The sequence below is a fragment of the Populus euphratica genome, unplaced genomic scaffold (assembly GCF_000495115.2).
Source record: "Populus euphratica unplaced genomic scaffold, PopEup_1.0 scaffold75.1, whole genome shotgun sequence".
NCBI classification, from domain to species: Eukaryota; Viridiplantae; Streptophyta; class Magnoliopsida; order Malpighiales; family Salicaceae; genus Populus; species Populus euphratica.
The window spans coordinates 41,370-110,319 of NW_011499866.1; the positions used below are offsets into that span (position 1 = coordinate 41,370).

General features: G+C 34.1%; 9 protein-coding genes and 1 long non-coding RNA gene across 22 annotated transcripts in view; 5 read left to right on the top strand and 5 right to left on the bottom strand.

Annotated features, from left to right (window-relative positions):
* Positions 1–5,243, top strand: part of LNO1 (Nuclear pore complex protein) — a 10,958-nt gene extending 5,715 nt beyond the window's left edge. For 3 of the 7 annotated variants that reach the window (XM_011026797.1, XM_011026802.1, XM_011026803.1), the window contains 8 exons: positions 323–380; positions 670–803; positions 875–999; positions 1,227–1,572; positions 2,287–2,479; positions 2,581–3,317; positions 3,411–4,785; positions 4,866–5,243. In XM_011026797.1, the coding sequence (XP_011025099.1) occupies positions 323–380; positions 670–803; positions 875–999; positions 1,227–1,572; positions 2,287–2,479; positions 2,581–3,317; positions 3,411–4,785; positions 4,866–5,032 (3,135 nt within the window). In that variant the 3' untranslated portion in view covers positions 5,033–5,243. The remainder of the gene's footprint in view (positions 1–322; positions 381–669; positions 804–874; positions 1,000–1,226; positions 1,573–2,286; positions 2,480–2,580; positions 3,318–3,410; positions 4,786–4,865) is intronic. The other 4 variants (XM_011026799.1, XM_011026800.1, XM_011026801.1 and 1 more) reach the window with 4 other exon arrangements.
* Positions 5,244–10,937: 5,694 nt separating this feature from the next.
* On the top strand, positions 10,938–13,034 carry LOC105126067 (uncharacterized). Its single transcript, XM_011026804.1, has 4 exons — positions 10,938–11,100; positions 11,593–11,606; positions 11,967–12,291; positions 12,695–13,034. The coding sequence occupies exons 1-4, from the start codon at positions 10,963–10,965 to the stop codon at positions 12,833–12,835; spliced, it is 618 nt and encodes a 205-aa protein (XP_011025106.1). The 5' UTR covers positions 10,938–10,962; the 3' UTR covers positions 12,836–13,034.
* Positions 13,035–15,135: 2,101 nt separating this feature from the next.
* LOC105126068 (E3 ubiquitin-protein ligase RNF115-like) lies at positions 15,136–17,729 on the top strand. Of its 4 annotated transcripts, none has more exons than XM_011026805.1 (2): positions 15,136–15,239; positions 16,255–17,729. In XM_011026805.1, exons 1-2 carry the CDS (start codon positions 15,151–15,153, stop codon positions 17,435–17,437), a joined length of 1,272 nt encoding a protein of 423 aa, XP_011025107.1. In that variant the 5' UTR covers positions 15,136–15,150; the 3' UTR covers positions 17,438–17,729. The 4 variants fall into 4 exon arrangements, with proteins under 4 accessions (XP_011025107.1, XP_011025108.1, XP_011025109.1 ...); XM_011026806.1 differs by having other exon boundaries at positions 15,179–15,417; XM_011026807.1 differs by lacking the exon at positions 15,136–15,239 and adding an exon at positions 15,424–15,794.
* Positions 17,730–22,607: 4,878 nt separating this feature from the next.
* On the bottom strand, positions 22,608–25,631 carry LOC105126070 (pyruvate kinase, cytosolic isozyme). The gene is made up of 3 exons (XM_011026809.1): positions 25,333–25,631; positions 24,211–24,672; positions 22,608–23,764 (listed from the first exon to the last, which is right to left on the bottom strand). The coding sequence occupies exons 1-3, from the start codon at positions 25,588–25,590 to the stop codon at positions 22,952–22,954; spliced, it is 1,533 nt and encodes a 510-aa protein (XP_011025111.1). The 5' UTR covers positions 25,591–25,631; the 3' UTR covers positions 22,608–22,951.
* A 614-nt stretch (positions 25,632–26,245) lies between these two features.
* On the bottom strand, positions 26,246–32,116 carry LOC105126071 (glucosidase 2 subunit beta-like). Of its 3 annotated transcripts, XM_011026812.1 has the most exons (17): positions 32,059–32,116; positions 31,804–31,949; positions 31,598–31,717; positions 31,298–31,393; positions 30,972–31,211; positions 30,546–30,769; positions 29,853–29,945; positions 29,621–29,740; positions 28,475–28,799; positions 28,288–28,392; positions 28,099–28,200; positions 27,957–28,014; positions 27,780–27,848; positions 27,425–27,512; positions 26,900–26,961; positions 26,766–26,817; positions 26,246–26,681 (listed from the first exon to the last, which is right to left on the bottom strand). In XM_011026812.1, the coding sequence occupies exons 2-17, from the start codon at positions 31,931–31,933 to the stop codon at positions 26,619–26,621; spliced, it is 1,947 nt and encodes a 648-aa protein (XP_011025114.1). In that variant the 5' UTR covers positions 31,934–31,949; positions 32,059–32,116; the 3' UTR covers positions 26,246–26,618. The 3 variants fall into 3 exon arrangements, with proteins under 3 accessions (XP_011025114.1, XP_011025112.1, XP_011025115.1); XM_011026810.1 differs by lacking the exon at positions 32,059–32,116 and having other exon boundaries at positions 31,804–32,019; XM_011026813.1 differs by lacking the exons at positions 29,621–29,740; positions 32,059–32,116 and having other exon boundaries at positions 31,804–32,018.
* Positions 32,117–32,876: 760 nt separating this feature from the next.
* On the top strand, positions 32,877–40,306 carry LOC105126073 (antitermination NusB domain-containing protein). The gene is made up of 7 exons (XM_011026814.1): positions 32,877–33,335; positions 33,634–33,710; positions 33,833–33,967; positions 34,460–34,514; positions 34,633–34,720; positions 39,569–39,667; positions 39,770–40,306. Exons 1-7 carry the CDS (start codon positions 33,001–33,003, stop codon positions 39,905–39,907), a joined length of 927 nt encoding a protein of 308 aa, XP_011025116.1. The 5' UTR covers positions 32,877–33,000; the 3' UTR covers positions 39,908–40,306.
* Positions 36,911–39,052, bottom strand: LOC105126072 (uncharacterized). Its single transcript, XR_842347.1, has 2 exons — positions 37,583–39,052; positions 36,911–37,203 (listed from the first exon to the last, which is right to left on the bottom strand). It is a non-coding gene; the product is annotated as an uncharacterized LOC105126072 (long non-coding RNA).
* A 216-nt stretch (positions 40,307–40,522) lies between the features above and the next one.
* On the bottom strand, positions 40,523–44,392 carry LOC105126074 (2-oxoisovalerate dehydrogenase subunit beta 1, mitochondrial). 2 transcript variants are annotated; one of them, XM_011026815.1, is made up of 13 exons: positions 43,902–44,391; positions 43,576–43,687; positions 43,279–43,314; positions 43,132–43,191; positions 42,999–43,056; positions 42,793–42,890; positions 42,060–42,149; positions 41,889–41,957; positions 41,724–41,810; positions 41,400–41,495; positions 41,234–41,311; positions 40,852–40,938; positions 40,523–40,781 (listed from the first exon to the last, which is right to left on the bottom strand). In XM_011026815.1, the coding sequence occupies exons 1-13, from the start codon at positions 44,099–44,101 to the stop codon at positions 40,746–40,748; spliced, it is 1,107 nt and encodes a 368-aa protein (XP_011025117.1). In that variant the 5' UTR covers positions 44,102–44,391; the 3' UTR covers positions 40,523–40,745. The 2 variants fall into 2 exon arrangements, with proteins under 2 accessions (XP_011025117.1, XP_011025118.1); XM_011026816.1 differs by lacking the exon at positions 40,852–40,938 and having other exon boundaries at positions 43,902–44,392.
* Positions 44,393–48,681: 4,289 nt separating this feature from the next.
* ECT2 (evolutionarily conserved C-terminal region 2) lies at positions 48,682–52,687 on the bottom strand. The gene is made up of 9 exons (XM_011026818.1): positions 52,553–52,687; positions 52,061–52,137; positions 51,882–51,981; positions 51,681–51,751; positions 50,948–51,520; positions 49,950–50,546; positions 49,646–49,858; positions 49,417–49,563; positions 48,682–49,311 (listed from the first exon to the last, which is right to left on the bottom strand). The coding sequence occupies exons 1-9, from the start codon at positions 52,578–52,580 to the stop codon at positions 49,258–49,260; spliced, it is 1,860 nt and encodes a 619-aa protein (XP_011025120.1). The 5' UTR covers positions 52,581–52,687; the 3' UTR covers positions 48,682–49,257.
* Positions 52,688–56,928: 4,241 nt separating this feature from the next.
* On the top strand, positions 56,929–60,492 carry LOC105126075 (probable receptor-like protein kinase At5g56460). The gene is made up of 6 exons (XM_011026817.1): positions 56,929–57,473; positions 58,286–58,593; positions 58,737–58,872; positions 59,389–59,525; positions 59,632–59,755; positions 59,844–60,492. Exons 1-6 carry the CDS (start codon positions 57,422–57,424, stop codon positions 60,233–60,235), a joined length of 1,149 nt encoding a protein of 382 aa, XP_011025119.1. The 5' UTR covers positions 56,929–57,421; the 3' UTR covers positions 60,236–60,492.
* The last annotated feature ends 8,458 nt before the right edge of the window (positions 60,493–68,950 follow it).

Genomic DNA, 68,950 nt, shown 5'->3' on the forward strand with positions numbered 1-68,950 from the left:
AAATTGGGATGAGAGAGAGATTTCTGGTCTTCTTATCTCCTAGTAATAGGATTAATAGCAAAATAGATGAAACTTGAGAGTACAGCTTTGGAGTTGAGGTCCCTTTTGAGTGAATCTCTTCCAAGCTGACCATCTATGAAACAATGACATTTTAAACTCAGGTGTGTAAATATGATTTTGCATGGTCATCGATCTATTAAGACCTGGATGTCTGTGTATGCCTATGCATTTTTGTGCATTATGTACACTTTATATAGGTGCTTCGTGATGTATGAAGCCAGATTGCTTCAAGTGTTATTTATCGTGTCTTAGTATTTTTCAGAGTGTGATGGATGAGCGGCTTGGAGAGATCCATCATCTTCTAGATAAAACTGTGCAAGGTATTTTTCAGTTTTCCAAATGTCTTGTTATTGCTAACAGCATTTTCATTTTCTTGAATTGAATTAGTTTAGAAATTTCTTAATATGAGAACTTTCAGTAACTTAAAAGCAGAAGTTACTAAGTCATATTGATATAGACGTCACTTCACTGAAAGTTTTAGAAATTACTGCAATCTGCTGCAAAATACTATTTCAGGATTATAATGAAACTGGTATAATGCATCTCCCATTTTTTATTGTGTTGGTTTCTTGGTTTGAGTTTCCATTTGGTTATTCATCTGGTTTTCAGTCTTGGCAAGGAAAATATATGTAGACGGTATTGTCAAGCAAGCTTCTGATAGCCAATATTTGGAACTCTGGAATCACCAAAAGTTGAGCTCCGAACTTGAGTTGAAGCGGCGATGTATACTAAAACTAAATCAGGTTGGTTATCTGTTGTTAACTTGTGAGATTTGTCCAAATTGACAATTGCTATATCTTAATCCCTTTTCCAGGAGTTGACTAATCAGTTGATTCAATTGGAGAGACACTTCAATGCCCTTGAACTTCAGAGTTTTGGTGGAAATGCTGGATTTCACACGGATCGGAGAACTTTGCAGATTAGATATATGCCTTCAAGGTATAGTTAATATCAGATGGTTAGCTTGTATATGAGAATTGCTAAAAAGAAGATAAAGCTTGAAAATAAAATCTACGATGTTGTTAATAGCTTGCAGAATCTGCTAATCAAACAATTGCTGGAATCTCATAATCAAATAGATAGCAAGGCAATCCAATTTTAGCTTTGTGAAAATTGGTGGCTTTGCTATACTAATTTTACTAATTCTGAAAATATTTTGTTTGCAGACAACTTCAGCACTTGCATAGTTTACAAAACACGATGAGTTCACAGTTAGCAGCTGCTGAACAACTTTCTGAATGTCTCTCAAAACAAATGTCCATGCTGAGTTTAGAGTCACCTGTAAGACAAAAGAATGTCAAGAAGGAACTTTTTGAAACAATTGGAATCCCGTATGATGCCTCTTTTAGCTCGCCAGATGCAATGAAAGTTGGTGATACCACTTCATTGAAGAAACTTTTACTTTCTTCAGGTTCTGCTGCCACTAAAGGTAAGTCTAGGAGACACCAATCAAGTGCTATGAAAAGTTCTGATTCAGAAACTTCCAGGAGAAGGAGAGACTCGCTTGATCAGGTAATTCTTTTTCGAGCCATTTTATCAAATCTTGATGATCACTCTAGTGTTAATCACATGGTAACCTCAACTAGTTGATATTGAAATTTAGTTGTCCTGAGTTGAGTCCCCTTTTGATACTCAATTCACTGAAGCTAGATTGCTTTTGCAGATTGCCAAAAATTTGCTTGAATTATAGAATCAATGCACTAGAACTTTTCCATTGGATATATGAATTGATCTTTGCTCAGACCATTCTGCTTTGTTACTCTTATTATGGATTCACTACCCTCTTCCACATGACTTTTTGGCGATGTAACTTATATTTAAAACAATGAAATAATATCACTGATGTGAACAATTCAGGAGATGGAAAAATGTACACAAGAAGAGACTTAATTCAAAACTTCAAGATAAAAATAAATGGGAAGAGATTCAGTGGTTGAAACTTCTTATAGCCATGTTTGGAATCAATTAAGGTTGCTCTTCCAGGAGATTTAGTTTGGTTTCAGTGTGCATAATAATTTTACTAAAATATATGTTCTGCTAAATTAGCAGAAGCATAGTTAACTTTAAAGAAAACCAAAAAGTTTTAACTTGAAGAAAACTAAAATTCCTGCTAGAACTTCATGTTATGCTTTATTGTTATTATCTTAAAGTATTCCATATTATCCACTGTGCTGAGATTTTTTGCAAGCTCCAACATGCATGTTATTTCTTATGACCCTGCTGCAGAGCTGGGCTAGTTTTGAGCCTACCAAAACAACTGTAAAAAGGGTGCTTTTGCAAGAAAATCAGAAGAAAAATGTGAATAAATCACTCTCGTTGAAGGATAGGCAAATTTTTAGTTCTGGCTTGGGGGACATCTCCACAGTTCACCAAGAAGACCAGACATCCCGATCTCTCTTGCACCCAATGGAAAGCAAAGGTGAGCTATTACAAAGTTTAGATGACACAGCATGTGTTCACTTATCATCTAAAAGCATAGGAAAAAAAGGCACCTGATGGTTGCTATTTTTTATGTTTAAGCAGGCCTTCATTATGGATCCCCTAAACAAACGTTTGAGAAAAAACCAACCGTTCCATTTAAATGGGCTACTGATCCTCCAATGTCATCACAGCCTCTGGGCTCGCATTCTCCTATACTGCAAAATAACGACGTAGCGATGGTGTCAGTTTTGTCATCCCTGGTATCACTGCCAGGAGGAGAAATAAGTAGCAGGGAATCCTACAATATGACTGCTGATAAATCTAAGAGTATGTTTTCTCAAATTGAGAAGCCTGATTCTGTTTCCACCAATGAGACCAGATGTATTCAGCAAACTGAAACTAATATAAATAAAAATTCAGCAGACTCTGCCATGCCACCAATGCAGACACCTTTGTTTCCAAAGAAACCAGATGAGATTCCTGTTTCAACTACCAGTAGCGTGCTTGCAAAGTCAGCAATGCAAAGTGTGAAGCCTGGACCAGCAGACACCAAAAGTTCATTTTTCAAATCTCCCAATAAAAATTATGAGCATCCGCTCTCTTTGTTAGGTACCTCTTCTATGGCTCCCACCCAACCTGGAAAAGTTCCTGAGATCAATTTTGCTACTAGCAAAAGCCAACCTAGTGAAAAAGTTTCATCTTCGCCATCAGCCTTCATGTCGCATTCAGTTTCATCATCTCTGATGTCCAATGTATCACCAAACATCTCATCATCAATATCTACACCGATGTTGTCAGCTGCAATGTTACTGAGCACATCTTTAACCAGTCCTAAGGTCACCACCAGCTCTAATCAAACCGTTACTTCGACATCATTGTCATCAGTTTCTGTCTCACCTGTTTTTTCTTCTGGTTCATTGTCTTTTCAGGCCCCCAGGACAGTGTTACCCTCACATGCTCCACCTCCAACTTCAGAGGTTTCTCCAGAGCTGCAACCCCCTCTAGGGAAGACTCTGCCTTCTAGCAATCCAAGTCCTTCATGTTTGACATCAGAATCCCTTGAAACAGATATTCAGCCTCTTATAGGAAAACCTGCACGAAATGTAAACCCCACTCCAACACCTTCAGTGTCAGAATCACTTGAAACAGAGCCCCAACCTCCTGCTGGAAAAAATCCACCTTCTGTCACTCCAGTTACCCCTTCAGAATCAGATTCCTCAAAAACAGAGGTTCCACATCCTCCGGGTGAAGCAAGTTCAAAGTCAGATGTGGATGTTCCCACAACTGCTCCACAGCCTAACCCCTCTACATTTGGTTTGAAGCTTGAACCTTCAGCATCATCTGTCCTTACTACAGGACTATCAACTGGATTTGCACCAGTAAACCAGCCCAGCTTGAACCACTCTGGAAGTACTGAATCTAAGGCGGCTCTGAATTCTCAACCTCAACAGCCATCTTCTCATAATGTTCCTTTTGGAGCACCAAACCTGACTTCTGATAGCGTTAGTGGAAAGAATGGAAGTTTGGATGTTGCAGTTACAGAAGAGGTTGAAATGGAGGAGGAGGCTCCTGAGGCTAGCTGCACAAATGAACTTAATTTGGGAAATCTTGGAGGTTTTGGGATTGGTTCAACCCCTATCCCAACTGCTCCTAGAGCAAATCCATTTGGCAGTCCATTTGGTAGCACAGGATCAAATGTAGCAAGCTCTTCATTGACCATGACTGTACCTAGTGGAGAGCTCTTTCGCCCTGCCTCTTTCAACTTTCAATCTCCTCAGCCATCCCAAAAGCCTCCACCAACAAATATGGGTGCTTTCTCTGGTGGCTTCGGCACAGGAGCAGTTGCTCAAGCTCCTGCTCAAAGTCAGTTTGGCCAGCCAGCACATATTGGATCAGGACAGCAAGCACTGGAATCAGTTCTTGGGACTTTTGGGCAGTCAAGACAGTTTGGAACTGGTTTACCTGGAAGTGGTTTCCCTTCTACCAGTGGTTTTGGTGGTGGCCTTGCTACTAGTAGTTCAGCAGGTGGCTTTGCAAGTGCTGCAACTGCTGGCGGGTTTGCTGGTGTTGCTTCTACTGGTGGTGGATTTGCTGCTTTGGCCTCATCTGGTACAGGATTTGCTGGTGTGGCTGCTGGGGGTGGGTTTGGTAGTGTAGCTCCTGGTGTTGGGTTTGGTGGAGTGGCTTCTGGTGGCAGTGGCATTGCTGGTGTGGCTTCAGGTGGAGGTGGGTTTGCCGCTGCAGCCTCGAGTGCTGGTGGTTTCGCAGCAGTGCCTGCATCTGGTAGTGGATTTGGTGCATCAGGTAGCATTATTATCTAATACTCCATTTTCCTCATCATTTGTTTAATGATCTTTGCTGATTTGCAGTGAAAATTTGCACAGGTAGTGGATTTGGGGCTTTTGGCAGCCAACAAGGTACTGGAGGATTCTCAGGTTTTCCCGGTAATGCGGGAGGCAGCCAACAAGGAATTGGTGGTTTCTCTACTTTCAGTGGTAATCCAGCAGGAACTGGAAAACCCGTGGAATTGTTTACACAGATGAGAAAATAGGGTCCAGAGCTTTTGGACTAGGATTAGAAATTTTGTTCGCAAATGAAAAATGCATTTGGTAAAATAGAATGTAAATTGAGATTCAACCGATGTGAGATCACATTCTGTCTGCAATCTGAGTTCTGCTCTTTCTTATTGTTGGACCTTTTTACCAAATATTATGCCAATGGGGGTGTCAATTTATTAATGAATGCAACATATTGTGTGTGGATAGATCACTGAAATTGGAGATAAAATGGGATTGAAATTCTCCAGGATATACTTTTGCTGTTAAACATGCAGGACAAAACAGACCGTAGGTTGGATTTATGGCCGTTTAAGTTGTGGGCAGGAGGAGTGGGGTTTGTATGCTGGAATACTTGAATGGTTGGTTCCCCGCTTGAATCCGTCACTCTCTAATGGTTATACATGGTTGACAAACCAAACACTTTAAGCTATGGCAATGCAAAGGCAACATTGGAAAAGCTAACACCCGTTCTCTTGTATACAATAATCACGATATTGTAACAAAACTTGAGAAGAGCAGAAGGAAAGGGGAAAATAAACAAAATCCAGGAGTCAGAAGCTTTCAGCCTCGATATCATTGTCAAACAGGAATGCCTAGTTCAGAAATCTTCGTGATCCGCTTGTCAGGTTTTCTCTATTGCCGCTTCAATGGCGATGCCACAGAAGCAACCTAACCAATAAAATATAGAGATATCACCTTCAACACAGTTATTGATTAGGAGAACGAACGAATACCATAGAAGATAGAATATCAGAAGTGAATGTTGATAGTTGATGGATAAGAAGCAACTCATGCAGGTCACAGGTGCCGCATGCTTGCACCAGAAGCATCAAGGTTTTGCTGCTGTCAATTTAAGTGTAGATAATGTCTGACAGCCAAGCCAGGTTACCGTAGGAGATTCTCATACCCTCCACCACAACAATTCAGTGGACATATCTCATTCCTGGGCTTTCCATCACCGAATACAAACTACAGCTTCTGTCACAAATGTATAGGTAGACAATAGGCACTGTGAAAGCCCAACTGGAAAGAATATTTACCCTCTTTCTCATAATCTTTATATATATACATGTCAAATTAACTCAATTATTATTACAATTTACCATTTCATTTCAATTGAATTTGAGCATGTAGATGTTCATATCTGTCTGTAATTTAATCCATAGAAGGCAATCCTGCATGTGAAGACTGCTCTTTGTCCAGAGCAAGCATTTCTATCCAGTACTCTACCAGACACAAGATTTCGTGTCATTAAGTAACAAGCTAACAATTATGAGTGCATAAACTTAGCGATCAAGTTAGGAACAAAAAGCAACAATGACGATGTCTTTATATAAAATTAGAAAGAAGCCGCAGGTGATAGCCCCACCATCTGCTTTTTAAAAGGCTCTTCTTTACCTGTTTCACCTTTTTAAAATTGTTTTTCAACAGTTTTAATATAAAAAATAAATTTAAAAAAAATATTATTTTAATATAATCTCGATTAATTAAAAACCTCCGATCATCACATTGCCTGTAATGGTGAAAAGAGGAGCAGGGCACGTTGTCATTCCAAAGACACTCTTAATTTCCTTTCTGGGTCTTAATTTAAAAATAATAATTTTTTATTAGGTATTTCACTTTGAAAATCTATTTCTAATAATGTCTAAATTTATAAAAAAACAAGGATAAATGAGTCATCAATTAAATATCAAGAATGAATTTAAAAACTTGATAGGATAAACATCAAAATTTTATTGATATTTTTATTAATTGTTCATCTAAACTTTTAATTATTCAAAAACATAAAAATATAGATAAAATAAAAAATTAAGTAAATTAAAAGACTATTGTGTTTAAGTATATGAGCTCAATCCTAAATATTTTAATGACCTACAAGAACAAACCATGCAAAAAGATGAACTTAACAATATAAATCCAAATATGTAAGAAAATAGGGTTAATAAAGAATAAAATAATTCTGTTTTAATGGTAAAGTAAGTAGCTTTAAGAAATTTTTTAGTGGAATTAACCAAAAAGATAAATATATTCCTAGAAAAGTCTCACAATATTAATTATTTTAAAGTACATGATTTTCCATCCATCATGCTTGATATCTAGCATACCAAAGATTTAGAGCAACATGTTCCTTACCCCTTATGTTTCATGTCCAACACGTTAAAGGTTTAGAGCAACATGCTCCTTATCCCCTCATGCTTGATATCAAACACGTCATAGGTTTATAGCAACATGTTAAGCTTTTTGATGCCTTATCTTTGACACATGATGAGAAATATCAAGATAATTGTAATTTACTAGGTTTTATCCAAACTATATCTATTAATGTTTCAAATGGTATTTGTTTCATTTCACATCCCCAGTCATATAGTTTTTATAGTTATAAATTTAAAAAGCCTGCATATCTTATTTTTATATCTATTCATTCTAAAATTTCTTACTCAACTGAGTCTTTTACATGTAGGATTTATAATTTGCATGTTGAGGTTATAAACATATTCAAACAAGTAATGAACAATATAAATTTCAAGTTGATTTATTTAAATTTTATGATACACTTAATGTTGAAGATTATTTCATGATACAGATTAGACTTGAATGATATTTTTTTGGAACTCGTTATAAATTACAAGTGAGTAGTGATACACCATTCAAAGTGTTGTAAATGATTGAATTAAATAGTTATGTCATTAAAATGACATTAAACTTTGATATTAGCTCTACTATTCATATCAAAAACCTTGTTATATATAAAACACAATAGCCTATCATTGATGATTCTTTTAAAACCCTTGCCTTATTATCCTTATTCTTGGCACAAATGAACAAATTCATGCTATTTTGGATGCACAAATTGTTTTTACTAAGGATAATGAACTTCAATGAATCCCAATACATGAGTTAGACAGTCATATTGAGACTATACTTGAATTATTAGAAAGACACAACAACAGCTTGATCATGATCTTCAGGAGATTATTGGAGCGGCCTTGAGCTTTATTCAATAAGGTGAAGTTTATCTAACCTCGAGAAAATTGGTGGGGACATTAGACTCCTATAATTATAGACGATAGAGGGTAGTCTAAATCATTAAAATATTGAAGTTTAACTTATATTTTGGTTTAATTTATTTAAATTTTTAGTTGAGGTTAATTAGGATTTATTTGTGGGCTTGATTTAATTATTGTTAGGTGTTTTATTTAGTGATCTATAAGTCTAATTGCTTGTTCTAATTAAGATTTTAGTATTTATATGATATTTTTCTAAATGTTAGATAATTGTTGATGAATTAAATAAAAATTGCAAAGTTACAGGCTTTTTAAACCTCCATTCTTTTCTCCTCTAACTTTTTTCTTTTCTTTCTTTGGCTTCTTCTTCCTTTTAACCTTTTCTTCTATCTCATCTTAGTTTATTACTTTATCTTCAAATCTCTTTCGTCAGTATCAGTATCACTTGTTTGTTTCCATAAGACTTTTTGTTTAATCTTGTTTTAATAACTTAGACACCCCATGATTAAATTATTTTATTTAAAGTTTGAATTTTATATTATGATAAGTATTATGAAGTATTATTTGAACTTTTATTGATTTTAAAGAATATTTTAGAAGTTTAGAAAACACTATTATGATTGCTATATAATTTATTTTGTGATAGATATATTATGAAACTCAACACATATAAAATGTTTTTATAACATCGCTCTTATTGGTAAGAAATCTCAAGGCTAAGTAAGGTTTAGTCGCTGTTGTGTTTTGTTTTTTTATTGCTAGAAAGTAAAAGCCTACCCTTTCTCTCTATTTTCTTTTATTTTTTTCACTTTTTTTCATTTCAATGAATGGTGTACATATCTTGTATAAGCGTATGCATATAGTGGCGGAGTTATGTAGGGGCAAGAGGGGGCAATTGCCCCCTCCCCCTTCAAATTAGCAACCATCATTGTCACTTTTAATTTCATTTTAATTATTCCATGGTATAAAACTGTATTATTTTTTTTAAGTAATTCATATAAATTAATATCCCAATTAAATAAAATATAGATATTTAATAGCTAAATCAAACATAATATAATAGAAAAGGAGTTAATCAAAACTAATATAAAACTGTGCTATTTTTCTATTTGTTTCATTATATAATTTTAGTTTTATTTTTTTATAATTAGTTATTAATAATTTTAGGGTTTATAATAATTTATGGGTTTTTTGAATTAATATGTGTATGGATAATATAATAAGTTAATAGATATGAATTGAAATGAATTTTGATGAATTGATAAGTATTTTATTATGCATTTCATATAAAAAATGATGATAATAAATTTACTAATGATTAAAAATAAAGTACAGGACAACTAAAAAAAATTAAGGATATAATAAATAAATTAAATATTTATATTTAATTTACTTATACAAAACAACAAGTCAATAAAAATAACATCAATTTATATTAGTCCTTTGAAGCTATGATTTTAGATGTTATGTACTATATGTCAATATAAAATTATTGCCAAGAACTTTCCTAGTCTTTGAAAAATTTAGAAATAGATAAATGAAAATTTGTTACATATTGAAAAAGATATTTTTAATGAGATTAAAAATAAAATTATTATGAAACAGTTTTAAAATATAAAATCTCGAAGAGAACAATTATAATTTAAGTTTTTTATTTTAAAAATATTTATAAATTAATTTTGTTTAACTTGAGTTGGTATATATATTTCAAATTAATTTTTATATATAATGTATGTGTAATATATAATATTAAATATTTTTCAGTAATTTTCCCTCTCATTTAAAAAATCTTAGCTCCATAATTGTATGCATGCATGCATGTATCTCTTGTTAGACTAGACATTTAATTGCATCCCTTCACACCCTGCATTATAAACACACACACACACACATAAATAAAATGTTGTATATAGTACCGCACCATGTGATAGAGAGACCACCACGTTAATTGTCAAGAGACAATATATAATATATTATAGCTTTCTCTTAGAATTAAAAACGTGATGTTACTGTAGAAGGTTATATACAGATTTGAAAAGAGAGAAAGAGAGAAGAAAGAAGAGAAAAAGAAAGAAGAGAGAAGAGAAAAAGAAAGAAAGAAAGGAAGAAAAGGCAGCAAAGTAGTCTGTCTTTTTTTTTTTTTAATTTCTAACTCGTTCACTGTTGACTCGGGCTGAGATTTTGACAGCAGCTTCTAGACACGTTACTCTTTATTCTGAATGGTTGGATCGAAAATTGATAGTGTGAAAGTTGGCTGTTTTGATAGAAAATAAGGTTATCAGTATTGTGAGTTTTTTTTCTTAAATACTTCTTCTTTAATCTTGTTGTATTCCGATAATAAGTTGTTTTTGATGATATGTATGTTGTAACCCTTAGTTGAATGTAAGGAAGAAAAGTTGTGAATCTATTATTTGTTGATAGTGAAAGTTTTTAGGTGGACTACGGTTCCGTGGTTTTTCCTGCAACAGGTTTTCTATGTAAAAATCTTGGTGTTGATTTGTGTGATTATTGCTTTATATTTATTGATTGTTTGATCATAATTTTGATTGTATAAATAGAAAAAAAAATTAGAACTTGTGAATTGTAAATTAATCCGGGTAGATTAATATCCGATTATTCGTTCTTAATTTTTTCAATATAAAAATAAAAAAAAAAGAAGAAAAGGAGTGTAGTTTATATTTCATTTAAAAAAAAAGAAGAAAAAGAGTGTAGTTTATATTTCATTTAAAAAAAAAAATTATTTAAGAGATGACTTTCGCTATAACGACTCTTTTCAATATTTAGCTCTTTTTCTTATTTAATTTGATATATATATATATAATTAACTCAATTATTATTACAATTTACTATTTAATTTCAATTGAATATGTGCACGTAGATTGGTTGCTCTTTGATCGGATCCCTTGGACATTTGTACAATGGCGTCTTGCTCATTAATTTGGCTCTCTTTGTTCGCCCTCGTCGCCATTGAGAGCACCAGTCAGCGCCTTTTCCGTACCGACGCTTTCCTCCTCTTCTCCTCTCCTCTCCTCAACGTTGCATGGTTCATCCTCTTCTCTCATTTAGGACTGATCAAAAAAACTAAAAAGTTAATTAAATCAAGAAAATAAAAAAAAATAATTGAAAAAACCAAACTAAAAAAAAATTGATTAAACCAATTAAAATTTTAAAAAAACCAACCAATTCAGTTTGGTTTCGGTTTTATAACCAAAAAACTGAAAAACCGAACCGAAAAAAACCGAGCCAAAACCGAGCCAAACCGGAAAAACCGAGCCAAACTGATTTGAACCGGTTTTTCCCCTAAAAAACCAAACCGAACCGAACCGAAAAAAACCGAGCCAAAACCGAGAAAAACCGAGCCAAACTGATTTGAACCGGTTTTTCCCCTAAAAACCCAAACCGAACCGAACCGAAACTGGTCGGTTTGACCCGGTTTCGGTTCTGTTTCTGGTTTTTTTTTTTATTTTTTTTTTATTTTTTTTTTTTTTTTTTCAATTTGATTATTTTTTTTTAATAAAAACAGAACCCAACCGAAAATGATCATCCTTTCTCACCCCATCTGGTACCTTCTCGTTCTTCTTTTTTCCTTTAACTATTCATTATGATATCATGCTGCTGCTGCAAACCAAAGTTTCACGCTTTCATACAATAACCTTTCACATCAGAAAATAAATCATGATGCGAAGTCTAAAGTTTCATTCTTCAACATTATAATATATATCTAAAAGATTCTACTCCACTTGAGGAGAGGCATGGCGCGCGGTTATTTTTCAATTTACTCTTTCTCTGTATTTCTTTAAAAAAAAAGAAGAAGTTATCAATTTATATATAGAAGATGGGCGACATCATGCGGCAATGCTCACGGTTCCTACTGTATTTTGTGTATCAATTGAAAGTATTGTCTGTTTGTGTCGTGTTGCAGGAACATTTCCTCTGACAAGAATGGACTGTTCTTCGTCTTTTCAGTGAAACTCACTCTGGCAATGCCAATCGTAGGTTTTACAAAGAGGTTGTCATCCTCAGTGTTATGGATTCAAATCTACAGATTGGGGGTTCCTTATATAGGTAGTACAGCTACTCGAGAAGCAGATTTTGATTTAAGTAGTAGTTTTCTCAGTCCAGCAACTCCTGCTACTCTAGGTAGAGAATGCTCAGATTATGATGTTGTTTTAGGGGGTTCCATTTACGATCCAGCTTATTACTCGTCTCTTTTCGAAGATGGACAATACAGCAGACGTCTCCGTCTGGTAGGCTATACCTTACTTGTATGCCATGCTTTACTTATTTAACCTGGACTTATTAATGCCTTTGATATCTTCGCTTAGTACTTCTTCGCTATATATGTAATCTTTTGTCATGTTTTTTATTTTTTACTTTTGCACAATACTTCCACGTGCACAAGAGAATTTGTTAATTACTTGCCCATGGAAATGTTATGCCCGGTCTGGTTAAAGAGAAAGGAGGAAATTGCTGAAGGGATAAGGTGGGGAGGAGATGGTGGCACTTATCATCCATTTGTTTCCGACATAAATGCTTTGAAGGAAGGAAGAGAGTGAGTTTTGTGCTTCTACATGCATTTCTTTTATTTGTAAGTTGGAAGGAATCAATATTTGTGTGTAATTTTGCATGGTTTATGTTATTTAATTGCAGGATCAAAACTCTGGAGTCTGTGACGATGGATCTACTTCTAGTGCTGAAGCTTCTCAGGTGAAGGTGACCACTCGCAGAGCTTTTGAAGCTGTGGATGTAGGTATACGGAAATTCGTCCTAGATAATGGTGACTTCCAGTAAATTACCACCCTTAAGGACAGTGTTGTAATTTTGGCAAGCAATTTGATGAGATGATTTTTTTTTTTAATCGTTATCATTATTCATTATTTGAGCTCTTGGAGTTAATTTTCTGATTTTACTTGTACATTCAGCTATCCCACTGCACTTGTGGGGGTGAGGTTTTTTGTATTTAGCATTCCAAGCTCGTAATTTACCTATAGCATATGTCACATCATTAAGAAACTTAGTTTGGTCTTTTTATCAGCAAGTTTTCCATCTGTTTCTTCTCTGGTATATATTTAAAAAAATCATATATATGCTCTGAGCCAGACAGTGTTCTTCAACCTATTCCTTACTGAACTAAAGGCTATTTAAGCTGATTCAACATTGACCCTCTTGGCACCTACATATTATGATTAACTGTGCCACTTCTGTATACCTTCTGCCCGCATCAGTGACATGGTTCAAATATATCATTCCCCAGAAGTTGATCGGGTGGGATGGGTTACAATGAATGCCTGTTTAATTAGCATGGTCAAATGGAGATATATGTAGAGTTGTATTAAACAGGCAGATAGCAATGATGTAATATGTATGATAGCCCTGCTCATGCTCTGGCTTTACTTGCTTTGGGCCTGTGCAGTTGAATAAATATTTTCATGAGAATTAGTGCTCCATGGGTTTCCTGTGTCACATAGTAGCTGGACACTGCTTAATTAGTACAGGTTGTTCACGCAACACATTTTCTGAGTTTGTCAACTCATCTCGCATAAGGGAGTTGTTGTGCAGTTGTGATCCTCTGAAATGGCTGATCTCAATACTCAAAGCTCATGGTCTTATGCTGAAGACAGTTTCTTAAGTCACTGGGCTTTGCCATTGTAGTTGTTTTCATAATTGAATTGGACATACCAGTTTTCAGTAAGTTATTTTGGGCTGCTTGGATTTCTAAATAAGTCTACTGGCATGCTGCTTGCTCTGACTAGTTTTAGCCTTTGCTGGAGGAGGGTGCAGCAGGCAAGCCTCAAACTATTTGAATTGCATCATAGATATGTGAATGTTCTGGTCTTTTCGAAGTTAATTCCCTTGATGTGGGCCATGCGGCTAGTTTTATGCGGGGATGATACCTGTGCAGTTCTTTATTCCTGCCATTTCTTCTCAAGAGGATGGCTTCCAATCCCAATGTTTCAAGGACCACACTTTGAGCTTCTTCTGTGAGTTGGCATAATGTCAAAGATTTAGCATTGGGATTTTCATAGGTCTCCCTTTTGCTAACCAGTGCCGTTTTGCTGGAGGCGGCGAGGAGATCCGTACGTGCTCAAGCTCGCAGCGTCATCTTATTCGGCAAGTGACCAGTCAGCTCAATCTGATGTCAATTTTTGGAGGCTTTCGTTTCTGTTAACACTACATGAGAATTCATTACAGAGTTGAGAGTCCATACGGAGGTTCGCCAACTCTCCAGGAGTAGAGATATCTATACAGAGACATTTGGTTTGGATGTTTTCTCGGCTTCGGGGATAGCAAACATTTGAATTGTGCTTCTGGTTCAAGAAACCTCAATGACACCTGTTCATGTTCATAAGAGCAAAGGTGAAAATCCAGCCAAGTTTCCCCAAACGAGCCCATCACCCCTTGATACACTCAAAGCTCACTTCATGGCAAGAGAATGATAGAGGGCATTACGGATACAGATTGTTGTTAAACTTTATTTTCCCTTTGACAATTTAGCCCTCCTATTGAACTTGATTTAAGATCAAATCCTTTTGGTTTCCAAACACCGGATTGGTCTAAAGCCATGATTACTTTACTTGCATGTTTTTTAAATGATTTTAATTCGAGATCAAAGATTACGAATTAAAAAAAAAGAAAAAAAGAGAGAGGGTATAATTGATAGAGTGTTTTTACCAAAGATACGAACATTTCCAAGAAAAAAGATTTGGTTATTCCATAACCTTTTCCCCGTCATTAATGCTTCGTTAACTAATCAATCCTCCTACCTACTCTTATCTAATGATTCCAATTAAGTCATTTTCATCATTAATTGCATCAGCAGTGTGTAAAAGGGAAGGACCTGCTGTTTAATTCTATAATTGAACGCGTGGTAGTAATAACCTTTTTTTAATATATATTAAAATGATATTTTTTTTTTTTTGAAATTTTAATCCAAAAATATTAATTTAATGAAAAAAATAGTTTTCCAAAGAGCACGGCACACGCAAAAACAAGCAGCTAAACCTCAGCTACAAGGACGCAATTGATAAAAAGTCAGTAGAAGGATGAAATACACAAGGCAGAAGAGTAAAAAGGATGAATGGTGCCATTAACCTCGCCAGATTTGAATGATTAATAGAGAGAGAGAGATTGGTCGGTGGGTCCCCTCCGTGTCTCTCGAGTATGGCCCTGGTAAATTGGCAAATGGGAATCCAAGGTAGCTCTTTCTCGCTTCTTCTCCTTGGTTTTTTTTTTTTTTTCCTTTCCCGGTCAGCCCTCTCTTTCCTCTTCTCCACCGAAAAATAAAAATATAACCAGAGTGATTTCTCCGTTTTCTCCACCAAATTTTACCATCCAAAACAATAATAATAATAAAAAAAGGGAAAGAACTTCAGGTACAAAGCTCCAATCTTTCTGTGTTTCATGCATCGATCTAATATAGAAATATGATGTGTGGTTATGTTTTGTATTTGCGTGTCAAAGTGAAATGGTTTGCTTTTAATATCATATCCTATCCTATGTTAGATGATTTGAATGTTCGTTGTCAAATTCTATGAACTTGACTGTGCTCTTTTTTCCTGCTCTCCATGCTTCCAGATCTTTCTGCTCCCTCGTAAATTTGTACCCTTTATATAAATCCCCCCCTCCCACCTGCCCTTTTTCTTTTTATTGTTGTTTCCTCTTAAAAGCGTCTTCAGTTTCTTGCTCATATTTTTCTCTTAAATCATCATCTTGTCTTGAAGAAGTAGAGTACAAGACCACATATTTTAAGGTGTTGATCGAAAGGAGAATTTTGGGTTTTCCTTGGTTTTTTCATTTATAAGGACATCTCTTTATAGTGTTCTTTTTGTTTGACCATGCTTGTTTTGTGGGGATCGATCTGTCTATACAATTTTGTTTTTGTTTTCAAAGATGAAACCGTTTTAATCTTCTCATTTCAATTTTTTGATGGGTTCTTTCAAAATTCCAACTTTTCATCTGGTAGTGATCCATATTATTTTATTGTTTTCTAGATCTTGAAACTTGTGATTTTGTTTGCTAAACCATGAGCTCTCTCCTATAGAGAATTATGTATTCTGCTGGTGTTTATGTGTTAGATTTGTGCATTGTGAAAGAAATGATTCTTTTTTTGTTTTTTCATTTACTTTGTTCCTGTGTGAATTTGAGATTGGGATGCTGATTTGGTTCTTGCTTGTATTTGATGCATTAATGTATTGCTTTGATTGTGGCAGGGACAACAAGAGGATAGTTGTGGTTGTGTTTGTTGGTGAAGGAGGGGAGGGGGGACAAACAATGGCTGCACGCTACTGGTGCCATATGTGCTCTCAAATGGTAAATCCCATCATGGGAGTTGAGATCAAATGCCCTTTTTGCCAAAATGGTTTCATTGAAGATATGATTGATAGCACAGGGGATAATCAGGTCCCTGACTCTGAATTTGGATCTGATCGTGCCCTCTCCCTTTGGGCCCCAATCTTGCTTGGCATGGTGGGAAGTTCCCATCGTCGTAGAAGGCTTAGAAGGGTGGAATATGAAGAAGATGAGGACGGCAATGATGATGGTGAAGTAAACCATACAGGAGAGCCTGAATTTGAGCGTGAAATAGAATCATTCATGAGGAGGAGGAGGAGCAGAAGAAACTCGGCTACAATATTGCAATTGCTTCAAGGAATTCGTGCTGGAATTTTGGTATCTGAATCTGAGAACTTGGAAGGAGATAGGGATAGGGTTAGGGATATGGACAGGGAAAGAGAGCGTGTCATTTTGATCAATCCATTTAATCAAAGTATCATTTTTCAGGGTTCTTATGATTCAAACAATGTTCAAAACCAGAATCAAAATGCAATTGGGTCATTCGGTGATTATGTCATTGGACCTGGCTTGGATTTGTTATTGCAGCACTTGGCAGAGAATGATCCTAATAGATATGGAACTCCACCAGCTCAAAAGGAAGCCATTGAGGCATTGCCTACTGTAACTGTTAAGGAGCCTTTGCAGTGTTCGGTGTGCTTGGATGATTTTGAGATTGTTGCTGAGGCAAGGGAAATGCCATGTAAGCACAAGTTTCATAGTGGGTGTATATTGCCATGGCTGGAGCTTCATAGTTCCTGTCCAGTTTGCAGGCATCAGTTGCCTGCTGACGAGTCCAAGCTTGATTCTGAGAGATCTAGAAATACCCTTGATCAGAGGGACAGTGAAAGCACTAACAGTGAAAGTAATATTAGTAATGGAATTAATGTTCAAGAGGGACATGGGGAAGGAAGAAGTGGAAATGGGAGAAGGTTTTCCTTTCTATGGCCTTTCAATAGCTTGTTTTCATCTTCATCTGGTTCTCAATCTGGTGGAAGCCATCCATCCTCAACAGCATCCTCCTCAAATGCAGGAGGAAGTGCTTCTCAAACAGATGCGAATTGAGTTTGAGTATATTTTCTGAAGTCGCTATATTAGCTTCTTGTTGCTTGAATGTGCTGCCTGCTTATGTACATAGTATATTACTTACTGAAGATTGCATCTCAGACGAAGATATTGTGTTTTAATTACTCTGGTTTTTGTAGATGTTTTTTTTCTTGCCTTCATGGAGAATATATTTCTGTTGTTTCCCCTGGCTCTTCTATCTGTATATTATTTCCGAAACTACTTTGAATGGCTCAATAGTTGCACTGGCTTTCTTTTTCCCCATCTGAGTGAGGGGACTACTTTAATCGCATTCTTTAGCCCAATGAATGAATTGCTTAACGTCGAGGCTATTGCTGTTTGTTAATGTTGAAAGTGTAGTTTCTTCTTGCATGAATTGGTAGTCACGATAAGGAGGGAGCCATATGCTATAGACCAGGCTCTATGTAGACTATATTTGATATCAAAAACATCAATTTGTTCCGGTGTCCAGTACATCAAACGGGGTTAAAGACTTTATGAGATGGGCCATGTGGCTTCTGACTCGCATGAATGAATTAGAGCATCTCCAATGAGAAGGGTTAGAAATGCTATATTCAAGAGCTAAATAAATAAAATATTTTTAAAATAATATAAATATAATTTTTTTATTGTGTGTATTTCAATGATAAAAATCTATTTAGAAAAGCTAATTATATTTTAATATATTTCATGTTAAATCATGATGTTAATAATATAATTATATAACTAATTTAGATATTTTATATATAATATAATTATGATGTTATTAATTATATAATTAATATGAGTAATTTAAAAAAGTAATATAAAATTAATGAAGTAATATGAAAGTTAAAAGATATAATTAAAAATTAAATTTAAAATTTATTTATATAAATATTTTTAATTTTCAGTTTTATATGTTACTGTTAAAATTTTAATTTTTTAAAAGTAAATTGAAATTCAAGCTTTGAAAAAAACCACCAACATTTTAAATTTTGATTTTCAATTTTTTTAAAAAAAAATTCAAGCTTTGAAAAAATAACCGTCAATATTTTAAATTTTAAAATTTAAAATTGGCAAAAATTAACCGCTAATATTCTAAGATTTTAAAATTTTAAAAAATAATTCATCTATAAATATTCTCATATACCCTAATATTTTTTTCTCATCATTTTCTTCTCTCCAATCTTTGTTATATTTCATTAAAACTTATCATGAATCATTCTAATTTTATTTTTTATGATGCTTTTGATTTTAATGATGATACTCCTGTGTTTGTTTTTTAAGTTGCTACCTCTGTGGTTACTGAAGAAAAATCAAATAATCAAGGGTGGAAAACATGGTATCATGGCTCTATTCTTGGTCACAATATTGTCAATCGTAATAAAAAGAAAGGTGAATTAAGGTTATATAATGATTATTTTACTGAAAATCCTAAATTCATTAAAAGTCAATTTCAAAGAAGATTTAGGATAAATCGTCATCGTCTTTTTCTTCGGATTGTAAATGCAGTAGAAGCTTATAATCCATATTTCCAATAAAGGACAGATGCTATTGGTGTTCTTGGTTTATCTTGTCTTCAAAAGGTAACTGCAACTCACAGAATACTTGTATATAGTATTCTTGCAGATCTTGCTGATGAATATCTTTGAATTGGAGAAACCATTGCGATAGAAAGTCTTAGAGTTTTCGTCAAAGCAATCGTAGAAGATTTTGGTTATTGGTATCTAAGGACACCAAACGAGGACGATATTTATCGATTATTATCAATTAGAGAGAAACGTGGATTTCCAAGGATGTTAGGGAGCATTGACTGTATGCATTAAAAATGAGAGAAATGCCCAATTGCATGGCATAAGATGTATACTGGTCATTGTCGTGAACCGACTATAATTTTAAAGGCTGTGGCTTCACAAGATCTTTGGATATGGCATGCCTTTTTTGGAATGCCTGGATCATTAAATGATATTAATGTTCTTGATCGGTCACCTATCTTGACTGCATTTACTGAAGGTCAAACTGCTCCTGTTAATTATACAATTAATGAGCATAAATATACAATGAGATATTATTTAACAGATGAGATTTATCCTATTTGGTCAACCTTTGTTAAGACAATCTCAAAGCTATTAGGAGCAAAAAGAAAATAGTTTACAAGTAAGCAACAGTTTGCAAGAAAGGATGTGGAGCGAGCATTTAGGGTGCTCCTATCTCGTTTTGCAATTATATGTGGACTCGTTCGATACTAGAATGAAGAAACGCTTGCAAATATTATAAAAGCTTGCATAATAATGCATAATATAATTATTGAGGATGAAGGAACAATGAACCTTGAATTTGACCATGAACGTAAAGTCAATTCCTTTATATTAGTGTCACATGGTGAAATGCTAGAACTACATGATTTTCTTCAAACTCATAATTGAATTAGGGATAGAGTAACTAGCTCTCAACTACAAGAAGATTTAGTTGAATATTTGTAGGTAATATGGCAACGAGTAGAATCATTAGATTGTGGGTAATATGACAACGAGTAGAATCATTAGATTTGAACTTCTTATGTCATCATAAGTTTTAACTTTTTTATGTTTTTTTTCCATCATGGTTGTTATCTTTTAAGTTAATTAATTCTACTTATTATTGTTAAGTGTTAGAAAAACATCAAAAAAGTAATATGAATTGATACCACTTTTATAACAATATATTTAAAATAACTAAGAAATTTTTACATATTTAATTAAAAATAAATTACATTAAACAATAAATCAATCTAGTTAATTAAAAATTAAAACCCTTTTTTTGCTTAATTTTTTACTTTTTATTTTGAAAATACGTTCAAAAATTGGATCCAAATTAGAAATATTCATTTTCATAATTTGTTCTTCTTTTTCAATCCTGTCCGATCCTGTCCAATCCTTGTTTCTCTTGACTTTGTTGAATCATTATGGTTTTTTGCTCTAACATAGTTTTTTTGTCTTGTTTCTTCTGATCCTCAATTTCTATTAGAGTATTCTTGAATTGTTATAAGAGATTTGTTACAGTTACCTCCCCAACTTTATCTTTTTTTTTTATTTACGTTTAAGTTGTTTCTTTGTAACCTTCTGACCAATTAGTCTATCTTAATAAATCAATGGTTTACTGTCTTCTCCTAAACTAACAAAACTAGATGGAGCTGATGAAGTTGGACTTGCATTGACATAACCTTTTTGTTTCTTATTTAACCTTTGATGTTGACTTGTATGCTCAAAGTGTCATTTGGATTCTTTTCTTAAGATAATCTTACAATGTTCTTATTGAAATCATTTGTCAACGCAAGAAACATACAATTGTCGAGCATCATTAATCTGGTAAAAAATTAGAGAAATTAAATAATCTTAAAATATGTGTTAAATAATTTAATATGAAAATAAATATTAAGATTACCCTTGATTTTTCGGTCATTCCACTTTGCTAACGATTTTCAATTTGAGTAACAAATCCAACAAATTTACCAATTTCTCTATTTATTTCTTGCCATCTACTTGAGATGCTTACTTGGAAATGATTATACAAGTTTCCTCCATTCTCTACAAAGTAAGCATGTACTCGAATCAAGAACTGTTTTGTTTGTTGTTTAACTCTTATAATTGGATCCTTACTTGTATTTAGTCATGCAAAGACAAGTAAACAATCTTTCTCTAGTGAGAAATTTTTACTTCTTTGTAATTTTTTTACCGAATGGATATTTAAATTCGAGTATGTTAAGTCATCAATTAATTAATTAGAATCACATGGTTAAGAGAGAATATCTTCTGACTCACTCATAAGAAAATTGGTAAAAGAGCTTGGAAAATTTGAGTCCCTCTACATTAAAAAAAAAAAACTCAAGTTAAAACCTTATAAGAGAGTGTAAAAGAAATCATATTCAATGTATAATAATTTTGTAGTTTCCATACATATGAATTAATAATAAGCATTGCCTTCTACTTGTTCCAACATAACAATTTGATCATTTTTTGGAACTAAAGAGGATTGATATACTAGTTTAATTATATTTTCAACAATACTAAATATAATTGACCTCAAATTAAAATAGATAATAAAAAATAAATTTTAAATATGTCACTCTATATTTTTATCAATATCAACTACCTTTATTAATTCCTCTTAATTTTATCAAAGATAACAACATAAATAAAAATTATTTTTCTTAACCCACATCAAAAACATAAAATAATAAATAAATAAAAATTATCATAAATATCAAATTAACAATAAAAGGTCTAAACAATCAAGAGATATAAAAAAAATAGAAAAAGCTTTTAAACAAGTATACCTTTTAAATTCAGCTAATTAACATATTAATTAACTGAAAAATAATTAATTCTTGTTTTTTAAATTTAAGAGAAGGGTGAGACACAATACAAAATTTGCTAAATTTACAAGTTTTTTCCTCCTACTTTTAAAGGAAAAAAATAAATTGTCGGCCAATGACTATAAAAGTAGCCGTTAGCCAATAATTATTTACTTTTATTATTTTTGAAAAAAATATAAAAATATTTTTTTATCAGATAAATAGTTAAAACAACTATTTATTTGCTGATGATATTAAAATAAAATAGAAAAAGCAAAAACAAAAGCTAAAAATACATTTTTTTTTACATTTGCCGTTGGAGATGCTCTTACAAGCTTCCTGCAAGGCGTGTTGGTTTGATCACTTGTGTAATTATGTTGGACTTGACGAAATAGACAACAATTCCCCTACATTTTCTTAATAATAGAGGGCTGAGTGTGACTTGTTTAAGGTTTATATACGAATTACATCAATTTCAGCATTGCCTGGGCTGATTGTGATAAGCACGTAGTAATAAAGTAATGGGATGGATTGTCAGGCTGGAAAGATCGGGCCAAGACATGGAGTTGGTCAACCACTTCGATTACACGCTTGGACCATCTTCTTTTTTCGTACGTGAAACCCATGTGAATTGTCTTTCGCTGAATATTCTTATATTCTGTTTCCATGTAACTAAATGAACCTCTCCAGGATGCATAGAAAAATCTTCTTTCGGGGACGGATCCCAAAGCAAATTTGCAGTTAACTCTTGAAATATTCAGACACGCCAGCATGTCGGAATAACTTATGCCAAGATAGATACCAACTTATAGTTCAAACACTGAATAAAACAACAAAAACAAGGATTTCTTATGCTTGAAATGGATTCATGAACGTCCACGTACTTTAAGAGTTTGGAGGCAAGCTCCGCATGCCAACGGAGAACATACGACAAAACAATTTGGTTGCATGACAAAAATCAACAAGAAGGTTCTACAAGATCAAAATTACCAGCAACCAAATTGTTGTTCGACGATATAAGCTTCAAACCATGAGCTCGATAACAATGTAAATAATAACCAAAGTTTCTTTCGTTCCTAGAGAAAAGGTTAGTGGAAAAGGAAAGCAGAACGGAAATACTAGCAGTGTCTTTTCCTTCATTCTTATTCATGAGACCTCCCAAAAATGAAAGTAGAACAAAAGGTCAGTCTATTCAAACATCACTTCACATTTATGATCTTGATGACAGATGCAGTTCCAACCCGATGCAGAGCTACCACAGGATCCCCAGTCCTGCATAGACCCTTCCCCTTGGCATGTTGAAGGGCAAAATCCAAAGCTTCTTCAGTTGTCTCAGCATGTGAAGCTTTAGCAGATCCTGCATATAAAACTGGTACCAACCCGCGGAATATAAGGCTGTGCTTTGCGGGAGCTTCATCACTACATGTCCAATCAAAGGAATCGGTCTGAATCTCAGGGACGACAACGGACAAAATGGGCATGCCTGGTCTGTATTTGGCCACCAGTTTTGCAGTGCTTCCTCCCCTTGTTAAGACCAATATAAGAGATGCTTTTACTGAATTGGCTGTTCTAACAGCAGATGAGGCCAGACTCTCTAATGGGCTCATGGGCACTGGCGAGTGTTTCGTAGTTCTTTTAAAGACATCTCCATAATCCAGCGTGCTTTCAGCTTCTACGCATATTTTGGCCATGGTCTGAACAGCAAGTTCTGGATAAGCTCCAGCTGCCGTTTCACCACTCAGCATCACACAGTCAGTACCATCAAGAACTGCATTGGCAACATCAGTAGCTTCTGCTCTAGTTGGGCGGGGGGACTTGATCATGGACTCCAACATCTGTGTTGCAGTGACAACTGGTTTTCCTTGAATGTTGCACTTGTAGATCATCACTTTCTGTGCAAGGAAAATTTTTTCAATTGGGATTTCCATTCCAAGGTCACCACGTGCCACCATAAATGCATCTGAATTTGCTAAAATATCATCAAAGTTTGCCACTCCTTCTTGATTTTCAACCTACCAAAAAAGTTTCAAAGGAAAAATAGAATGACAACAAAACATCAGAAAGCAACCATATAAGCATCAAAGATAAGGTTGTTAATGATGCCACTCCATCAATTTGTAATGGCACTCTACATTAGCTAGCACTCTAGTATATTTTTACAACATCATGTGGAATGCTGTTCTAAACTGCTGGAGTGGCATTACATTGCCGTGTAAGTGTTTAAAACAATCCCTTTCCAGGCATTTGCGGAAAATTTAAAGGCAGATAATGACCTTTTCTACTGGTTCCTCGCATGGATTCCATCTCCAAGTACGATTAATATCAACCGATACAAACTCAAGCCAAGCAAAGTATCAAAAATTCACTTGAACGAATGTTTAATTGAATGCTTGGTTCTGATTACCAATAAAAGCAGGTAGAAGAGAAATTTTCCTAGGATCTAATGCAATCAACACACCTTTGACATGAGAAGGATGCTCTTAGCATGCTTTCCAAGCAACTTCCGGACCTCCAAAAGGTCTGAGCCTTTTCGAACAAAAGATAAAGCAATCATGTCAATTTTATTGGGAACTCCCCAACGCAATATATCTTCCTTGTCCTTCTCCGTTAAGGTTGGAAGATCCACTATAACTCCTGGGAGATTAACATTTTTCCTCTCACCAAGAACAGCAGAATTTTCACAGCGACATCGAACCAAACCAGCTACTGTGTCACACGACAATACTGTAAATGATATTGTTCCATCTGCACAAAGTATCACCATTCCAGTTTGCACGTCCTCGGCCAACTTTTTGTAGCTCATGCAAATCATATTCTCATCACCCTTCAAGCTATAGTCAGTTGATATGGTGATTTCTTGACCCTGTTTGAGCTGGATGGGTTTCCCATCTTTCAGGAACCCAGTACGAATCTCTGGTCCCTGGGAACAAAATGACAAAATAAGCGTCTTCTAGATCTATAAATCTTTATAAAGGAGACGACTTAAAACCCCTAAAATTTGACGCTAGAAATAGCCAGACCCTATTCGATGTATGAAGATTAAGAGAGAAATTTATTGCAGCGAAACTAAAGGCAAAGTAATATTTCCTTCGTGTTTTTGGTTTAACACTGAAATAAACAGGTACAAAAATGGTGTCCCAGCACAAGTTCTGAAAAACCAAAAACAGGAAAACAGATTTGAGCTCAGAAAAAGGAAAATTCCAAATCAAATGGACCGAAGCTCCGAACTTTGGCTTGCCCCAAAATCAGAAGAAAGAGAAAGTTACGAGTGGTGATATACGGTACAAAAGCCAAGAATATAACATGGAAGAAACAGACATTACAACCAACAAAAGGAAGGCAGGCATGCAAAACCTTATTGCAAGGAATCAAATAGACAATTAAACACAGCCTCCCAAGAAATCCAGATCAGAAAGGAAAACAATCATAAAATCAGTCTCAGACAAACAAAAAGATCCACTTTCAGGAATAAACAAAGATATCAGCAGAATCAGACAAGAAAAAAGTAATAAGGTACAAGAAATGAAGAACCAGATAGGAAAAAATAAAAAACTAAAGGGAAAGAAGAGAGAGAGAGGACCTTGGTGTCGAGCATGACAGCACAGAGAATGCCAGTATTGACCATGGCGGCCATAAGATTATCAAGGGTTTCTTGATGATAGTCATGAGATCCATGAGAGAAGTTGAAGCGAGCGACGTTCATGCCAGCCTTCAAGAGTTTCTCGATCACGGGGACAGATCTTGATGCGGGTCCCAGCGTACAAACAATCTTAGTATTTGGCCTCTTCTCCGTAACTCCTGCTGCTGCTGATGCCTCTGCTCCGTTGCTGATCATCATTTCTTTATCAGAAGGACAATGAAAAGGAGAAGAACAGAACTATATATAGGAAATGAAATACTTGATAAAATATTGATGGTTTTTCTTGTTATTATTATTGTTTATAAATGAAGAGATAAAAAACAAAAAAAGTAGCGCAACACTGCTACATGATATATATTTCTTGAGTAACAAGACACCACTTCCTTTCCTTTCATTTCTTTTCCTCGCTTCCTTCCTCACTGTTTGGTTTGGACTTTGGTAGAGCATTAGTTTGCCCTTTGTGAGGTCAGTCATGCTCTAAGAAGTTTCGGTAACCCATGAACAAAACCATCTCTGCTTCTGCCACCTTTCCCTCTCCCTTTTCCTTCGAATGATTCTCAAACAAATCATGTGTAAAACTAACACAATTTCAGTTTAATTAATCATCAATATATTCTTCAATCGAGTTTCTTTCATTTGTATTCTAGATGATACAGATCGCTTATTCATACTTATATTGGTTTATTATCGAAAAACACCAGATTTTTTATTACATTCAGACGTCTAAAATCATCCACTAGCATCGCCTTTTATATGATTGGATGAATTTTGGCACTCCACTTTTTATATGATTGGATGAATTTTGGCACTCCCATGACCCAGGAAAATAAAACTATTATAAAGAAAGAAATAAGCCGACAACAAAAATGTTTTCTACTACTGTCCATATTATTATTGTAGTGATAATCTAAACTTGGTTCAATACAGTGTTACAATATCAATCATATTATAATCAGTTCATCTTCCAGGACTTCGTCTCGAATGCTCCCATGCCTCAACCCAACCGTCACAATGAATTAGACATGTGACACTAAGGCATGCTCCAGAATAGAAAAAAAATCGTGAGCATCCTTATAATACTGCTCATAATTACTCAAACTACCAACGCGCAAATAACCTGGGTGACTTCCAAAATATTTCAAAATTCAATGGATGAGTTTTCAGGAGATCAATATCCGTGCAGTCAGCATCCTCTAGAATGTTTGCAGTAAGCTCATCCCGACAAGTTAAAGTTCATCATGGCTCTGTGGCTGTTCTTTGTTCATCAAATCTAGTTTATTTTCCAGCTCCTGTCACATTTCAGCATTCACCCAATTCATCAGAATGTTCAATGTAGAAAAGTAAGAGTTTCAATCTTAAATATATTAAATTACCTTGAGCTTTTCTTCTATGCAAAGAGCTGGGGTAGATAGCAATGCCACATACCTTGCATGACAAGCTTAATGAGATAGGGAGCAATAGAAAGCATGTGATCACACTCAAGAGAGACAGAAAGAGAGGTCCTTACTCGCAACGGCTTGGTTCATCTACATCTGTAACCTCATTTTTCAATCCACATCTTAGCCTGACCTGTAATAGGACATACAGAATTGCAGGTATTAAAACAAGGCAAGGAGTCTGTTTTTCATTGAATTCTATATCTATTTGCCTTGTAGCACTTATTTTTAGGTCAAAAGAAAATATTGACACCAGTATAAATGTGAATTTAATGAAATGGAAAAAACAAATTATCTTGCATGTTTCTTTCTGACACAAGTTCATATTAGTATCAGTTTCACTTTCAGTAACAGTTTTCTTGGCAATTAAAGATACCGAGAGAATAGAAAGGAAATAAAACATGAAGATATGAGATGAAATGAAGTAAAAAAATTTCTTCTTCAAAGTATCTTGGACTTATGCTCAACATGTTTGTAGAAATTGGATTGCTCATTTCCTTATTTTACTTACCATGGATGTTTTAAAAAAATCACAACTACTTATAACACAGAATTCTTCCAAAAAATTATTCATGACAGCATGAAATTGTTGGTACCTTCATACTTCTATCCGGTCCATTCCAGCACTTATCCCCATTTGAAAAGACCATAACTCGGTATGAATCCTCGAATTCATTCCAGCGCCTTACACCAAAAAAAAAAAAGCACAGAGAAAATTAAATACCAGGTTAGTTAATCAGTACCCGAAAGGACATTACTTGAAGCACCATTGTATTAATTGACAGCTAAGATGCTTACATTCATCTCTGACATGGATATCCAGGTTGAATGAAAGAATAAACAAAATGATCAAGATGCATGATGTGATTTCATATAGATGATCCCTTGATATATGCAAGAAGCGGGGAGAATGCTAGATAAAGAGCATAAAGAAAGTCATGGACACATTACCCCAAACGAGTTGTTGAGTGGCCCTCCAACTGAGAAGCTTCTTTGAAAGGGCAGACTTTGTAAACATACCTGGTGCGTGAATTTCAATTGCCAAAAGGTAAGATAAATCAGTGATCAGAATTGCAACTGTTATGAAAGATAAAAGGAATATAAACTAGCAGAAGTAAGGTTGCTAACTTGTTCTGTTTGCTCTCAAAACAGTGATCATAGAATGAATAGAACTCCATCTCTTTCCCTGTAATATTAACCTTTACAGTTAACTAACCAAAATCCGCTATCACCACCAAGAAGCATACACATACAGCTTGTCAGTACTAACCATAGTCGTGTTTTAGCTTTTTTGTCAAACTTGATATCCTTGACTGTATTTTAGACAACTTAGCACTGGACTCATCGTATTCCTTGCGTACACGAGCAGCCTCTATAGAAGTCAAAAGGTAACAGATGACATGATTTTCATGCATTCATTTCCAACATATAAATAGTAACAAAGTGTTTTCAAATTCACCTGATTTGTCCACTGGAGTTTGGAAGAATTTGAAAGCTTGTAGAATGCTCCTAAAGGTTTGCTGTATTTTCTCCAGCCAAGATGGATTACCTGGAGAGGTTGTATCTAACAACACAAGTATTAAATATTAGCTCATTAAACAAAAACAACTGAGCACAAAAGGTAGTAGCAACTAACAGTCGCAAACCTGAAAATTCAACTTCATCCTCAGCATCAGATTTATAAGAAGCAGTCACATCATCATGAACAGCCTCTTCATAAGTCTCATCTATATCATCTTCTACATCAGGATCATCATACTTGCCAGTGTCATCATCAGTTTCTGAAGCATAGCCATCATATTCCTCATCATGAGTGTCCTGGGCCATCTTTTCATTGTCTTCATGGTCATTGTCCATTGTATCACTAACTCCCTCAGTTTCTTTCTCAGGATTTCCTGTCCAGCGAGAACCAACAAGGCGGCCCAACTCTTCCTTTGACAACCCTTCAGCATCAGTGGATCCATCTTTCCCCTGAAGACAGCATTTAGAGCAACCACCAAAAATTGTCAGGATGATAAGCTTGGTGGAATTATGATAAACTAAGCAAATCATTTAAGATTTACAAAACATCAAGAAATTTTGAGAGAAGTTCCAAAATTTAAAATACAGAAAATGGAAAAGGCATCTCTAAAGGTACTGTGCAGCAAGCAATCTCAGCAATAAACTTAACTTCTTAAAAAATACCAGCAAGAAATCTACAAATATAATTCCATAATATATTAAAGAATTCTGAGTAAATAGAATATATGAGCTCCTTTTCTTTATAGTGACATCTCAAGCAAAACCACTCTGTCTTGATCATTTCATAAAGCATCAAGTGTGATTATTAGCAACCCATACAAGGAGCCCCACAATAGACATGATTGCATTTACAAAGTGAAACATCGACGACAAAAATACTAGCTTTGCTCGTGGCAAGTGACTGAGAGCTCCAGGTCTGATACCACCATGGCTGGCCCACACCCTATTGCAGTATGACAGGTGTCACCAAGATGCCGGTTTGACTACAAGACTACAATACCAACTACAGGTTGTATATTTTTAACTTTTATTTCAGACAACTTAAAGATCGATGTGCAAAACAAATCCCTGAAGAGGCTAATTCTATGGCGAACCCTCATTAGAACGAAATTGTGAGTTAGCCAGCCAAGTAGTGTACTAAACTCTAGGTTACATGATCAAATGAAGAGCTAAAGCTTAATAAATGAATTTCCAATTAACAAAATTTGGGAACATGATATGTATCACTAGAGTAACTTTCTTTTCCAATTATCGAGGGGCAAAAAACTCACGTCTTCCATAGGTTGATCATGAGACACCTCATTTCCAGCATCATGATTAATTTCATGCACATGTGTAGAGTCATCCTTATTTTTTGTTGATACAGACTCTTCATCCTCTTGTCCCTCATGCTATATTAACAAGGCATGGCACGTTATATTTTTGTCAGAGGCTAACTCGGCATGGCAGTAGAGCACCACTTTCAAGGAGTAAAAATTGTGTACAAATGCGTAGTATTTTTACCTGCTCCACTTTGTTAACTGGAGATCCTTCAATTTTGGAATCACCACTACTTTCATCTTCAGCTCCATGATCAGCATACTCGTCCACAACATCCTATTAGATGTTATGAAACTTAAACAGCATTAGCTAAAGCAATGAGTTATGCACTTATAATTTCCTTAAACCAAAGTGGGTATCTTTCAGCAAGCATTGTGTACATAGGGGATAGATACCTTACTCATTCAAACAAATGGAACCTACAAGGTTATTGGAGAAACCTCTTTACAGGAGTAAGAAGAAAACTATTCACTTTTCTGTCAAGTCATGCTTCAATATTTCAAGCTCACTTTCTAATTGATGTCTTCAGAAAAAAAATTCTAAAAAGCTTGTGAATTTAGAATTTCTGCATCAATATATGTAATGAACACGCAAATGCATAGAAAAAGTTTTGGATGCATCTTTCAAGTTTTATATGGGCTAATTTGGTCATTTTATCAACAGAGTAATCATGTTTGGAAAAGAATTGCTGAGCAGGTATGCAATGAGGATGTTTACTTGTTTCAGACAATCACATTCACTCCTATATGCCTTTAGAAGATGTTATAAAGCAAAGTACTTCTAAAAAACATTGAAAAATTACGAGAGTTTTCATGTGTGCACGCTCACTTATTGTTTAATGAATGATGAGCATTGAAATGGAACATTCAGTCAGACCTGATGTGCAGGAGAATCATCCAAAACACTGATTTCATCATGAGCAGTTTCCACATCTTTGTCTTCGTTGTCAATTTTCTCCTCAATCTGTCCTTCGTTAGCTTCCCTCTGAATGGCACTTTTCTCCCCAGAGGCCTTTTCTTCAGCTTCTTTCCTTTCTTTCTCTTCCTTTTCTTTCTGCAAACGTTCTCTCTCTTCTGCCTTCTCTATCTGTTCTTTAAGCTCTACATAGGGCAGTGAAGCAGAAGAACATTTACACAATAATTAGCCCGACGAGTGAACAAACAAACAGAAAAACACATATTTTGTAAGATATGTCAGTCTATGCTCAAATCTTTTTCTGGAAATACAAGTGATAATATTTCGCTATTGTAACAAGTATAACAGACTGATGTATGACAGCACAAAATAGAGAAAAAACTATACCTTTAAGCTGTTGAACGAGCCCTTTCAGCACTTTCTCCTCATTCTTTAGCTTGGATAGTTCAGCCTCGTCTTTGGCGATCGCCGCCTTTGCTTGTTCAACTTCTTTATTTCTCAAAGCAACCCCTTCCTTATACGTGGCAATCTTTTTCTTCAACTTATCTCTAGCCACTTTGCCAGCTTCCCAGCATGTATTTGGACACTTAACTTGGCCATCATACTCATCACTCCCATCACAACAATCTACATTATGTTATTAGGCAGTCAATACAAATTACAAGGAAGAGTAAAATAATAACAATACAAACACATATTGCTTATGTACTCACCGCAGATGCCGTCATTGACTCTTGAAGAAAATAAGAAAAGAGGAGCATGTCCAGCATTTCTACAATAGAATTTCCCACCAGGGCATGCCGATGTGCCTACAATCCATCCATCCATCCACCCACAAAATATACAGTCAAAACAAGTAAAGATATAATTTTTTTGTTGTTGTCCCCAAAAAGGGAGGGACTAGCATACGTAAGCAAAAAGAGAAACGTAAAAGGAAATAACAAGACGTGAAATATAGATGGAAAAAAGGGAGAAATGCAGAAAATGGATAAAAAGTAATCTAAGAGAGAGACCAGGCTCGTCGGTTGCATCAGAGCAATCACAGAAGTCATCGTTAAGCTGAGCTTTGGTGAAAGTAGCGGATCCATCTTTGCATTTTATAGTATTTGAAGATGTCTTGTAATAATTCTCATCTGGGCATCCAAAAAGATAACAAATTTTAGCAAACAAATCTAAAATCAAAACAAAAATCGAAAAAGAAAGAGAGATGAAGAGTGACCTTGAGGAGGGATTCCAAGAAGAGGGTTTTTAGGAACAACAGGTAATGCTGATGCTGATCCACACAGCACTCCAACAAAAACAGGAAAAATTAATAAGAAGAAGCAGAAGCTCCTCCTCTCTACTTCCATGACTCAGTGTGTCTCTGTGAGAGAGAAAATCAATCAATCAATCAATCAATTATTATTTATTTATTTGATTATTATTATTATTATTATTATTATAATATATATATATATAGAGAGAGAGAGAGAGCTCGATTCGAAAGGGAGGAGAGGGCGGTGGCAGGCAGGAGAGTGGGGGGAGGCGTTGCTGATGTCAATACGACGCTGTTTCCATTTATTTATTTTTTTCTTGTTTTTAGTGCTCTCCCTTAGCCTTTTGTTTTGAAAAGTTAATTAATTTTTATATTTAATATTAGAATGAAAATAAGTATTTACTGTATTATATATAAGTTGAAAAATAATTTTTTAATTTTATTTTTAATTAATTAAAAAATAAAAACAATTTTAATATATAAAAAAATTAGAGGATGAAATTAAAACAAATTTAATTTTATTAATTATTTAAAATAAAATAAATAATAATAAAAATAATAAAGATAAAATTTAAAAAGTTAAAAAATAATTAAATTAAAAAATATATAATTGTATAAATTATTTCAAATAAAAATAGATAGAGATCAAATATAATAAATAAAAAATTTATATGAAAAAAAAGATATAGTTAATATAAAAATAAAATTGAATCAAATTTTAAAAGATAAAATTAAAATATATATATATAAAAAAAATTAAAAATAAATTTTATATAATTATCATATAATAAAAAATTTTAATTTTTTATAATTTTTAAAAAATATTTTTTGTATAAAATAAAATGAAATTTCTTTTTAGAAATTAATCCAAAACTTTTTTATTAAAATTTTTTTTATTTAATTTTTTTAATAATAAATAAATATAAAATAAAAACTAAAAATAATTTTTAAGAAAATACTTTCAGTAACGATGGCAGTATTTCTGTCGGCCTCTATTCTCCTCTCCCGATGAAAAATAAAATAAAAACAAAAACGACGTAACATTGGGCTGAACCTACACCTTCGCCTATACCTACACACGCTGCTACGAGTGCAAGAAGGAAGCGAAAGATAATATTTTTATCCATCCATCCATTTATTGAGTCGCAGTGAGAAGCAAGAATGGAGGGAAGCTCACTTTTATCGAACTGTTCGAAAACCCCTTTCAATTTCTTCAGAAACCCTTCTTTCCCATCTTCTTCTCACCACTGTTACTCTACTGTTACTACCCAGTCCCATATTGTGAGCTTTAGTTTCTTTAAACCCAACAGAAACCAGGAGATGAAGAAGAACAGGTCCCGCAAAAAAAATTTGATGGCAAGCTCTCTTCGAACTTCGGCTTTTGTTGTCGACAAAGCCTTGGACGATTCTTCTCCAACCAATTATAAAGAAATGATGCCAAAGATTGATAAGAGTGGAAGGTTTTGCAGCCCAAGAGCCGCCCGGGAGCTCGCTTTGTAGTTCCTCTCTCTCTCTCTCTTCTTCTTTTTGTTTTTCTTAATAAATACCAAAAATATTATATATAATTTCTGGGTTTAGGATTTTACATCTTTGCTTTTCCAAATTTCACAACTTTAAGTCAGCTGATGCTCAATACTTCTGCTTCACGTATTTGGTTTAGTCTCAAATTCTCAATCTTTTCCTCCCCTTTTCTTTCTAAATAGAAACTTTTAATGTTCATTGTTGCTTGTTTCCTTTTACTTTTCAATTTAAGAAAATGAAAATTCTTAATGGTTTTTGTTGGTGGTGCACAAGATTGATCATTTATGCTGCGTGCTTAGAAGGGTCTGACCCAATTCGGCTATTTGAGAAAAGAATGAATGCAAGAAGAGGTATTCAGTGATTCCCTTTACTTAACATTACAGCAATTTTTGATAGTTTATATCATATTTGCTCTTTAAACACATCTGGTTGATGGTTATGTGATTGGCTAGTTTGCAATTCTTGCATTCAGAACCTGGTTATGAATTCGACAAGTCATCTTTGTTGGAGTATAATCACATGAGCTTTGGGGGACCACCTGTAACAACTGAGACTGTTGAAGAAGCTGATGAGCTTCAGCTTAGCGATGAGAAAGAGTCTGCAATTGGTAATTAGGCTTCTTCTTTTTATGGTCACTCGCCTAGCTATAGCATTTTGCTTTTGATGAATGCGATTTCTTCTAAGCTTTCCAGCTCTAGTTTTTTTTTTTTTTTTTTTTTTTTTTTTTTGTTTCCTAATGTCTCTTTCAGAGCACACATTTTTCAGGCCATTTTTATCACATCGAATGGCCTACAGTACCATTTTTATTAATTTTATGTGTTTTTAGAGAGTGTAGTGGAACTATTATTTACTATCCATAGATTTTAGAATCTGCAACCGCAGACAAAAAATTTAATTTATATGGTCTCCCCGTACTGTCAATCTGCACCATTTTTTTCTTCAGGGGAATTACTTATGCCACCAGATTTAGTTCTAAAACATTTCATCCATGTTCATTTTCCCTTTTGTCACTTCTCTTTGGATGTCTGAATCAATCGTGCACTTTGTATTTCAGAAGTCTCTTTGAATGTCTGAATCAATCGTGCTCTTTGTATTTCAGAAGCCGAAGTCCTTTCAGCTCCTCCGAAGTTGGTATACAGCAAACTGCTTTTGCGGTAAACCTTCTGGATATATCTTGATCGTTGATTGCGTAGCTAGAGCAGTTGAATACAGTGAAAGAGGCAGTGGGATTAAATTGTCTTTCTGATTGCTTTTCTGTGCCTTTTGTGGCAGTTTCACAAGGAAGCTTTTGGTAGCTGTGGTGGATAAGTGGGACAGCCATGTCCTTGTAATAGACAAAGTCTCCCCGCCAAATTGGAAGGTCTGGATTCGAGCTTTGACAGAATGAAATGCTTGATTTTCAAGTTTGCTGCTAGCTTTATTTTTGTCTTTTAACACCTTTTTTTTAAGTGTCACCACCTCACAGGTAGTTTTCTTTCTAGGTGCTTGAAGGTTGTGTTTGAAAGATTGAAATTGGTTTTCGATTTGAATGCCTCTTAATAGAGATTTGCCTCTCTTTGAATAGTTAGATAATTAGGTTTGCCTAATTATTAATTACATACATGATTTTCTCTGTCAAATCTTTCGAAATCCCTAACATTGCTCTACGAACCACAAAGATCCTAGAAATATAAATTATTACTATATATAAAATATTGTCTAATCTGGTAGCATCCACCCTCAAATTGATGGTAGTCGGTCAAGAAGCATCAATTTGTCAATCATGAATTTATGGCGGTGAAGAGAGAGAGCCTTGGTAAGGATGTCAGCAGTTTGATGTTCGGTGGAAATGTGAGGAAGAGCAATCTCCTGATGAAAAAATGTTTCACGGGAATCCACCTCAATATACTTGGTGTGCTTATGGAAAATAGGATTGGCAGCAATTTTAATAGCATTGATGTTATCAACATAAAGAGGAGTTGGAGTAAGCTGTGGAACACGAAGTTCACCTAATAGCCCTTGAAGCCATGTAATTTCAGAATAGTTAGATGACATAGCTCTATATTCAGACTTGGTAGATGACTTTGAGAGTGCTTTCTTTTTACTCTTTCAAGAAATAAGAGAACTGCCAAGAAACATGCACCAACCCGAAACAGAACGACAAGTATTTCGACAACCAGCCCAATCAGCATCACTATAAGCCTCCAATTGTAAAGAAGTCCTTAAAGAAAAGAACAAACCATGACCAAATGTCCCTTTAAGACATCAAAGGAGACGACGGACAACGGCTAAATGGGTTTGGCAAGGGGCCTCCATAAATTGACTAACTTGTTGTACAACAAACGAGAGATCAGGTAGGGTAATAGTCAAATAATTCAAACTTCCTACCAGCTGTCGATACATGGAGGGATCAGGCAATAGATCACCATTCTTATGATGTAGCTTCAAGCTGACCTCCATAGGTGTAAGAACTGAGTTAGCATCTAAAAGTTCAGTTAAGGAAAGAAGCTCCTGGGTATACTTATGTTGATGTAAAAGTATGTCAATTGGACAATGTTGGACCTCAAGACCAAGAAAATACTATAGCGGACCAAGATCTTTCATATGAAAGGAAGATTTGAGTTGTTGCTGAAGCTGCTCAATCAACTGGGAATTAGATCCTATAATCACAATATCATTGACATACACAAGAACTAGAATGATCCCAATATCAGTCTTGCGAAAGAAGAGAGAGTAGAAAGAGGATTAGATATTGTAAAACAGGATCAGATGTTGGTTCAGGAGTAGAAATAGGCAGTGGGTGACTTCGTTGATAGACAATTCCTAGCTTAAAATGATTAATAGTAGTAGACACATCATCAAAAGAAGTAAGCAACACAGAAGAAGAAACAGAATTGCCATGAGACAGAAAAAAATATTGATTTTCAAAGAAAACCACATTTCATGAAATGTGAATCTTGTTATTATCTGCATCATAACATAAAAATCCTTTATGAGAATTACTATAGCCTAGAAAAGCATATTGAATAGCTTGAGTAGCAAGATTGTGGTGAACAAAGCAAATTCAACCAAAAACATGAATAGAATTATAGTCCGAAGGGACTTTAAACAAACAAAAATATGGAGAATCAAGATTCAAGGTTTGAGAAGGCAGACAATTAATCAAATAGACAGCTGTAGATAAAGCTTCTACCTAAAATCGAGGAGGTATAAAAGATTCAAGCAGTAAGGTACGAACAACTTCTAAAAGATGTCGATTCTTACGCTCGGCGACTCCATTCTGTTGAGGAGTGTAAGTACACAAATGTTGAGAGATAATATCCTTTTGCTGTAGGAAGAATTGAAAGTCACGAGACCTGTATTCTCCTTTAGAGTCAGAACGTAAGATCTTAATTTTGGTAGAAAATCGTCTATATAAAAGCAACAAAGGTTTGGAAAATAGAAAACATATCAGTTTTAGAATGAAGGAAATAGACCCAGGTGAATCAACTATAGTCATCAATTATTGTTACAAAATATCTATACCACGCATGGGAAAGAACAAGACTCATACCCTAAACATCTGAATGAATAATTTCAAAACAAGCAGAAGCCTGACTTCCTTGCATAGGAAATGATAAGGATTTGTTTTTACCAAGTTTACAAGAAGCACAATCAAAAGCCAAATAGGAGGAAAACTCATATATATTATTCAAATAGCCATTTTTAACAAGATGTTTCAAAATAACAGAATTAGGACGTCCTAGTTTTTTATGCCAAAGATGAACAACCCAAAGATACTGAATGAGGTATAGAAAAAGATTAAAGAGGAAAAAGACGTTCCACTTTAGGCCCCGTTGCTACTACCTGTCCCGATATCTGATCCTGCACATGACAACCATGATGGTCAAAATGAAGGGAATAATCATTTTCTACCAATTGGCCAACAGAGATTAAATTGGCAGATAAGTCGGGAGACACAAAAACATTGGTAAAGGCAGACAGGGAATAATCATTTTCTACCAATTGGCCAACAGAGCTTATGTTGACAGATAAGTCGGGAGACGCAAAAACATTGGTAAAGGCAGCCCCTATATTGCCTATGGCAGTAATAGGAATAGTACAGCCATCAACTATTTGAATATTCTGCTCACCATCATTCTTACAAACATTCTAACATTCTGTAGTGCTTTAGAATTGTCAATCATGTGATTGGAATCCACAGAATCAATTAACCAAGAAGAGTGGAGTAATTGTGTCTTACCTTGAAGTCCAAGAGTAGATAGAGTAGAAACTATCATATGTTAGACATGCTCTGGTGTAAAAGCAGAAGAAGACCCCGGGACAACTGGTTGATTTAGAGGCGTGGTTGCAAGGTTAAACTGATCGACAATAAACAAGGCATGGGCATATCGATTCTAAGGTCATATGTGACAATTCTTAATAATGTGACCTTTCTTGCAGTAACTGTAAAACTTTTTACTGCAATTCTTTGTTATATGCCTAAACTCCTTACAACTCTTTTTACTGCAATTCTTTGTTATATGCCTAAACTCCTTACAACTCTTTTTACTGCAATTCTTTGTTATATGCCTAAACTCCTTACAACTCTTTTTACTGCAATTCTTTGTTATATGCCTAAACTCCTTACAACTGTAGCATTGTGGCGAGGATTTGAATCTACCTTTTCCTTGAGCTGCATAGGCCATATTGAATATCTTAATACTGACAGTGTCTTGGGCAATGCCATGTTGTGGGGCAAGACATTCCTCATGCGGAAGCTCTCCCAGGCACTCATCTAAGGTTGGAACGGTTTTGTGGTTAATCAACCCAATGCATACACTCTCAAATTTTGGATGAAGCTTCATTAAGAATTGGTCTTGTTTGCTCTCATTATGGACTGCTTGTACTGCTCCCAATGCTTCCTTTGGAACCTTAGATTGCACCAACTCAGAATAATCACTCCATAAATTTAGGAAACCCGAATAATACTGCTTAATTGTTTGATTCCCTTGGTGATAATTTTCATTGTCCAACTCTAATTAGAACTTTCGAGCAGAGTTATCTTGATGATATATTCGCTGAAGTAAATCCCACATTTCCTTAGCTGTATTGAAGGAACGAAGATTGTTGACCATATGAGGTTCAATAGAACTGAACAACCATGAAACAACCTTGGCATCCTTGCTTTTCCAAGATCCCTATTCTATGGGATCAGCTGGAACCATAGAGGATCCATCCAAATGATTCCATAGTTATTTTCCTTTAACAAACATTCGAAACTGAAATTCCCAAGAAGAGTAATTCTTGCCATTTGTTCTCTCATCTGACATGACTAGAAAACCACAACAGCTTTAAAAAAATAGACAAGATTAATGAAAACATTAATGCCACAAAACAAGGTGCTAATACAATTCAGCCCAAGCTGAAGAACCTCTAAAAAAATGAACTGAATCAGTCCACAAACTAAGATGAGAATTTCTCACAACTCTAGAAATTTAAGTTAGGAGCTCTGATACCATGTTAGAAAGATTGAAATTGGTTTTTGGTTTGAATGCCCCTCAATGGAGGTTTGCTTCTTTTTAAATAGTTAGAATTCCCTCTATTTACAGCCTAATTATTAATTACATGCATGATTTTCTCAATCAAATCATTTAAAATCCCTAACATTGCTCTACCAACCACGAAGATCTTGTAAATATTAATTATTGTTATATATAAAATATTGCCTAATCTGGTAACATGTTTTTTAATTTGATTGCTGTTAAACTCGCATGTTAAATAGTACATGACTTCTATGTGCGTGGTGGTCAGCTGGAAACCGTATGCTGTCAAATACTTTGAATGAAATGCAGATTTTAAATATATAGTAAATGGTATATGTTTCTGTAGAACACTTGGTGAAGTCTGACTTTGATTCTAATCTGTCCTTCCTACCGCACCCCACTTCGTATTGAGTGTCTAATTGGTCCACAAATTTATACCAACCACAGGTTAGATTGCCATTGGCTGGGGAGAGAGCAACCCTTGAGTATTGATAGGATATTTTTGGATATTATTTGTGAGGAAGATGAAATATTTGCAGCACTTGTTGACGTTGTTGAAATTGAAATGATTATCCAGTTTCATGGTTGTGTACATGTGAACTCATGGGCTTGGACATTTTATCATACCACAAAGTTACATGGAGTTTCATTGTTTTTCCTCTAATCCATGAATATCACACAAGTTCACTTCTCTCATGCCTCAGAATGAGCCAGCGGGAAGAATTTTGGAGTTCTGTATCCTCCACATGGCAATGTCTGAGATTACTGTTCTTGGCACACGGCACCAGATTGTGATTAATGAGGTAGCTTTTATCTTCCCTATACAAGCTAGTGTCATTAGCTTCCTCTTCTTGCACCTCCATGCCATTAATCTGATCTTCCACTATGTTTGGCTGTGGATGAAGGCTGTAGATCTTGCAAAGCGATTCTGTGATGGTGCAGGACCGCGCATTATTAACGGGTGCCTTAGGACTTTCTTGAAAGATCTCCCAGGAGCCAGTGTGGCCCAAACTTCAGATGCTAATGAGAAAGTAGAAGTATGAAGTGAAACGATCCAAGTGACTGTCTGCTCAGGCGGTCAGGGATCCGAGAAGAAAAATTCAGCAGAAGAACCTCAGTTTGAAGAATGCTCTGAATGATGGAGATCGATTTTAAAAAAACTTTGTTGTCAGAAGAGCTGCATTGGTTGGTATCTTCTTTTAAGATGGAAATTCCCATAATCCTTCGATCGATAGAGTGCATATTTATGCTATGTTTGCTGCCCTGCGCAAACGAAAAGGCACTTGTGGTGAATGACACCGCAGAGTAGAAGGTTCATATTGTTGTATATGATTTATCTCGCAAGTTGTAATGTTACATGGATATGTTGAGATGCTGACTAAAATTTTGAGATATGATTATTATAAGGACAAAATAGAAGCTAATTATTTATCTGACATTCATATGGCTTTCATAAGAGTACTGGTGGTGGGTGTTTACGTGTATGTGCATTTTAGAAGTGCAATTGGAAGCAGGCACTACCATGAAGTATCGTCTCCATCCTTGTCCTCACAACTGTAGTATTATCATTGCTGGTTTAAGAGTACAGTCATCGTACTATTTTTGTGTCAATTGCTATTATTAATGAATTATCAAAATCAATGGAATGGAATGGAATGGGGAAGTTACTGTTTTGACTATTTATTATGTTGTTCAGCATAATTAAATAAATTATTGCTTCAAGAGAATCGGATTCTATGTGTTTATTAGTTGCCGCTAATCAATCAATCAATCCCCTTGGTTTTGGACTTGGACTTGGCCTTGAGTTGTTGGATTCCGGGGTACAACAATACACATCGACAAACATTAAGCAGCTCATCCTGTCCTCTTCACCAATCGCCACTAGTAATTTACTGTTGCTTTGATCGCATCCACTATCTGCATACAAACACCACTAACATATTACCCATTTGCCATCCAATGTTAGGTTTCCATAACATGAATTTACCTTGTTCTTGGTCGGTACATAAAAGGGTTCAAAAACAAGAGGAAAGGGTGTATCCAGCCCGCAAATTCTGGCTACTGGGGCTTCTAACTGCAAAACACATCCACCTATTTTTAGCAATAAGTTGATATGTAAGGAATAGATGCATTACCCTTTCACCAATCTACGGCACCTTTAGCAACATATCTTGTGTAAATCAATGGCATCTCCTTCTTGCAGCATATAGAAATTTTATTTTTCTTTTAATAATGTTCAATTTACACAGGAATGATAAATGAAAGACTTGACTCTAAGATATGATGCGAAGAAAATGATAAGAGGAGTGCTTAACTCAAATACTTGTGCCAATACAAGAAAATACAAATTTGTAAATGCTAATGCTTACCCTTAGGAAGCAACGTTCAACGATAGACGCAGAAATTTCAGCACCAAAACCTCCAGTAACTGGAGCTTCATGACTTATCTACAATGCAACAACAGAGTTACCACCTAGTTTTCCACTAAACATCCTTTCTTTGCCTATCTCAGGGACCACAGTTTGTAATGCTTACAAGGAGCCTTCCAGTCTTTCTCACAGATGCTTCTACTGTTTCTTTGTCCCAGGGTATTAGAGTTTTGAGATCTATCAGTTCACAAGAAATTCCCTCCTGCAAAATATAATGCATTAAACTCCCTGTTTAAAAGTTTGTAGCATATAAATAAATCAAAATTTCTTCTTAGAGGGGCAAAGTCACAAATGAAGTACAGAGAAGTTACCATTTGGTAAATTTTCTGGTGCTTGGTGAATAATTCTATATTAAGTATGCTTAATGGACATGTTCGGTACAGGTCACACTATTTATTACATGACAAGGAACTATTGCAACTACAGTTACCTTCTCGGCATCAAAACAGGCCTGCTCCATAATAGACAGCTGTGCTCCCCAACCAACTAGTGTTATGTCACTGCCCTCTCGGATCACCTAAGTATTTATCAAATTAGTGACTTTCTTCAGATTTAGAATTCTGAACTCTACAAAGAAAAGCTAAGAATAGCTTGCCTCTGCCTCTGACAAAGGCAACATATAATCATTATCAGGAACCTCTTCTACTGCCAAACGATAAAGCCACTGCAAATCCAAGGCATTTGTATTGATGTCAATCCCAGAATGAACCATTTGATAAATTTATGGTCATATTATTTATTTAATATGAGGACAAAGAGCAGGTGCCTTTGGTTCAAAAAAGATAACAGGGTTTGCATCACGTATGCATGACAGTAATAATCCTTTTGCTTCTCTTGGACTTCGTGGAACAACCACCTGTCAAAGAGCTACTGGTTAGATTTATCAGAAAACATGTGTGAATCCCATAAATGGAGCTGGAAAGAATTCAAAGAAATATGACTGCCTTGCTACCAAGCCTTATTAACCCAAACGGAGCTCATGTGATTCAAACTTGATTTATCAGATGATGTATGAAAAAATATAGGGAGAAAGAAAACGTTCTTTAAATTCTATAAACAATAAATGGCATGACAGGACAGAAACAACCACCATTGTCCCACTTTAGGAAGTACTGTGGCTTACCTGAGTCAGTCTATGGTGGTGGATGACATGGGAAATGTTTTGCTTCACGAGAGTTCCATGGAGTTTCAATGTTAAGCATATCTAAGTAAAGCTTTCACTTTCTGGACAAGAGAACTGGATAACTATAGCTATGAAACTGATAAAGCAAAACAACCACTTTCTGCGTCATTGAACATTTGTTTCACACATTGCCATGTATTTTCATGTCTCGAAAAGAATGCCTTGGAACAGAAACTAGTATGGTATTCATGAAGAAAAATATGCGACATTTCCACATAATACACAGGCAATCAATTAGTAGGAGGCGTTGCTCCTAAAACACTCCAAGCTTTCCCAAGGGAAAAATAAATTAAGAACATGGAATAAGGAGACATACTTTGATACCAGGAACATGACAAAAGAAAGCTTCAGGGGATTGAGAGTGATAATGTCCACCATGGCCCACAGCTCCATATGGTGTTCTTATGGTTAAACCTGTGGAATAACATTAAATCCCATCATAAAAGTACAAATGAGTAATGGAGAGTGAATCAGTGGTTAAATAGCAATTCCATTATCCAATGAAACAAAAACCAAATTCACCTCCACAATTAAATTGATTCCCACTCCGATATCTGAACTTTGCAGCCTCATTAACAATCTAAAAGTAAAATTAGTGTCAACTAGAGGGAACTGAGAGGTAAGAATGAAGCTTGGAATTGGGAAGGATGCTTACCTGATCAAAAGCAGGAAAGATATAATCCGCAAACTGAATTTCTGCTATAGCACGATTATCCTATTAGATGAGATGAAAATAAGTAATTATCAGATGAGAAATGAATCAAAAGCTTATGCAAGCTCCGCAACAAATATGAAAACTAACCATTGCTGCCAGGCCTATGCCAAACCCAACAATGCCCTGCAAGTAGTTTATTTCAGTAACAGCGTTAGTTATAAAAGAAGGAAAGTGGGACAATGAACCGAGAATCAGAACAAGAAGATCAATATTCAATATTAAGTAGGTCCAACTGAGGGATACCCTTTGGCAGGTAGATTATCATTAACAGTCAACTTAACTTCATCGAAGCCAGTATCAGTAGAGAAAAGATTTTCCACGAAGAAATTCTATAATATTATTTCAACAAGAGTAGAATAGCGATAGAACGAAACAGAGAGGTACCTGTTCACAAAGAGGGGTATTGAAAACTCGTTTTTTACCAAATTTTTCAGCTAGTCCTGTTGTGCATCGAAATACCCCACCAAAGCTCACATCTTCCCCAAACACATACGAGCTGGAATACAGTAGAAGATCTAAATAATTACTACATAATTTAATCTAATACTACTCCCTAAACACAAAACTCAAAGTTTCACTCTTGAAGAAATGGATAAGCAGTTTGACCCAGAAAAACTCGAAAGTGAAAAGGATGTAAACTTTGACTGGGAATCAAAGTTTAGAAACCAAATAGAAAGAGAAAAATGAAATGGGTATTGCTAGAAACGTACCGAGGGTCGGTTTCTAATGCGATATGGAGAGCTTGATTGATGGCAGAGCAAAGATTCAATGATTTCCCAGTTTCTTGTAGTTGCTCATGTTGTTGTTGAATAACCTTGTTGCCTTGACAAGTGGTTGAGAATTCCCTGTTATTGAAGACAGAAGAAACCAATCTTCTTCCACATCTCCTCAAACTAGTTGCCATAACCATTTCTAGTAATATTTTGCAGGCACCAAAGGTTCCAATTCAATTCAACCCCAGAAAGAAAGACACCTCCTTTGCCTCTCTTTTTTGTTTTTCTTTCTTGAAAAAACTCACTAGCTACTTTGGAAGTAAAATTTATTGGAATTGATAAGAGGGAGGGTGCAGATGGTAAAGAGTTAATGAGAATCAAGTCCAGAGTTGCACGTTAAACAGGCAAACCGGCATGGCATCTATGTGTAATACATGTGGCGAGAGTATCTCTCCTGCCTTCTATCATCCCTAGTTGTCCGTTCACTATTTACAAGGAAAAAAAAATACTTAAATAGTTTTTTATTGTGCTTCAAGACGATATGTGCTCTTGAGAATATTATCTAGATACGGGTCGCGGTCCGTACCATCTGTTTTTTGGTATTTTAAAAAAAATAAGTTTATTTAAAAAAATTAATTACTATTTTGTTATATTTTTTATCATAATAATGTGTTTATGTTAAAACAATTAAAAAAATTATTTTAGTATATTTTAGAAATAAAAATATTTTTAAAAAGTACCCTGCACCATAATATAAAACATGCATTTAAAAAGTCTATTTTTTTTCTTTATTATGGTGTTGTGGTTTGCATTTTACTCCAATAAAATATTTGAAAATAATTATTTAATTAATATATATATCATAGATTTGTCTTAAGCTTTTTCTTGAAATCTTATTTAAGAAAAAGTTATAATTCATATCGTATTTTTAGTGCCTTCCTGCATTGCATCGTAGCTTCTACTTTTTAAATTGATTATTATTTTTATATTTTTTATGGTTTTAATATGCAAATATAAAAATAAAATAATATAATATAAAAAAAATATTTTAATACATTTAATTGAAAAGAATTATATATCACTTACACTATTTTTTCAAACCACAATATTCAAAGTTATCCTAATATCAAAACATATAATTAGATGTCATTTAATATTAAAATTAAGTTTTTTTAAATATTATTAAATAATTTTAATAAAAAATTATAAAATCATTAAAAATCAATGAATATCTAAAATAAAATATTAATTTAATATTTTTTAGACATAATGATCCTTGTTGATTTGATAAAAGATGTGGAAATGCCAACTATTATTATCCCTCTTAATTAAATTTCTAATTAATTACTACAATTATGACATATTAATCATATTTTAAAGATAAGAGGAAAATATTGTAGTTTTTTATGTTTTTTATTTTCATTGTAATAATTTTTTCATTTTGTTTTTATTTTTTTACATGTTTGTTTTTTTCCCATGATTTACTTCTTTTAAAAAAAAATTATATTTTTTTCAAAATTATTTTTACTGATTTTTTTCTAATATTAAACTGGTTGAAAATTTAGTTTTATCATTTAAAAAAAACATTATGAATTGCTACAATATTTTTCTATATGATTTTTTTTCTTTCTTTTTATAATTTTTTTCCCAAGATGAATTTTTTCGAGTTTTTTCATATTAAACTGGTTGAGAATTTAACTTTGTAGTTTTTTTATTAAAAAAACATTGTAGAATTACAATAGTATTTCCCCCATGTGATTTTTTTTGCTGTAATATTTTTTCACATATGTTTTTGAAAATTCTCTTTCTTGAATTTATTTTTTTAATATTGAGCTGGTCGAGAATTTAATTTTATATATTTAAAAAACAAAACACTATTAATTGCTACAATATTTTTCCCATAAGATTTTTTTTGTTTTCTTTATATTTTTTTTCAGAGTTTTCTTTCTTAGTTTTAGTTTATATATATATTGAGATAATTGATAATTTAGCTTTGTAGGTTTTTTTTTAAAACATCATTGATTGCTAAAATATTTTTTCATATAATTTTTTTATTATAATTTTTTTAAATTAAATTCATTGATTTTATTATTTTTAATATTAAACCTGTTAAAAATTACAACTGTATATCTCATTATAAAATACTATAGATTGTTACAGTGTTTTTCTACATGATTTTTTTATTTTATTTGTTATGATTTTTATCAAAATTATCTTTATTTATTTTATTTTTTTAATATTACGCTGGTTAAGAATTTAGTTTTATAGTTTAATTCGTTGGTTAAGAATTTAGTTTTATAGTTTAATTTTTTTAAAAAAATATTAAAGATTATAATAATATTTTTTATATATAATTTTTTAAAAATATTTTTTATAGTTTTTTTTATAAATTTATAATTTATAAATATATTATAAATCCACAACATGGCGCGGAAATAAAAACTAGTATGACATTAAAAAAAAAAAAAAAAAAAACTAGTATGACATTAAAGCTTGAGGACCACAAACTACTGGGATGTACAAATATTTAAATGAAAACAGGCATGAGACAGCTGGCAGGGATTGAACTTTTATCATCAAAAGACAGTTGTCTAATTAAAGGTTGGCTTGAAGAATTTAATTTGGATAAAATCTTAAATTAAATTATAATAAACACTGATAATGTGAAATATGACCAAGTTTTGAAAACTTCATTTACCTATTCAAATCTAATGAGTTAATATTAAAGAATTAACCGGATAAAATAAAATCATTTTAACCAGAATAATTAATTAAGGACAGTGTCCCCTGTAATTAAAGAAAACACGACGTGGTTGTGCGGTAATTAATGTTTTTTAAAATAGTTTTTAATTAAGTTATTTGTGTATTTGATAATACGGTGAATGTTTTGTAAGAGTATTTTTTTAATTAAAAATATATTATTTTAATAATTCTTTAATTTTTTAATATTAACATCCCAAGACCATTAAAATAAAAACAACAGTTAAGAATAAGAGTTTAATATTTTTTAAACATAAAATAACTTAAAAAAAAAAACTATCACAGCCACCGATAAATCACAACCGCGTAGATAAATAAATAAATATATATTCCCAAGATATTAATCGGAGGGACGTCATTTCCATTAGCTGTCAGGTCCCCCACCAAAAGCCAAGTCACTTTTGGGAGCACGCCTGCATATTTTCCTAGCAACTCTACAGCATCCATTGTTCTAGCTAGCTAGGCTGCATGCCCTTCCAACTTCTGGCAATTCTTTCCATCATATCTAGTGTCACGTGGTCAATTTTTCGCTCTCGAAAACAGACCTCGCGCGACAGTCTAGTCCCGCTAGACTCAGCCTTTCCTTTATTGATTCACTCGTATTTTACCTATGACTAGTTTGTCCTACAAACCCAAGAGATCCCCACACTCTTTCAATGTCCCAAGCAAGCGGAATAACACTAATGAATATGAACAGAATTCAAAACACACCAGATTACAGGAACAAGTCCCAACATTTTCATTAACTCAATTAAAGGATTACACAAAGTCCATCTTGTGTGCTATCCCCATCTCCATTCTGCATGCTACACATTTTACAGCCTATCTAATTACAAGATAATGAAAGTTACAAGTATAAACTGTCTTTAACTTCCTGCACAACTAGAGCACCCATTATCCCATGTTCTAGCCACTTTCTTCCCCACATAAGAAACTGTTGTAACTGCCGATAACTGCTCCCAAAACTGCCGCAACTGCATTGGCATGTTCTCCCACAAGCCAACTGCCCACTACCAGCACACATGTTGCCAGCATAACTGCCTCGCATGCCTTGGACCGTCCGCTGTCCAAGTTATCGTCAGCCCCTGCTGTCAAATTTGTCGACGCTGTCGATTTCACCATTGCTGCTGAATTCCCCACTGTCCCACTGTCATCCCAGCACTGTTTCGTCAAGGCCTTGGACAATCCTCGCCCAAGTCTCAACTCTCGTCAGCTCATTACTATGTTAGTTGTTGCGTGTTGCCGCACATGCATACTATCGATTTTCGCTACTCAGTCAGCTCACTACTATGTTAGTTGTTGCGTGCTGCCGCACATGCATACTATCGATTTTCGCTACTGTCACACGAGCTGCCACCCCGTAGCTATTGTCCAGCAACACTTTTCGTCAGCCTATACCTTGACGGATTTTAACCCTGTGACATCTAGCCTTTTACATTTCCAAGCAAAATCATTGAACCATTTGCCTTGCATCTATCATACATTGTAATCCCCAAGAAAACCTCTGGATCAGAATATGCTGCTCAGTATTTATAATTGTGATATAAATTATTTTTTAATTTTTAAAAAATATATTGAAATAATATATTTTTATTTTTAAAATTTATTTTCAATAATATATCAAATCAGTCAAAAATACAAAAAAGTAATTTTTTTAAAAAATAATATTCAATTAAAAAAACAGTTTGAACGCAAAAACAAACCAGGTGAAAACACAAATCATATCATAGTAACGAACAAAAGCCTGAGTCTCCTTGGTTTGTCGTTCTCTGCCACTCAAAAGGGTCAAAATTGCTCGAATTATCAAGTTGAGCAGAACGGAAGCAACGGGGATAATATCCCTACACTTGGGATTCTTAATCTTACGAAGTTTGCCCCAAGAATTTCCCAGGCAAAAAGTCAATTGAATCTCCCCTATTCTCACAAACATATCACGGACGAGAGATCATGGCAAGGGGGTAATGATTCATACAAGCAATATTATGAGAGCACTGAAAAGGAAAGCAGCGATGGAAGATGGAAGAAGGAAAATACATTAAAAGCTCCTTTTACTTGAAATATATTGCAGAGACTTCTTCCAAACTTGCTTTTCTAGCCCTCTTATAAGTGACAACATACTCGGTTGTAACAAAGGGGTTCCCGGATTTACAAGGCAGAAAATAATAACCAAACTGCAAAATATGGATAAATATAGAGAATGTAGTCGGAAATAAAAAAAAGGATCAAGATAGGAAGATAAAAACCCTAAAGCAGAAACCCTAAAACCCAAACTCCTGCCCAAACAGAAACCTGTCATTAGCTTCTCACCAAGAACTATTTGGATTGGAAGAAGCCTAGCCCGCCAAGTTATTTTCCATCCCCCCTGAGAAGTCTAAAGCAGAAATCTTCTGACAAAACTCGTTGTATGAAAATCTACAAATACAGCTGCACAAAGCAGAACTTGCAAAACCCCATTTGCCATATTTCGATTTGCCTCTGATGCATCTTTAGTTTCAGCAACCAAAACATTCTCAGAATCATTCAGCTTCTCCCTTGGAATGTTCAGTTAGAGTAAGGTTCTTAGCTAAAATCAGAGACAATGTCCAGAGACTTTCTATGAACCATTTGCTATCTCTTTCTTTTCATCACATGGCTTTCCATCCCACACCTGCAATTATGCAGGATAGGTCAACATAAGTTAAAAAGAATTATTAGAAATAAAACAAACAAATCATCTATAAAGCAAGATAAAAATATGATGAAGATCACGTGCCTGTTTCTTGAGCTGCTGTTGCTTAGCCTTTTTCTCCTGGATCATCTTCTCCCGATCCTCATAAAACACAAAATCATCTAAGATGCATGTTTTGCTGCTATGATCCTTGAATATTTTTATCAATTTAAGCCCTTGCTCTAACGTGACCTAAAATCACCAAGGGTGCATTTTAGAATCAAAATAGTGATGGATAAGAACTAATAAAAATTATAGAAGCTAATATAATTACCTCTTGAGTGTCTCTGCTGTTGGTGACTGGTTTGTTCTCATTGTTCTCGAGGGTAATATGCTTCAAGAAACTGTTGGGGACATCCTTCACAATGTGCCACTTCACAGGGAAATAGCCTGTCCACTTGTCCTGTTGCCAATACTCGACACTCTTGTCAAAATCAACTCGCCCTGTCATCTCTGCCAGTCCTACAAATTGCCCACTGGTATTAACCTAGACAAAATTAAAAAAGAAAGCTTAGCACATAGTCACTGAAAATTGTGAAATAATAAATCAGAAAGATCAATATCATTCACACGCTCACCGAGAACAATAGAAACACAGGGCAGCCACCAGATTTCTGCTCAGCCTCTTGGTATGCCGCATCAAGCTTCTTGTTGCCATTAGGTGTGCTAGCCCAGACGTTGTATTTAATGCACTTATGCACATCATCCTCGCTGTAAGATTTGATGATGAAAAATTTAGCATTATCATATTCCTCAGGGAAATCTGCTTTGTTATATTGTTCTCGGTCTGGAACCACAGTTGTCTTATCCTTCTCCTCAACATTAGTATCACTTGATGGCATACTCTGCCCCTTGACTGCAACCGTGGCAGGAACAAAACCCTTCAGGTTTTTGAAATATCCCTTGGCCCTAGGTCCTCTGTTTAGCTCATTCAAACCATCAATGCTGTCATTGTGATAACCAAAATAACCATTGCCTCGCCCCTTGGGTTTGTATTTGCTGTCGATAGCTAACCACCCATGTCCATTTATTCCTGCATTATAACCACCAGATCCAAAGCCCATGCCAGATCTGAAACCATTTCCATATTGTCCATAGAATTTGTTTGGATACATCCTATTCATATATCCATGAGTTGAACCCACGCCTGATGACAGAGCAGGGTGCTGCCATCCCTGATGAATCAAACAACATCATCCATGAGAAAAGATACTCTATAAAATGAATAATACTAATGAGCAAAACAAGGAATGCTCACAAAAGGAGTCTGGAAACATTTAGAAAAATCAAAAGTCATGCAAAAAAATTAATAAAGCCCCAACACTGATATACAGGTTAACAATACAAAATGGCATGGCAACATTTAAAGCGTTGTAGAACTGAAGAATAGGGGGGCAGATATCAACTTAAACTATCAATTTGGACAAATAAATAATAGAATGGGGAAAAGGATTCAACCAACTGAATCATTTGATTGCAATTTAAGAAGAATAAATTAGGACACACGTGATTTATTATCATCCATTTGGTCAAAAACATGCAACAGATAGAATGAGGAAAACCATAGATCACATACCATGAAATGAGAATTTTGATGGAAATTATGGTTCCTTGAAGATGGAGCATTGCCAGCCTTTGAAAATGAAGAAGAAATCTCAGTGTTTTTGTACAGCCCATTGGAAATCACAGAGGTATCCAGCAATGGGATATCAGGTTGTAACCTATCAAAACGAGATTTCAGATCCTTGTAACCAGAAGCAGGAAGTCCCTTTGTAAAACCACCCCTTCCATATGAATTTTGATACTTGGGCTTGTAGGGAACTGCACCGTTGCTTCCCTTAACATCCACACCATTTGCAATGCCATTAGAATTTTCTTTAGCTGTCTCCACAGGCAGAGGCTTCTGGTCGGTAGCTGTTGAGATAGACAGATCGCCTTGGGAAGGGGCTACATGGCTGGGTGTGAAGGGCTCACCACTTGGAGTCAATGGCTGGAAGTAGGGAGGAGGATATTGGTAGTGCTGAGGACCATATAACTGACCATCATTTCCCATAGTGGGAACAGGAGAAGCTGCTGGTGAATATGGGCTATAGGGTCCATACCAATAACCATGGGGATACATAGCAGATCCGTTATCCCCATAAACCCCCTAAAAAACAGAAAATGCACATTAGAAAACCAGTTGTTTGGAAAAGAAATGGAGTCCCCTAATTATATAAATACAATTGAAGAAGATTTTAGAAAAGCAACTCTACTAAGCACCTAATAACACTGCCATTTGACACTACCAACCAAGCAGGAATACTTACAGAAACCATATCTACTCCTTCTGCGTTCAGATACTTTGAATAGTCGTCCCACTCCCCAGCCCCATTATAGCCTGGAAGAACCAGCATCGACACATTTTATCAAATTTACGTTCATCTCTTCAGTGGCATCACAGAATGAATAATTCAACATGAAAAAAAAAGACATTAAATTCCAGCAGTATTTTGGCACGTTAAACTCACCTCCATAGTAATAGGATTGATAACCATTAGGAAGATAGCACACAGTTGGATCCATGAAGCTGGATAGCACTGGGGTCACAGACCGGTCACTTGGCTGGATCTAGTAATAACAAAATTAACAAATATAAGCACAAATCTATGCCAAAGATAAAGATCTAATCTTTAAAGGTGAAAATTACCTTGCTGGTGGGCTCAGGCATCTCCAAAGTCTTTGTTTGCGAGTCCAAGGATAACTTCTGCAGCAAATCTGAAGTTTCTATGGAAATTAAAAGTAAAGGAATTCCATAAATCCGGAATCATAATATTGAAACAAACAACAGGAAAAAATCCCAACTTTGAATATTATTACTGGAAAAATAAAAAAGAGCAAGCAATTCATCAAGAAGCAAGCTTCAACCAGAAGATCAAGCATAATCCACAAAACAAATTTCATAGTGTGAAATTCAATTCACTTATGCCACATATATGTCAAGCAAATCAACATAACGAAAGGCATAGCTATCAGTACAAGTATAGTTAAGAAAAAACTCAAAACCCATCTCAAGTTCAATGAAATCCCTGCAAGAGAGCCTAAGAAACACAGAAAAACACAAAACCAGCAGATCAAGAGCAAAAAAGAAGAGCAACAAGTGAAGAGAAAAAGAAAAGGGTAGACGAGTAGATAAGGATACGGTCAGCCGAGGATGAAAGGGTAGCCATGACAGATCTTGTGAGATAATAAAACCCTTTGGTGGGTTCAGTGGATAGCCGCCAAAGGTTTGAGCTTTTAGGGTTTTTGGGGGAAAGAGGGCTTTCTTCACTCTATGTTTGCGATTCAAATACCTCCACCACACCCTCCACTCGCTTTCGCTCCACCATACTCTCTCACCCGCAGGTCATTCAATGATGTCATCAATGCTCATTTATTGGACCACGTTTCCAGCTGGCAAGTTGTGAATGGGTACCATTTTTTTTATTATTTAGCTGATGGGTTTTTATTGGTGGGTGAGATGGGTTTGGGGGTGACAGTAGGGTGAGTTAGGAATCATGCAAGGAGGGTGCATCGAAGGGGAGTGTGTTTATTTTTTGGGAAAAAATGAATTGTTATTATTTTTTATTTTAGAGTTATTGAATTATTGTAATATATTAATGTTAAAAAAAATAAAAGACTACCTTAATATATTTTTAAATAAAAAATATTTGGAAAAACTTTGGAAAACGAATGCACCATCAATCCTTCTCCTGCAAGGAATCCTTTTGTCTTTTTAATGGGCTGTAAATGACAAAAAAATCCTCGTGCTATTTCTCCAACCCCATGGAGAAGGGGCATCTCTTGGGGGTATTATTGTTAAAATAATGGCAAAGATCTTTCCGAGAAGAAAGATGGATATAATTAAGGAAGGAAGGGGGAGAAACACTTGGACATGGTGGCGGTCGAGAGAGAGTCCAAAATATACTTGTGAATATACTGCGAGGCTTGATTTATTTGTACGCAGCCAGCAGCAGTGCCGGTCAATCAAAGCCGCCTCAATTTGCTGGCTGATCACAAGTTCACAACCACAGACCTTAGAACTTGCTATTAAAGTTTCGCCACTTCGGATATCAACTTCAAATCATTACGCCTCCTGAACATGAACCCTAAGTGCTTGCTTTGTCGATAGGCACGGCATTTCTATCATGGAATTTCATAATTGAATCTTAAGGGATCATTATAATTTGAATTAACAATATCACAATCTTTAGATTTATCAATAAAATTTTTTATTGGTATTTAAACTATCATTTCATTTATAAAATAATTATCAATAAAAAATCTTCGTCGATAAATTTTTCATTAGTAATTTTTTTATTTATTTATCAATAAAAAATTTTATTAGTATTTAAACTATCATTTCATTTATAAAACAATTATCAATAAAAAATCTTCGTTGATAAATTTTTCATTAGTAATTTTTTTATTTATTGACAAATCCATTGATAATAAAAAATATTATTACCAATGAATTTAATAAATAAAAAAATAAAAAATCTTTTTTTATTATATCGATAATTTTCTCATAAACAAATTGTATGTAATTTCATCTATAATTAATTAAAAATATTTTAAATATATATATCTTACAAAACTAAATAATAATTAAATTAATATTAATCAACACTCTATGATACTCAAAATGCTTGGAAAAAAGAAGAAAATCAACTTAAAAAAATTTGCAACAAATAAATAACATGAAAAAATTAATTCAAAAAAATTCATATAAATTTTTTTTTAAAATTCTATAAATAAATCAATTAAAAATTGATCTCATATGAAAAAAATAATTCTACAACATTATTCATACAATTATTAAGAATAAAAATAATAAAAAATAAATATAGTTAAAAAACATGAAAAATAAAGAAAGAAGTTACAAGTGAAGCTAAAAAGAAAAAAATTTTTTTACCTTAATGAAGTTACAAGTGAAGCTAAGAAGAGAAAAAATAAATTCATAAAGTATACTACTTAAAAAAACTAAGAAAAAAAAGAAAGACATACCTTAGCATGGAGGAGAAAAAAAGTTGAGAAGAAAAGGAACAAGAAAAAAAAAGAGATGAATCTGTTGTGAAATTAGAGATTCTAGGTTTTTTTATTAGAGCATTTTACAGATGGTTTTACCGACTGATAATTAAATATTAGTATTTTTAATCATTCCGTATGTAATATTTAATTTAAATTTTAAATTTAATAAAAAAATTTAGAAACTATCAAATATTACCGACGACTTTTCAATCCGTCTATTATTCCATCTACAATATATAATTTTAATTTTTTAAAAAATAATCAAATAATATCGATGACTTTTCAATCCATCGATGATTTTGTTTATAAAAAATAATAATTAATATTGTAATTTTTCAAAAAATCATCAAATATTTCTGTTTTGTATATCAATCTTCTAGTAATGGAATTACATCATCTAGTTTGCTTTTATAAGCAGGAAATTTAAAGTGCATCATAGTATTAGATGTGTGGCCCGTGGTTAAATCCGATACATCTTCAAGATCTTTATCATGTCATCTGTTACCAGAAGTTACAAGTGAAGCTAAAAAGAAAAAAAATAAATTCGTAAAGTATACAATTCAAGATCTTTATCATGTCATCTGTTACCAAATCCTAAGTAAAATAACTCCTAACCAAGCAAATGATTTTTAATTTTTTTTATACCTAAATTTCACAAAGATTTACATGCTCGAAGAGTTATAAAGGTGTTTGGTAATTTTTTTAAGAATTGTATATAAACCCAAAGACATGTTTACGGATTAACATCATAAAAAAAACTCAAGTGAAGATTTGTTTGTGCCAACCGCATATTCTTACAAAAAAATTAATAACTTTTAATCGTTAAATCAAACTGAAATTTAATTAGAAAATTCTACCTATCTAATTTTATAAAAAACCGACTAGTTGTTTTCAACTAAGCTCCAAAAAAAACTCTTAAATTATGCTTGAAAGATGATATTTGAGCAAATTTCATTATTTTCATTTTTATTTTTGATTTTTAGTTTAATTTTGGATTTTATATTGTTTTTTGTATTTGACTTAAGATTCTAGTTTTCTTACCTTATGAAGGTAAGTTTCTCGTTTATATAAGAAAATATAAACCTTTAAAGAGCCACACTAAATTTTAAAAAAAAAATAGTAATAAACTATGGATTAGGGTTTTAAAAAAATAGTAATAAACTATGGATTAGGGTTTTGTGATGAAAAAAACTTTTTTCAAGAAATTTTTTTTTATCTTTCTTTTGCTTATGTTGTTTTCATCTGCGTTAAAGAAAGGAAGAAGTTGTGCTAACAGCCCGTTGATAGCGACTGCCTGGGCCTTATTCCGTTCCTTTCCATAGACACCGGCCACTAACATTAAAGCATAAACTGTACTCCACATATAACAACACTGAGCAATCATAATCTGTGTTCCAAGCTAGAACTTCTTTCTTCCGTCAACAGATACAATTTCCTTTCATACAAGTGCATATTCGATGCTCGCATTCAACTTCCCATGATCAACCAACAACATTCAAGAAGAAGCTAGCTACTTCTTTTACATGTCAGCATTAAAAAACAAAAACAAAAACTCTGTTTCGATAATGCGCATGAACCCGTGTTCTTTCCCCTTTCCCTTTTTATTTGTTCTTCTTTTTATTACTTGAATAGGAACTCTCAGCAGCTTCCATCTTTTCAAAGTGTTCAAACTAATGAAGCTTCTAAGAATCAACTTTAGAGTTGTAATAATAACTGATAAGCAGAAAAAGGAGCGGTGCCCTCAAATTCTGCTCCTTAATCAAGTAAGATTAGGTAAGAATTTGACATTAGTCATCAAATGATTTGATGGATTAGCAAATCATCGTACTCTCTCACTACATTGCATATCATACCGACATTCTAAGTTGACCTGTTATTGTCCATTATAGGCTGTAGGCCCAGCTTTTTTGCACCAGCTTTTGTTATTTGATCTGATCTCATGTCATGTAAGTGACAAATATACATTGCAATTTGTGAACAATTACATGTGGTTGTTTGTTTTGGAGCTGAAGATTGAGGTTTGGATGTGAAATATAAAAAAAAAACTGAAAAACAAGAAAAATTAATTTTTATGGTTGAGTTTTGTGTATAATTACTACAACTTCAACCATGAAAACTAAAACAAATGATCATTTGTGAATTTCAAATATAGATGGGGTGCATACTCTCTTGGCTACCAAATCCAAAATCAAAATCATGAGCCTTCAACCCCCGCCATGACTAGGCTTGTGGGTGGAGTTACGGCTATGATATCAAATTTCTTTTGTAGTTTTATATAAATTCACCCATCATAACCTTACCCCAAATTTGGATTTACATATTTAAAAAGGAAAATAGGAAGAGACACCATTCAAGCCACTTAAGTAGTGATTATATAAAAATCAAAATGATAATAATAATAGCAAAGAAATAATGTTAGGTAAAGTGGTTGCAAGTTTCTTGTTTTGTTTGTGTGCACAAAATAGTGAAAAGAAGTGGGTACAAGAAGGACAAAAGGAGAAAATGAAAGGCAAAGATTAACCAAAACCAGAATGTAATGAAAAGATTGGTGCGGGTGCTGTGCTGTGTGGAGTGGTGTGGTGTGGGAAGATTGAAATGCGCACTACAATGAAAGCTCAAAAAAGCAACAACACTTTCTTTGAACATCTAAAGAATCAAAACAGGTAACCTTGCTCTTTGGTGGGTGGGTCCATCTCCTCCATGGCCAAGAAAGAGTCCCCATCTTTACATTAACCTTATTATTCCCATCAAACACTCCCTCCCTCCCTCTCTCTCTCTCTCTCTCTCTCAAACCAACTTCTTTCCATTTCACACGAGATAAAGTAGTTTTTGAATTGTTTTCTCTGTTTTTCTTGCTTGGTAATTTGGGGTTTGGTCTGATACCCTAATAGCTTTAAAAAAATTTGATCTTTTGGATGATGGATTGATTATTTATAGTAGCTTGTCGGTGAAGAAAGCTGGGGTTTTTTTTATCTGCTGTTTGTTTTGTTTCTGGTAAATTATGGGAAATTGTTGTTGTAGAAGGGAGCCTTCTGTTTACAATGAAAAATCAGGTTGCTTACCACCACTTTCTCTTCTTTTCGCCCAATTCATGCAATTGTTTCTTCTTTATATGTGATTTTTTCTGCATAATTAGATGACTAATATCATGATCATCCTCTGCTCAGAATGATTTGGCATGTCCTGTACGAATCATATGTCTCCAGTTATTTTTTTTTTAATTTTGTTAAGAATGTCTGAGGAATTTGAGGAATTTTATGTTAGACTGATTGGATGTGATGAGTTTCTATTTTAATGTAAAAAATATATGAGACTAAATATTCTTTTGTTGTTGTTTTTCACCTCTCTATCTTTTATTAAATGGACTAGAACACAGTAGAGTTTGCCCTATTGAGAGGTGGTGCATCTTTTATTTTCTTTTTTTCGGTGGATAGAGGAACCTATCAGACTCCCTATAGTGGCTTGATGCTTATTTTTACAGTATTTTTCTATTTCCTCCATTGAACTAAGAAAGTCTACACATTGCTTCAAAATTATTCTTTCTCTTTATACCTCTGATATTGCCATACACCCCCCCCCCCAACCTCTTCTCCTTTCCTTTTCTTGCTTTGAAAACTGCTACCTTTAGTCTGCTTCATTTTAAGGTGACCTTTTGGTTTCTTTAATTTTTGTCTGATGAATCTTTATAAAGCACCAGCTTTTAGTTGACCTTTCTGATGATTTCCTGTGCTGAAGAGCAGGAATTAAAAGACAGATTTTATTTGCTACTTTTTTAATGATTCTTTTGACTTTGGTTTATACATAAAGGGATTTCATTATCGTATTTGTGATTCTATATTTTTTTTTTGTCATGTTTCTATGTTAGAGTCTCCGAAAGACCAAAGTCCATCAGGAAGACCAACAAAGGATGATAGAAAGCTACCTTCAAATCCAGAAGAAGTAGAGGACCTGCGTCGTGATTCAGCGGCAAATCCATTGATTGCTTTTACGTTTGGTGAACTAAAATTAATCACTGGAAATTTTAGGCAAGATCATTTGCTGGGTGGAGGAGGTTTTGGGAGTGTTTATAAAGGGCTCATTGCAAAGGGTTTGAGAGAGGGGCTTCAGCCCCTTCAAGTTGCCGTTAAGGTTCATGATGGTGATAACAGTTACCAGGGCCATAGAGAATGGCTGGTAATCTTTTGTGCTCCACTTCTGTTCCTGTGCAACATTAAGTTGTTGACATTGGGGCACCATTTCTATGCATTTTTTTTCTGTTCATTAATATGTTAAGCTTCAATTCTCCATCAGATTATAACAGTTTTGAGGATTTTTAGGCAGAAGTCATATTCCTGGGGCAGCTTTCTCATCCAAACCTGGTGAAATTGATTGGATATTGCTGTGAGGACGAACAACGGGTTCTGATATACGAATATATGCCTCGGGGAAGCGTGGAAAACGTTCTGTTCTCAAGTATGTATTTCGTATAACTTAGTTCAACAACATTAATTTTTTGAAACGTGGAAATATATGCCGAATGTAAGCCAACGAGGAAATTATTTTCTGTGAAAGTGGTTCTAAGGAATGTCCTTTGTATTTGCCTCCAATTCATGTCTTGATGTCTTCTTTTTTGCAAGATATGCTCCAAAAGCCCTAGCTTTAGGATAATCATTAATCTTTGTGTCATCACATTGTAGGAGATGCGACTGCCATCCAAGAACATTTCTATTCGATGTAATAGCTTGTATTTGTGTTTGAAAGCAATTAAAAGATAAGAGGTGATGACAGGGAAGCCACTGAAAGGTGTTTGAGGGATTGTCTAATTTCTTTACACTAAGTGTTGAGGACTTCTGAATGTGGAAGTTGTAGGCAGCTTCTAGCATGCCTGGGATGTTAAAAAAATTTCCGGTTAGAAGCCATGAGTAGTTCTTCACTTTTTTGGCTTTTTTGTTTTGGTAATCGATATGTGCATGTCTTCTGTTGTTGCAGGAGTATTGCTTCCTATTCCATGGTCAATTAGAATGAAGATTGCATATGGTGCAGCAAAAGGACTTGCCTTTCTACATGAAGCTGAGAAACCTGTCATCTACCGCGATTTTAAGACATCTAATATTCTCTTAGACCAGGTTTTTTTTTTGTCAAAAGCCCTGCGTCTGCTGCCAGAAATGTTGAGTATTATGGCAAAAAATGTTTAGGTCAGAATCACTTAAAGTTATGTGTATTTTTGAGCAGGACTACAATGCAAAGCTCTCTGACTTTGGCCTTGCAAAAGATGGACCTATAGGAGACAAAACCCATGTTTCCACCCGCATAATGGGGACTTACGGGTATGCAGCACCTGAATATATAATGACAGGCAAGTTTCCCAACTATGCTGATGTTATAAGGATGAAAAGGGCCAATTTCCTGGTGATCTTAAATCCTGCCTACCTAATGTTGTGCAGGCCATTTGACTCCAAGAAGTGATGTATACAGTTTTGGTGTTGTTCTTCTTGAGCTTCTGACAGGAAGAAAATCTCTAGACAAATCACGACCAGCCCGTGAGCAGAACCTAACGGACTGGGCTATTCCTTTGCTTAAAGAGAAGAAGAAATTGCTCAACATCGTGGATCCGAGATTAGAAGGAGACTATCCAATTAAAGGAGTTCACAAGGCAGCAATGCTAGCTTATCATTGCTTGAACCGAAATCCGAAAGCAAGGCCTCTAATGCGAGATATCGTTGATTCCTTGGAACCTTTACAGGAACATGAAGATGTTCAGAACGAAAAACCTGTGCTCACTGTGATTCATGGCGTCGCAGATGGCCAGTTAAAAGGAAAAGATGGTTCAATGTAACTGATCGCATGAGTCCTAAGTCTTTTGATTTTGCCAAGTTTTTTTCCTCCTGTTGAAGAAGGGATTTTTTTTTTTCCTGCTGCATTGCATTGCTAGCTTTTCTTGTGTGCAACTAGAAGAAAAGGTATGCCTTCACTTTTTTTCTTATTTGTTATGTTCCTTTACTCCTCCCGGGGCCGGCCAAACATGATTATGATGTATATTAATGGAAGTTGGATTTATAGGAGGAGTGAATATCAGTACGTGTTTAACTTGAATAGTGTGTGTTTGTTTACGCGATCAACCGCATAAGAATTTGAATAGCGGTTGGCTGGCCGCGCAGACAAGCCAACCTAATAAATCTGATAGTTAAGGGAAGCATGTTCTCTTCCCTGATATCGTGAGTGTGAATTTAAGGGCAGTACTGATATAGGAAGTGATGGTTTGGTTTATGAACGATCATTAAGAACCGAATTGAAAGGCAAGAGATTAAACTTGATTAACACTAATAAGGAAATTAAACTAGTCAAAGGCTTTTGAGCAGGCACCAGGAAGGAAGCAATGGAGGAAAAGGACACAACAAGCTGGGGCAGGTGCGTGTACTGTAGCCAAGTGGCCTTGTTAGATTGCTTGGAATCAAGAGAAGCTTGCAGGCAAACACCTAAATGTTACATCAAGGAAAAAAGGAAGACTAACTTAAATGAAGCTGCGTGCTATCTTGACTGAATCTGAGTCATAAGAATGTGTGGTTTCTAAGAAATCACAAGAATAAGTCAAGAGTTGAATTTCTTAAATTTAATCCGGGGTTAAATTTGAAACTGATCCGTGCCATGGCCGGCCCCTTTTCTCTTTCTCACTTGAATGCTTCTGCCGTCGTAGAAGAAAACTGCAGATGTAAATGGAGACTTTCTCTGTTCTGTTCTGCTGTTTTTATTTACGAAGAACATGAGTATAAAATGCTTGATAGATTTTACAGCAATAAATCTTTAAATAATTTTACAGTAATGGTAGCAGAGTATTTAAAGAGTACTGAAGAGGACATTCACAGGGATTCTAAGAGTTAATAGATTATGTTCTATATAGTTTGATGAGAATATGTTTTGTATTGTAGTAGTTTCGGTGATTATGATTTAAAAAAAATATTTTATACAAAGCACTTAATTAAAGTTGGTTTGATATTTATATATATTAGGTTAACAATGTAATTAAAATTGAGGTTGAAGAAAAAATAGTTTAATATGTTTGGTTAAGAATGCTTTTTAAATTGAAGATATAAAATATATATATATTAATATTAATAGTTTTAAATTTAAATATTATAAATTCAACTACTCTTATTACATCATGAAATAAATAATATTTTATATAAAATATTTTTTATTATTCCATTAAACTATCTATAATTCTATTACGTAAAAAATGCATCCGACAAGAACTACAGTTTTCATAATTTCTTGAGCGTGCAGTAAAATTAGGTAAAATATTATTAGGAATAAAATTGAGATTACAATACGAGTAAATTTAATTCATCTAAACTAGTTTTTCAAAAAAAAAATTATCATTCACGTTCACATGAACAGTGCGAGTGAAATCAATTCACTACACTAGTTTTTTGAGAAAAAAATGTATTGTTCACTTTAATGAACAATGCAGAGAAGAAAATCAGTAGAGAGTTGCTTTAATTTTACCTGCGTTTTAAACGTAATATGCAGTGGGCCCCATTAGAAATAAATTGTGTTTTTATGTTTACTAAACAATTATTTGGTTGTGGTTGCTTCAAATGCAGAAGCAACCACACAAACAAATGGACTCGGCAGTTATCTTATTCTGCATGGACAAGGATATGGAGTGACATCTGAATTTATCATTATAGAATCCTTTTAGTTTCAGGAGAATCACAACAGTTTTTTTTATCTTGTTAGACTACCATTCTGACTTGAATTTGTAGTCATTAAAGCATCTTTATCCCTAACTTTTCTCCGGCGAAAGGTGCCAATTTTATAAGCATCCATTGACAGCATCGTAGGAGAGTTCTGCCTTATTACTCCAATAGCTTTTTCAACCTTATCTCTTCATTGAATTCTCATAATGCTTGTTGTCAGATTGTGTTGTACTAACATCCTCCCTCAAACTTGGCCAGGACAAGAGGTAAATATTGGGCTAAAAATAATTGAGGACAACTTTTGAAACGGATTTGGTAAAAATAGAAGCAATATAATTACTGGAGTTTATATATCGTGTGATAAGATGTTCAATAGCAACTCGTTCTTATACAAAATGATAATCGAACTCAATATGTTTACTGCAAACATGAAACACTGGATTAATTGTCACGTGTAGTGCATTCAGATTGTCACGGTATAGGACTGGAGGGGTAATGAGTTTGATATGCAGATCCTTAAAAAGAAATGCCAACCAAGTGATTTCGACAATTGTGTTAGCCATGGAGCGATACTCAGCTTCAGTGATTGAGTGAGAGATTGCATGTTGTTTCTTTGAACACCAAGAGATAAGATTTTTGCCAAAAAAGATGCAGTAACCAGTAGAAGCGCATTTGGTGGAAAGACAACCTGCCCAATCAGCATCTGAAAAAGCAGAGAAATCAAGTGTAGTATGTAAAGTAAAATGTAGTATAGAGTATAATGTTCTTTTCATAAAACATAAGATACGATGGACCATTTTTACATGTGTGGTATTTGGGGCATGCATAAATTAAGATACGAAATTAACACTATATGAAAGATCTGGACGTGTGAGAGTAAGTATTGTAAAGAGCCAACAAGGCCTCGAAAATAGCTTGAATCGTCTAAAGGGATGTTAAATGTTGAGGTCTTGGTATTTCTTTCAATGAGTGAGTTCATGGGTTTACAATCGACCATGTTTGCTCGTTCAAGGATGGTAAAGGCATAATGAGACTGTGAGAGGTGAAGGCCATTCGGTGATTGAGATATCTTATTCCTAAAAAAGTGATGAATATGTCTCAAATCTTTCATGGCAAACTCACTACTAAGGATTTGTATAAAATCTGTAACAAGTGGTTCATTTGAACCTTTGAGTAGTAAGTCATCAACATAGAGGAGAAGAATTAGTAAGCCATGATCAGCATGATAGGTGAATAAAAAAGGATTTGTTAAACTACATAAGAAACCATATTGAAGTAAAAAGGTGTTGAACCAATAAAACCAAGCATGAGGTGCTTGTTTAAGGCCACATATAATGCGCTGAAGCTTGTAAACATGCCGTAGATATTGGGAATCTAACATTCTAGGTTGTTATTCCATAAATATATCTTAGGAGAGGAAGCCATATAAGAAGGTATTTTTAATATTAAGTTGTCAAATGGACCACCGCTGAATAAAGGCTACTGTAATGAACATGCGAATAGTGCTTAGTTTGACAACAAAGGAGAACGTTTCAGTAAAGTCAATGCCATCAATTTGATAAAAACCTTTAGCAACATCCCTTGCTTTTAGTCGATCTAGAGAGCCATCAGGTTTGAGCTTTATCTTGAGTACCTATTTGGATCCAATAATATGCATATCAGGAGTGCGAGGAACTAATATCCATGTCTGATTATGATGTAGAGTAAATTATTTAGTCATTGCTGCTTGCCAGCTTGGATGAGCTAATGCTACCTGTGTAGCTGAGGCTTTCGTGGGATAGAGGGAGAGTATTTGGTGGACAAAACATATATGGAATTTAGCTTAACAATATCATGGTGTGAGCATGTGGTCATAGATGGAGATATAGGGACCTGGGAGACTTATTTGGACTAGGTAAGTCATCAATGAGAGCAGATTAATGAGAATATAAACTAGTATACTCATCTGGATGAACCATAGGCATAAGAGTTGTCAATGTTTCTGATTCAAGTAGAACAAATTAACTTTCCTCATAAGGCACAACAACTAGGGGATGATAGGCCACTAATTGTAGGTGCTGTTGTATTTGATCTTGTACCTATGATTCAAGTCTTGAAGCATGAGTATTTACAAGCCTTACAATCTACTATATTGTGTGATCAGTAGGTGTGATTGTGTGTTCAGCAAAATTGTCGGGTTATGTTATACACACAATAATAGGAACTAAAGAAGTAGAGGATGTAGATATTGCACTAGTTTTAGGAACATTTTCCTCTTCCTACACATGGTTATATATGGTGTCATTAGTAATGAGAGCTAAAGGAGCAAGAGATGAAGATGTTTCACCAAGGGTTGCTTGTGTAGATGTGTTAATAGTAGGCAATGAGCTCTGACATGATAGTGTTGCAGCTGGCTTAGGTGATGCTACAGAAATATTAGTACAAGGCAATCATGCATCATATATGCTAAGAGCAAGTTGTGAATAAGGAGTAAAAGTAGAATTACCAACAAGTTTATATGGAAAAAATAATTCATCAAATAGCACATGTCGTGAAATAATTTTTTTTTTTGCTTTTTGGATGGAAACATTTATATCCTTTGTGAGTATTATTATATACTATGAAAATGCAAGAAACAGTTTTCGGATCAAATTTATTGACCCGTGTGTCCCAAGTGTAGGGAAAACATTTGAAGCTAAAGATACGCAGTGAAGAATAATCAAGATGAGTAAGATGTGGCTTAAAATATGGAGTTTCAAAATTAATTGATGATGAGGGCAATCGATTGATGAGATAAATAGCAATAGTAAATGCTTTTACCTATAGAAATAAAGATACACAACTATGAAATAACGTGGTCATACCTAGCTCTCGTATGACGCGATGACGTCGTTTGACCATACATGTTTATTCAGGGGCATACGGATAAAATAACTAATGGATAATTCCTATGGAGAGAAAATGAAAGGAGAGTTTTGAGTTGACAAACTCTTTACCTTCATCTGAATGAAAAACTTTAATTTGTTTGTTGAATTGTCTTTTAACATACTGTTCAAAAGCTAAATATGTATTCACAAATTCATATTTAAGTTTGAGAGGAATTATCCTTGTATACTTAGAGAAGTTATTAACAAAGCAAGCATAATATCTAAATTTTTCAATGGATAAAACAGGGGCAAATCCTTATAAATTACAATGAACTTTTTCAAAAATATCAGTACTTCAGTGTTCAGAACTAAAAAAAGGTAATCTACTAGGTTTTCCTAACTGATAACTATCACAAAGATGTTTAGTTTTCTTTGCTCCTGTGACATCAATCAATCTTTTATTCTTTAATAACTGCAAGGTTGAAAATTGAGGGTGTCCTAAATGTCAATGTCAAATGTCTGTTGATCCAGATTTAAAACAATGGGAAAAATATAGTTCTAAAGAGTTATGTGGAACTATATTTTTCTCATTATTGTCCAATGATTACTGGTTGTCCAGTTGCTCGTTCTTTAACACAGAAACTAACATCAAAAAATTCATAATTAATAGGAAATTAAGTAGTTAGTTGACTTACTAAAATCATTTTTTTAAAAAAAGTCTAAGATAAACAAAACATTCTTAAAAGGTAAAATAGTATTTCTTTGTTTAACAAGTGTATCACCAATACCAAGAATTGGTAGGGAAGAGCCATTTCATATAATAACATAGTTTGTGCCATAATATTCACGAATATACGAATATTAGACAACATACCTTGTTAACCTGTCATATGATTTGATACTCCTGTGTCTGATGTCTATTCAGTTTCTGTTACCGTGTTATTAAGAGTGAGTATATCAATGACTTGTGGGATATCATTAAGTTTTGTAGACTTTTTGGGCACCCACTAGCAAATTTTATCAATATAACCTGTGGTGCCACGGTATTAACATTTTTCATTACATCAAAGGTTTATAACCTGTGGTGCCACGATATTAACATTTTTCATTACATCAAAGGTTTCTTTCCACTAGAGTCATACGACACTCTCCTAATTGAGGAGGACATCATTGTTATATAGTATTAATATTGCGATTTTATCCTTCATCTTAGGTTTGTTGTGCCTAAAAACCTCTTCCATTAGATGAAAATTTATGCGAGTTATTACAATACTTGTAAGGGAGATGGTGTTGTTATTGTTATTGTCCATAAAAATCTAACTGTAGGTTGAATGGAGTTTGTTTTTGAATGACTAGAAAACCAACTGTGTCGTTGATCAAGATTTTGGAGTTGTGAGACCAACTCTGTGTATAATAGTCTTGGTGGTTTTAACATGATAGTTGTAAAGTTTTCATACTGAGGACCAAAACTTGTAAGGAGGCAAAAGGCTTTTTCTTTATTAGGAACAGGTTTCTAATAGCAACAAAACTGTCACATAATCTCTTGAATTTCTGAATATGCTCACCTATGGTTTGGTCTTCCTCTTTAAAAAAATACATTACCTGTTGTCGAAGTGTAAATTCACATTCTTATAAATCTTTGCATATGTATTTTTAAATGATTCCCAAATAGCATATGCTATGTCAAGTCCTATAACAAGACTTAGTGTTTTTTTAAAGAGTGTTCCAATGGTCCACCCTCACAGAAGGCAGTCTGTTTTCCTCCAGACAATGAAGGTTTCTATTAGTTGGGGTTCAAGTTTTTCTCCATATATGATGTACTAATATCTGGTGTGGTGTATTAAATGGATGCAGGGTCTTCGTTAGTTAGATGGCTAACTAAGTCTTGGCTTTCTGCGAGGGCTAGGGCTTGCTCACACCACAAGAGATAATTGTTTGGGCTAAGTTTGAGAGTGATGAAGTTTTCAATATTTAGGGACAGTGAAGACATTATATTTTTGTATGCTCACACAAGCTTTGATACCAAGAAGAAAACTGCAGATGTAAATGGAGACTTTCTTTGTTCTGCTATTTTTATTTATGAAGAACGTGAGCATACAATGCTTGATAGATTTTATAGCAATAAATCTCTAAATAATTTTACAGTAATGATAATAGAGTATTTAAAGAGTAATTAAGATGACATTTACAATTATTATAAAAGCTAACGACTAGTGATTATATTTTATATAGTTTGATAGCAATTATCTTGTTCTGCATGGATAAGGATATGGAGTGACATCCGGATTTATTATCATAGAATCCTTTTAGTTTCAGGAGAATTACATCAGTTTTTTTTATCTTGTTAAACTATCATTTTGATTTGAATTTGTTGTCATTAAAACATCTTTATCCCTAACTTTTCTTTAGCAAAAGCTACCAATTTTGTAAGTATCCATTGCAGCATCTAAGGAGAATCCTACCTTATTACTCCAATAGCTTTTTCAACTTTATATCTCCATTGAATTCTCACCATGTTTATTGTGAGATTATACTGTGTTAATAATTGTAATATCTGTGTGCAATGTTTGTAATCCAACCAAAAAAATTGATTGTAATAATTGAGAAATCATAACTAGTTTAATTTTTGTGTTTCAAGAATTTTTTTTGAAAGATTTATTTTTTTATTTTTTTAAATTATTTTGATATGGTAATATAAAAAATAATTTTTTTAAAAAAATAATATTATATTAATATATTTTAAATAAGAAAACATTTTAAACAACTGAACATTTTTTAAAAAAACCTATCAACATTAAACAAATTATCTCAGGACCAGTCAGTGGTCATGTTTTTTTCCGGGAAAGACGAGGGGGTCAGGTTCCACTCTTGGTAGAGCCCCTCGCTCGCTCAGAACAGGAAGTCAAGTCAGTCTATTTGGAGAAACATGGCGGAAAGCAGTCTCTTCAACACCATTACTTTTGTAATTTTTAATATACTTACGAGGAAATTGTCCTGGCGACTGAGGTCGAGGCCCTCAATAATTATTAGAAATTGACAGCACCAGCCAAAAAAAAACTTTTTTTTTTCCATTAATTACTTTGTCGTTAAAATGTACAGTTTAATGAATCCCACGCATATGCTTTTTTTACTAAATAACTTAATTGAATTAAAAAATATAAATTTAATATTGCTCTTTATTTAAAAAATGACCAACATAAAAATATACCATAGATGTATTATCTTGATAAAATTTAAAACTTACAGGGAATGTAATTATAATTATTTTTTAAAGTATTTTTTATATTAAAATAATATTTTTTATATTTTTTTTTATATTTAAAAAATTATTTTTAAGATTAGTACATCAAAATAATTCAAAATATATAAAAAAAATTATTTTTTAACATAAAAATAAAAAATTTAAAATTTTTAAAAATACTATTTGTACTACATTTCCAAACCTCCTCATAATTATTTTTCAAAACCATGCCTTTTGAGCCCAGGGTGGAGCAAGAAAAAAAATTAAAGGGGGCTAAATTAAAAATTAAAGAAATTAAGTTAAATTTTTAATTATTGTTATAAATTTTCAAAAAAAAATTGAGAAAATTTTTTTTTACAGGAGCAGGGCCCTACCAGCTCCCCTGCATCCATCACTTTTTGAGCCTACGAGCTTTTTGTTATGAATTTATTTTAATTCAAATTGTTTATCAAAATAAATTATTATTTAAAAAAATAATGTATGATTTAATGAGATTGTTTGTGGATATTAATTTTATTTTTTAAAAATATTTAAATATGCAGGAAGACAACTTGTCTTCTATAAAACAACTAGAGATTCAAAAATATAAAGGAGATAAATAAAAAAATTCAAATTATAATATATAATAAAATAAAAATAAAAATAAAATCTACAGTAGTATTTTCAGCAATGCAATAATTGTTCTATAAAAAATTACCTGTAAAATCACCATTAAAAATTTAAATATTATCCAACAATTAATCAAGCTTTTATTGAGGTCAGGTCGC

Coding starts and splice junctions, on each gene's coding strand:
- LOC105126067 (XM_011026804.1), top strand. CDS start 10,963: ATGGCGTCTTGCTCATTAATTTGGCTCTCTTTGTTCGCCCTCGTCGCC. Junction 12,292..12,694: donor ACAGCAGACGTCTCCGTCTG/GTAGGCTATACC, acceptor ATTTAATTGCAG/GATCAAAACTCTGGAGTCTG.
- LOC105126068 (XM_011026805.1), top strand. CDS start 15,151: ATGATTAATAGAGAGAGAGAGATTGGTCGGTGGGTCCCCTCCGTGTCT. Junction 15,240..16,254: donor TTGGCAAATGGGAATCCAAG/GTAGCTCTTTCT, acceptor TGATTGTGGCAG/GGACAACAAGAGGATAGTTG.
- LOC105126070 (XM_011026809.1), bottom strand. CDS start 25,590: ATGATGATCAGCAACGGAGCAGAGGCATCAGCAGCAGCAGGAGTTACG. Junction 24,673..25,332: donor CTGTCATGCTCGACACCAAG/GTCCTCTCTCTC, acceptor TTTTGTTCCCAG/GGACCAGAGATTCGTACTGG. Junction 23,765..24,210: donor GCATCCTTCTCATGTCAAAG/GTGTGTTGATTG, acceptor CTTTTTTGGTAG/GTTGAAAATCAAGAAGGAGT.
- LOC105126071 (XM_011026812.1), bottom strand. CDS start 31,933: ATGGAAGTAGAGAGGAGGAGCTTCTGCTTCTTCTTATTAATTTTTCCT. Junction 31,718..31,803: donor TCTTGGAATCCCTCCTCAAG/GTCACTCTTCAT, acceptor TTGGATGCCCAG/ATGAGAATTATTACAAGACA. Junction 29,741..29,852: donor CAGTTAACAAAGTGGAGCAG/GTAAAAATACTA, acceptor TTGTTAATATAG/CATGAGGGACAAGAGGATGA.
- LOC105126073 (XM_011026814.1), top strand. CDS start 33,001: ATGGAGGGAAGCTCACTTTTATCGAACTGTTCGAAAACCCCTTTCAAT. Junction 33,968..34,459: donor TGAGAAAGAGTCTGCAATTG/GTAATTAGGCTT, acceptor TTTGTATTTCAG/AAGCCGAAGTCCTTTCAGCT. Junction 34,515..34,632: donor TACAGCAAACTGCTTTTGCG/GTAAACCTTCTG, acceptor CTTTTGTGGCAG/TTTCACAAGGAAGCTTTTGG.
- LOC105126074 (XM_011026815.1), bottom strand. CDS start 44,101: ATGGTTATGGCAACTAGTTTGAGGAGATGTGGAAGAAGATTGGTTTCT. Junction 43,057..43,131: donor TCTTTCCTGCTTTTGATCAG/GTAAGCATCCTT, acceptor TTTTACTTTTAG/ATTGTTAATGAGGCTGCAAA. Junction 41,811..41,888: donor TGCCTTTGTCAGAGGCAGAG/GCAAGCTATTCT, acceptor ATAAATACTTAG/GTGATCCGAGAGGGCAGTGA.
- ECT2 (XM_011026818.1), bottom strand. CDS start 52,580: ATGGCTACCCTTTCATCCTCGGCTGACC. Junction 51,752..51,881: donor TCAATCCTATTACTATGGAG/GTGAGTTTAACG, acceptor TGGTTCTTCCAG/GCTATAATGGGGCTGGGGAG. Junction 49,312..49,416: donor AACAGCAGCTCAAGAAACAG/GCACGTGATCTT, acceptor GCATAATTGCAG/GTGTGGGATGGAAAGCCATG.
- LOC105126075 (XM_011026817.1), top strand. CDS start 57,422: ATGGGAAATTGTTGTTGTAGAAGGGAGCCTTCTGTTTACAATGAAAAA. Junction 58,594..58,736: donor AGGGCCATAGAGAATGGCTG/GTAATCTTTTGT, acceptor GAGGATTTTTAG/GCAGAAGTCATATTCCTGGG. Junction 58,873..59,388: donor GGAAAACGTTCTGTTCTCAA/GTATGTATTTCG, acceptor CTGTTGTTGCAG/GAGTATTGCTTCCTATTCCA.